Here is a 70,392-nt window from a genome sequence, read left to right as displayed (position 1 = left end):
AGCTAGTATTTTTTTAAAGTTATGATAGATATATAGGTAACTATGGCCTAAATGAATTTCTTTTTTGGATGGGTACCACAAAAATGAAGTTGGTCTTGTCTCATCACAGATAGAAGTGTTATAGTAGAAGGTAGCTTTCATGATCCTTTTGAGATATGGAAGTGATACACAACAGTTGGTGACTGATATCTGAACTCAGATAGCTTCATCATTGGGTAGGGTTCCTATTGTTGGGAAAAAGTAGAGAAAAAGAAAGAAGCACAATGGATCGCGCATGAGAATTATACAACTTTTATGTTAGGAACCTCCTAGAAACACTTTGCAAATAACTAGTATTTGTTTATTATCAGTATTCTATTTGTATCAAACAAATGAATTTATAGCATTCATTTTTTATATATATTTATTACTTAGTGGAAGGGCAATTTTTTTCAACGATAAAAACGTCCCTGTGTGACCTATAAATCACGGAACCGAGCCGTGTTATCAGCCGTTGATGCTTACGTCGTCTAGTTTTCCTGCATGTGTACTGTCCTTCGGGATGCAGCCTTTCTTTAAACCCTACGTGAACGCGGAATACTTGGTGTACCGACCTGTCTTTTTCTTATTACCATGCTTTCTCCTCAATCTATCACTTACCTATAGCATACTAAAATGTTGTTTGTTTATTGTAGATGTCGAGTGTGAGCAAATCTTTTTATCCTATATAAAAAAGAAAAAAAATGAAAACTAAAAAGGATGGAAGAAAAGTCAAAAACTACTATTATATGTATGAAAGACAGTTATGTCGCGCATTTATTAATTTAGTGTAAATGGTGGATGCGGCTATATTTTTATTTATAAGTAATATATAAGTTACTTATTTTGTCTCTCATGAACTCCACGAGTATTGGAATACAGTTGTCATTTGATAAGTGAAATAATTATGTTTAGAATGACTAACATTAGTCATAATCAGAATTATGGCATTTTATATTATTTATAAAACTCAGTTAATACTTCTTATCTTACCATCATCAAGCTGTTACAACATTCTTTTTATTTTTTTAAAGGTCTGCTGTGGGCAAACTCCTTAGGTAAATAATAATTCCCGTGCGAGTCACATTCGCCGAGAGAAATGGGAGTTTGTGGAGTTTATCACGGACAATCAAGGGCAAAAGTGAAATTAAGCATTTTCTCATGCTTAACAATGTTGTACTCTTTGCTTTACATTTCTTTTAATTCTTGTTTTATCCCTCTTAGTGTGAGACTAACTTTCCTTGCTAAAGTTGACACTTTCTTCCATTTTCTCCTTATTTAGGGACCTGCTCTTCTTTTAGGATTTTTAAATCTTTTTTTTTTAATCTTTTTAAAAAGGAATCTAATTATGTGATACTATTTTTAGGAAATAGTATGCATATACTCTTATCACTAAATTTTACATGTAATTGTATATGTCAATTACTTTTTAATTTACAAGTATCTAAAGAAGAGAATAATTAAATTAAAAATAAAATCTTTGTTTAATGATAATTATTCTTCAAAATAAAGTTGATTTCAAATTTAGAATAAAACAGAGGAACCAGATTAAAATATTTAGTTAGGTGGAAAGACTTTTGCGGATTAAAATTTGATGGAAATAATTTTAATTTACTATTTCATTCTCACATAATCAGAGACTTAACCATGATACTTACCATATCAAGTGCAAATTCTATAATTGATCCTTTTAAAAATGTATTCTTTAGAATATAATAAGTTAATGATGATAAAGTGAAATTTAAAGTCCATACTAGAAAGAATAAACTATTTGAAAGTATCTTACAAGAAAATTAATACTCCCTCTGATTCAAAAAGGTGTCCACTTAGCTTTTATGTTTTTGTTAAAAAGGAGTGTCTACTTACCAAATTAAGAAAGAATTAATCTTATTTTTTCAAATTTACCCTTATTAAGTGTTAAGTGACCAAATCTCAATACCTACTTAATTAGGAATAATTTAGTCAGATTACCTATTTTGTCTAGGAATTAGTATTTTCTCAAAGGTGTGCATATGGCTAAGTGGACACTCTTTTTGAACCGGAGCGATTAATGTAAAAAGAGAGAAAAAAAAATACTTTTTTCTATTTTACAATATATTGCATTAATTCTCAAATAGAAATTATTTGCATGAAATAGATGAAAAAAATATGACTACATATTCACGTACTTTATAGATAAGCATGAAACAGAAATTCATGTGTACGTATTTATTAAGCAAGTGAAAGAATATTGATGATGATGATGTATATAAATAGCAAGAATAAATGTAAGGGGATTGCAATATGCATGTGCATATGTGTTGTCAAAGAGTTTGAATGATTTTTTTAAAAACTTTTTTTTATTACATAAGGGGTAGGGGAGAGGGAAATGGGGAGAGGATTACAATGTGGGGATTCAAATTCTCACCAACAAGATGAAAATTTAGGTAGCCAACCAACTGAAGTATTTGATAATGTGGAACTCAGAAAGATAGAAAAGGTACGTGTTATTTGATAATTTAATTGTGACAGTATGAGAAGACAACATACTAATTAAGTTTCCCCATTATATTACATTTTTACGTTACGATTGTACGGTTTATGTTAGAATATCTTCACATGTGAAAAAGCACAAGCTAATAGGAGTAGTATAGAAGAAGCAAGGCTTAGATTACCGCATCCTACAATATTTTGCATTTTTCATTTATCGTCTACGCATTTTCCAACTCTTTTTATCCTAAAGGATTTCCAGTGGCATATTGATTTGACAATCAAGACTAAATAATGATATGAAATACTTGAAGATGGGCTACATCAACCTTTTAGAAATCTACTTAGTTGTATAGCTCTCAATCTTACGTAAAATAAAAACTAGAATAATTGTATACGTTACTTTTGTTAAGCTGCATCATGTTGTTTATGTTGCTATACATTCATGACATTCAGTTATAATGCTTAAGCATATTATTGTTACTTTAAAAGTCGTCAGCTTACTGAAAATATTAGAATCAAATTGCCTAATTGAAAATTTTCTCATGTTGGGCCCGTGCGCATGCCACACTAGAATATAAATTAGAGTCGCATATAGTTTTTCTTTTAGAAAATTCTGACCTTATCCAAACTAAAGGTAAAGTGATCAGACAAACGAAACATGCTTGTGCTTCGAGGGGAAAGAAATATACTTGTCCAGTTTTCATATTTGAGAAAAAAATATACTTCCTCGTTTTAATTTATATGAATTCATTTGACTGAGCACGACATTTAAGAAAGAGGGAAGACTTTTGAAACTTGTGGTTCAAAATAAGCCTTGAAAATTTGTGTGGCTGTAAATAATTCATAAAGTGAATTTGTTTCCAAATTAGAAAAGATGTCATTTATTTTGACACGGACTAAAAAAGAAATAGGTTCAAACAAATTGAATCAGAAAAAGTACTATTTAATAGGAGTAGATGGACAAGTTTTTAATAACTTATCTTCTCCCTCGAATTGTTTTAAGCACTTCCGTACTATAAATTATACAACAATTTCCCACTATATAAAATCCTTAGACGCCACCATTCCAAACATAACAATTGGCAACTATCCTTTTCTTTTTCAATTTTGTCCATGTCCATTCGCAAAGCGACTAAGTTAACACGTTACTACTACAAATAGTTCATCAAGGCCATACAACCTCATTTTTTTTTTATGTTTTAACCATTTGATATTTTAAGCTAACTAGCTAAAGCTCAATCTAATAAGTATTATAGTGTAATTTTTCACCGAAAGGCTTCAAATGGACCCCTTACACCCATGTGGCTCCGCCCTTGCAAACCCTCCCTCCCCCCCCCCCCCCCTTCTCTCCCTCCTTCTTTGGGATGGGGAAGGGATGGGAGTGAGGAATTAAAGAATAGACTTAACTTGTATTATCTTGGATGATAACTCTAGTACCGAAGACTTTTTAGTTTTTACTGCATGCAAGCACATGATAGGATTTTGACAAGCACAACTTAAAATCCCAACTGTTCAGTCATGTAATGATGGATACAATCCACAATTAGGATATGTTAAGAACTTTCAACAGTCAGTGCCTTTAATGACCACCATTAATAAATTCTAAACAATATTTCTCTATAGCACCAAACAAAAAGAGATTGATCAACATTAAAATAAATAAATAAATAGAATTTCTTGCAACAGACACAAACACACACAAAGAGGAAAATAGCATTCCCATATTTACATTATGAGAAGAGTAGGCTTGGGCAAAACATTGGTGTATCAACTATATGAGGGGCTTGAGACCTAAACCAAAAAAAAAAAAAAGCACAAAAAAAGTGGGGCACTTTTTGAAGAGAAAATGGTGCAAAACAAAAAATGCAACCATGAAAAAGTAACAATATCCCTGGACACTTTTGACACTTCCCTATTTCTGTTTTACTTTTTTTCTTCCAAACTGTTTTTTTCATGCATTTCCTTGCACCAAGCAAAATTAGATTGGTTTTCCTTTGTGTCTCTCCTGCTTCTGAGGGATTCTTGGAGCTGAAAATAAACCAGTAGCTAGTGTTAGAGCTAAGGAAACAAAATGACAAAAGGCTATATTGCTCGGATTCTCCAAAATGATGCTGTACCCGACACACCCGACAACATTTTTGAAGAGTCCGAGCAGCATAGCAAAAAGGAGGGGCAGAGTTTCATTTGGAAGTATGTTATTTTGGCATGCCTATATACATACCAAGTCCATTAGCCTCAGAAGTCCTCATGATTCTTAGCCTTTTCACAGTGTTGAGAAACATCCTATAAGACGTGAAAGTATTAGAACATATAAGAAATAGAGTGGAAAAGAGAAATGATAACTAGTTGAATTTTCAGAGATGTCGATCATACTTTTCTTTTAATGGTCTTCTACGCCACCTTTTTTGGTATCTGGTATCCAGAACCTATTGGACTGACTAATCCAATCCAGATTCCGAACGCTAAGGCCCACTAAGGGAAGAGCGCTTACAACCAAGAATTTCTCCATTCCCGGAGCTCAAACCCGTGACTTCATGTTAAAAAGTACAGGGATCCCATCTATCCTACCATATTGATGTACTACACTTATTCTTAAAAAGGATACTTTAATACCTATTATTTTATTCATTTTCATTACTATACTTTCACTTTTTCAAAGGGTGGGATGGTTGTTGGGAAGATGAAGGGGTGATCATTTGCTTTCATGAATTAGGTCCACCAAAAGCACCATACATAATATATATACTTGAGATCATCAATACTTCAGGCTTTGCTAATATATTCATGCTTTTGTTTTTGCTTTATTTTTTATTTTATTTTATTTTTTTATATGAAAACTTCGGGCTTGCTAATATATCCATGTTTTTTCTATGCCAGGGGGTTTTCGCTACTATGGAGTACTAAACGGAATTCACTTACCCCCATGGAACATCTCCAACAAGCATCCAGTCTCCTTCTTTATCCTCATACGTGAGCACAAATTCAGATGATCCATCCAAGAGCTTAAAAGACTTAGTTGCTTGTTCCTTTTCACCACCTATTTGACAGAATATAAATCAATGGAACATCAACAATCACTTCATAACAATAACATCACCTGACAAACAATCGACTCACGTCATTATGTAAAATAGCTCTAATATTTCTATCAATAATGCCCATGCAAAACATATTTTTTAGAGCCAATTTAAGTAACAACAAGACGTAAACTTTGAAACAGAATCCATACTTTTGGTTGATTTGAAGAACATATCCTCCAAGGTTTCGGCTAACAATTCATAGCAAGTGTGAGCATTCAAATCCACCTTTCTTCCAATAGGCAAACCATCCATATTCACCTTAACAAAACCAAGGTTCCCTTTTTCTTTGTTAGAAGCTGCATCATCCTTAGTGTTTCCGTGATTGATTTTCTTCTTCGAATGCTCTTTCTTATCGTTCCCGCCAACTCCCTTGTCTTCATCAGCATTTAGAACCTTCGATTGATTAACCAAGCTGTTCATTCTGTATGCCCTTATGGGTGGCCATCCCACAACCTGACTGCTTTCAGAAATCAAAATAAATGAATATCAATTATACTCTTTCATCCACAAATTTATGAACTTTGCAACTAATTCTAGCTAAAAATGACAAGTCAAAAGAATGAGAAAAAAAGATTGCCATAACTTATCCATTTCTAAATTCCCCATTCCCTGCTTACCAAAAAATATTATAGTAAAGGATAATGTTCTGTACCCAAGTGCAGAAAGTAAAAGCCAGATGTGCGCAATCTCAGAGGAAGAAGGGGGACATATGAACAATTGCAAAATGAAAGAATGTTTTTTTCTTCTAAAAGTACAAGATATATTGTAAAAAATTATCAAAGTTGCCCTAAAAAAAAGGATTAATGTCTAAGAGGGAATATAATGATAGATTATTCAAAATGACAGGGAAACCAAAAGCAACTTTTGGCAGATTTTAGATTAAAGATTTAAAGGTAATGAGATGAACAAAGTGATGCATGCTCTGCCAGCTTCTCAGGATAAACAGCCAGTAATTACTAATAAACAAATAACTCAACAAAGACAAAAGCTAAAACAAATTCAAGGAATATATATTCAATGACTAAAAAATCCTAGAAACAAAAATAAAAATTTATTCTTGAGTAAACTAAACATAATTTCATAGATAAACATGAAATTAATGTTAAAATTTTAATCTTAAAGGGCAGAACTTTTCTTTAAGCAGTACTCAACAAAGACTAAAATCCTAGAGCCAAATGAAATACTTCAAACTTTACATAAGAACCAAGATCATTAAAATCCTTCAAGAGATAAACAATTACTGGACTAAACTAAACAATTCTTCATGGATAAACAAGAAATTAATGTAAAAGTTCTAATATCAAAGAAAAAAACTCTGCTTTAGGAACCCATCAAAGACAAAAGCAAAAACTAATTCAAGGAACACATGAAAAAAAATCCTAGAAAAAAAAAATGAAACTATACATAAGAACCAAAATCATAACAAACAATTTCTTGAGTAAACTAAACAAAAACTTCATGAACAAACATGTTAAAAATGCAATTTTTTTTTACTAATATCAAAGGAAAGAACTCTGCTTTAAGAACCCACCAACGACATAAGCTAAAAACAAATTCAAGGAACACATGACAAGAATCCTAGAGAACAAAATGAAACTTTACATATGAACCAAAACCATTAAGACCCTTTTGAGAGAAACAATTTCTTGAGTAAACTAAACATACCTTCATGGATAAACAGGTAAAAAAAAAAATATGCATTTTTTTTACTAGTATTAAAGGAAAGAACTCATTTTTAAGAAAAAAATATGAAATTCTAACCTTGCACCAGTAGGTGGAGATCCAACCTCAGTGTTAGAACCAGCAAAATCAGCAGCTCTTTTAGTACCACTAACACCACCACCACCATTATTAATTGATCTCCCAGCTGAAAATCCATTAGGAAAATCTTTAGCTGTTAAAATTCTACCATATTCACCCCATGTTGATTTCTTAGCCTTTGTCCCACTACTTAGACTAAGGCCTAAACCCAACTCAAGTTCTGTTTCATCTTCACAACACATGTCCATATTGTAATCTTGGTCCATTTTTGAACCTTTTTTTTCACCAGTATCAAGTAAACCAAGAGTTTGTTCCATTCAAAGGGGTTTCAAGATTTTATGACTAAAATTTCAAGAAAATGGATGAGAATAAAGGGGTTATAGGGGATGAAGAGAATGTATAGTGCAGGGGGGAGGGGGCTTGGGGTAAAATGGTGGAGATAGTGATGATTTAGGGGACCCATATGTCTGCTAGTGCAACAAGCACTGTAATCAAAAGAGTTGGAAAATTCTTCTTCATCAAGCTTCTTTCTTTTTATTTGCATTCATTTCAATTTCTTGAACTCATGATTTTTTTTGTTTTTGGTTTGTTTTTGACATGCTTTTTGGTATTACTACTTGAAAGTGTTTTTTCTTTGTCCCCTTTTGCCACTTTTGTCCAAATGTTGGAAACAAATATTAGTATAGGAATCATTTTGTATTTCTCGAGTTCTGTAAATGTCTAAAATACCTTTACAAAGTAATCCCTCCGATTCAAAATTATAGTGGATTTAATCTTTAAAAGTTGGTTTAAAATAAGAGTCTCTCAAAATAATTGAGGTTTTAGTCTATCAAGAAGGTATTTAATTTTTTTTTCAAATTTACTCTCGACACATTCTTAAGTTAATGAACAAATTTAGTGTTTGTTATAGTTTCAAAGCCTTTCTTAATTAAGGATATTTTAATCAATACACTGCTTAATTTTTACGAGTAAGTGAATTTCTTAATTCATGTGCCCAAATCGAACCTCAATTATTTTGGATCGGAGGGAGTATAACACTGTTATGTACTTAAAAATAATGTTATGCAAGTACTACTATTATGAGAATCATTTTGTATTAGTCGTGTTTTTTTCAACCATTTCGTTTTTGAAATTTATTGACTCGGTCAATTTGAATTTCTATAAAAAAAAAATATTACTATAATAACTGGCTTTGACATTGTGACAGTGCACTATGGATTTTGTCGCTCCTTACCAAAAATAAGATTATTTAGAGAATTTAAATTCGAGACTTTTAGTTAAAAGCAGAAAATTTGGTCACATGATTCCACCGCTTCTTTAATAGAAAAAAGACAATGATATTAAATCATTTGATCGCGTTACTTAAAAATTAAAATTGGAGAAAAGTACAAATTATTTTTATGGTGTGTAAAATGATTTATTTTTGTCCTTTGTTTAAAATTGGGGTCAAATATACCTTGCCGGTATAAAATTGGCTACTCTTATTTACCAACTCAACTAATAATTTAATCATTACTAGATAATAAAAATATCCAAAATTAGCCCTATGGTTTGTAAGATTATCCAACTTGCCCCTTTAATTTACTATTGCTTGATTCACGAGTTGTTTTATGTTTGCTTATATCCATGGGCATTATTTGATATGAGATATATACTTAATTCTAGTTAATTCAGTTTGGAAGATTATAAATATTTTTCTCTAATGGATTATGAAAACATTACCATTTAATATAAAAAACAAATATAAGCATTTTATTTGGAAATGTATTATGAATGTGCTACCTGTTAATCATGTAGTTGCTAAAAGATTAAAACATACTTGTGAGGTGTGCAAGGTTTGTGGTATTGAAAGTGAAACTATTGATCATATGCTTTTTAGATGCCCAAAGCACAATTGGTTTGGAGAATATGTCCTATGAATTGGCCTAATATAGATAGTACTATGAATGTTGCTAGATGGTGGAATGATATTTTTGATAATGCTAATCAATATCCTGATTCTATTGATCTTGCCAAATTAAGTGTTTCAATTATGTGACAAATTTGGAAGGCTAGAAACTCAATGAGCTTCAATGGGGATATCTCTGAACCTAATGATATTGTAAACAAGGCACTTTTTGATATCCATGAATACGAAAATAATTTGCTTACTAGCTTTTCTCCTATGCTTGTATCTGATAATACTACTGATAAAAATATTATTGTGGCACAAGGTGGCATTGTTGTGTTTGCAGATGCGAGCTTGCAAAAGGAGAAAAAGAAGGCAAGCATTGGTGTTGCAGCTATGGATAGCTGTGGAAATTTGCTTCATGCCTTTGGTACCCCAATTCAATTTGTTGGGAAGGCCATCACCGCTGAAGCCCTAGCAATACGTGAAGCACTGGAGAGTGCCAAGGAAAATGGATGGTCAAAAGTGCAAGTCTTGACAGATGCAAAAACTGTGGTGGATATGATATGGAAAAGAAATGTAGTTTCGTGGGAGATAGAGACTACTTGTTAAGATATCTGGAAGCTTATGAGTTTCTTTGAAGACGTACATGTTTTGTATATTCCTAGATCTTGGAATATGCTAGCACATAATTTAGCCAAATTTTCTATTTCGTTGCTACGTAAGGTTACTTGGGTTTCTGTTTTTCCTAGTTGGATTGTAACTGATGTTGTTGCATCTTTTAACTCCTTGAGACCTTTTATGCATTAATACAGTAAAGTTATTTATTGTTAAAAAATAAAAAACTCCAACATCCAAAAAATAATGTAACCTTAAGAATAACGATAAGATTTTGAAAGGAAATATCTTTGAAAATATCAGGGAACTCTAACGTTTCATATCAATTATGTGCGCAAACGTAAAAAGAAATTAAGATAGAAACTTCATATCCAGTAAATACTACCACAACAAGGTAGTTTGAAATATTATAACAGAATTTATCATTTAAATCAGTCTTGTTCTTAAAATCAGAAATAAAATAAGTATATGCAATATATTCCATAACAAATGAAATTGGTGTTACAGACTTACAGCTATAGTTAAACATGCAGCTATCAAATGATTGTCCTTTCAATTAATCATTTTCGTTCGTATCATTCTTGGTCTCATGCATGTAAAGCAGGACAGATAAGATGAAATGAGAAGGAGCTTTTATACAAAAATTATTTATAATGTACTACTAAGATTTTTTTATTTTTTGCTTTTTCCACCTTTGTGATGTACTAATCCCTTTTTAGAGTAGGTTAGAGTCTCATATTGGTTTGAATGGACTGGTAGTTTGTTTATATCTTTTGGACTTGAAGCCAATCCATTGCTTACATGTTATCGTAGCCGCCTACATTCCCGCTTGCTCCCGGTCCACGCTCCAATTGGGCCTGGCGTGAAGGAGGTGTTAGAGTGGTTTATAGTCCCACATTGGTTAGGGAATAGACTGTAGTTTGTTTATATGGACTTGGACAATCCTCCGCTCATAAACTAGCTTTTGAGATTGAATTAGGCCCGAGATTCATTTATTTACAACTAATAATAATGAAAGGGTATGTAGTTCATGAACTAGTTATTAATATCGTAATATATACACCGATTTATATACTTGTAAAAGTTCCTATTCTACAGTGAACAATAATAATATAATAATTCTTATTCTACATTCTATCCCGCATTAAATAATTTTGGTGTAAGTTACGTTCATCGATTAGTATTGAAGAGTTCAATTTCGAAGTCAAATATTGAACTAATTATGGAGAGTTTTATTCCAAAAACCAATCACTATAATGTATCAAGATTGCATATTAAGTTTTACATAACAAATTAAACATAAATTATATTAGTCGTGCAAATTTTTTATGTTGGGGTTATTCTTTCTTCCGCGGTCTACCAAATGACCGTCGACTTTTGTTTGGTCGTCGAAAGAGTTTTTAGAAATAAATATATTCAATTAAACAATGTTCTTTTTCACACTGTATGTGCATTATATGCCATGGTTTGGGAGAACGATATCGAATGTTAGTAAATTTTTATTTGAATATTGTTAATTCAGGTGATAGAGTTACGAGGCACATTTCACCCAGAATAATAAACTATTTCTCTGAGTAGTGTTTTGGGTTCTTTTTAGTGGACGAAATGTCTATTTTTGTTTGCCTAAATGAGGAACAAATGCTATCTTACACATAAGTAATAAGAACATAAAGGCGTTTTATTTAGGATTGAGAATTAGCCCACTTAGTGAATTTTCTGTCTTCCGGGATTAAAGTAAAGGGTTCAAACCCAATCAGTAACCTAGAACGGTGTTTCATCTTCTAGCATTAACCTGTTATGATGGTAAATGTTCACTATTTGCATTTTGTATAATAGTGAGTTCTATCATTCTTTATATATATTATATTAATCCTGGTGGCAAAGGTTTATGTCTTCCTCTATCTAATTTTCGGGTAATTGTATGGATAGCTAGGTAGGGATCCGGTCAAAACCCCGATTATCTGGGGTTAGTGAAGTCTGGATATATGATACTATATATAAAAAAATATTTTCACTGATATTGTAACAATAATCTTTATAGTTTACCCTATCAATATATACCACATAAATCATTAAATTGTGCCCAAAAAGATAAGAATTTAGAGGCAGTAGAAAAGTTGTCTGACCATTTGGAGAACAAATCATGAGTTAGAAAGCTCTCTAATTCCTGGCATTGTCTTAAAAAACATGCACATCGATATTACAATATTTGACAACATTTTGTGCTGAACTACAATACTTTTTGTCCGACAATTATATATCAGGCGTGAGGTAAATTAAGCACTTTACGTGGTTGATTGTATTAATCTTCTTTAGGATAACAAAGAATCTTTTTTGAAGGCCCATTAATGTCTGCCAATATGTGGATTGACCTATTAATAGTCTTGAATAAAAGCACTTAACATTTATTAGGTTAAATACTTTATACATGACTTATAGTACAAGATTAGAATTTTAAATATATTGATTTTTCAAGTGACTTTATGTCCAATTTCACCCTTCACATCAAGTATGAATATTGAAATAAATTCTTAGTCCCTTTTGGACTAGTAGATGTCCAAACCCTATTGCGTGTCTTTGGCTCAGAGGAGTGAGTACATTCTTACTTTTGAACTAACTTAATTTAATTAATCTTTTAATAAAACAATCCTAATGCACTCGAGGAGATATTTGACCTTAATTAGATGTTTACGTAGATAATTTATGAGATCTTGTAACGTGCAATATTCCAAAGATGTTGAGAGGAAGTAATACATTGAATACAAAGATGTTGAGAGGAAGTGATACATTGAACCCAAAGATGTTGAGAGGAAGTGATACATCGAACACAAATCTCCTTGATTTTTACAGTAAATCAAATAAGATGACAGTGAGGGTCAAATGCCAATTGCCAAATTGACCACGATAGAATGCAGTGATGGAATAGATAGAGGCCCTTCACTCTTAAGTTGAAATAACATATTTAAGCTTTGGAGCAGAGAATTAAAATTCTGAGAGGGTACGCTAATGATCAAACACTGTGCGAGCAGGAATGGATCTAGTACTATAAATGTGGGTCATTTGAATTCATAGTTTTTAACCTAGACATAAATTTATTTGTGTAAAAAGTAACCCATTGAAATTGAGTATTAAAAACGCAGAACTCAAACAAAGTGATGTATTCAGTAGTTAAAACTGAACTCTGAACACATCAATAAAAATTCTGAATCCACATTTGGGTGTGAGTCCGAATTAGTAGGGCGAATGAGTATTGAATACGGATTTTATATATATATATATATATGTATGAGTGTGTGTGTATAAAAAATAAAAATAAAAAAGCCAAAGCATATCTTAGTGGTCGGCTTTCATTTTTTCCAGGTGAACGTACTTTGACAAGAGAAACCTCTTATAAAAATGGTAAATAAGTTGGTTAACTTACTTTTTCTTCATTATTAATGTTACACGGTAACAATATAAATATTCACTACGCTTCAATCTCAAATAAATTAGAATTGACTATATAACTGGTTGACGTTCATATCATTCCATTTAAACTCTTCTCCATCAATTATAATAAGAAAAACTAATTTCTATAACCTCATTGCAAAAGTTTAATAAATTAGTTGAATCATTTGATGGGAACAAATTGCAAATATTTCCTTTCTTGTTCATATCATATACGCATATCTTACCGACATTAACGCATAAAAGAAAACAAATACTTCAAGAGAGAAGCATGAAAAGCAAAAGAAGAAAGCAAGCGAAAAGTGAAAGACAAAGTGTCATATTCATGATGAAGACTAATGAAGAAAATTTAGAAAACTTTTGCCTAATAATCTTAATTAAGATTTGTCAATACTTAAACGAACAAAGGTTAAGAAAATCTTAATCAAGCTTAGTTGTCAGCTTTAGCATGAAAAACGATGGTGAGTGTCTAAAGGTTGAGTCCTTTCACATGGCAAAAAAACATAGGCTGCTAATATTAACTATTCAATTGTTTTGCTTCTCCATGACAGCCTTCTCTTTTTCTCTCTCCAAATTAAAATGAATTTTTTTTTGAGTCCTAAATATTAGTCATTTAAAAAATTAATTTTTATTTGCAAATATGTTACGTTTTAAGAAAATAAGATGTTATTAAAGTATTTTTTGTCTACAAATAGATCCGTATTGCTTCAATAAGTTGAATGTTAACCAAGTGAGATATTTACAAGAGAATTAAAGGATATTTCAGTATTCTAAGGGGTGTAAATATATCCTTTTTTGGTTCTCAACAATGCATTATTCCTTTTTCTTTTTGCTTCTCTCTTTTCTTTATTTAATTTTATTGCTTTCTTTTTCGTTTCTTTTTTGATAACTAATCACTTGTATTAATCATCAAGTAGGAATATTTTATTGCTTTCGATAAATAAAAAAAGTCGGGATATGATACTAACAATATACTACTTCAGGTCTACAATCCTAGAAGTCCAAAATTTCAGGGATCAAGAATCCCCGATTTGGAGCCACCGTTAGATAATTTTGTTATTTTATTAGGAAATTGAATAAAATAGACAATAAACATAGAATTAGTGGGTCAATCGAGGGACAGAAATAGAATAGGAACAATAAATAGGTGATAAATTGTTACAGTAGTTTTGAAGATAGTAACTTAAAAAACATTTTCACATAGAAATGTTGGATCCGAAAGGAACCAAACGATCAATAATTGTATTGCATTTCTGAAATAGACCTCATATTTATAATTAATATCAGTAGTATATTGTCTTAAAAATCAACTTTTATATTAACATTAAAAAATAGCTTGTTCTGGATTACCATTGGTTTTGTATAAACAGTGTGTAAGAAAAAAAAAATGAATAGGCTATTATTAAATAAATAGCCTATTCATATGTAGTACCAATATTGTCTTAAAAATCAGTTTGCAATTATTTTTCTATACAAGTATATGACATATAATAATTTGTACAAGGTCTATGTTTATGTAAAAGTAAATATGTTGGTAAGATTTTTTGATATTAATAATAATATCTAAGTGTGGACATTCATGATTGCCACAAAATAAATTGAACAAAAGTTGGAACATTCATAATAAGAAATAATTTCCACATATAATAAACATACAGTAAGTCGTTTTTTCTCATTTAAAAAAATATTTTCTTCAGAAGAAAAAAGATTTTTCCTATATCAATTAATTAACACACATTTAATTTCGTGTTCATTAGTTTTTGAATACTAGAGAACATTGTGTTAATTTGCAAGAACCTAATTATGTATTGGTTTTCGTTTCAAAACTTTTGTTTCTTTTCATTTAAAATCATAAATAAAGCGTTTTCATCTAAATACCAATATTCCTTTTATTAATATTATTATTATTATTAGTAATAATAATAATAATAATAATTATTATTAATTATTATTATTATTATTATTATCTAACCAAATCCTAACATAATGGTGAACCTTTGGCTCAAATCTTTAAAATTTTCGTGCTTAACGAAAGTGAAAAGAAAATGTGGAAAGAATATACTCTTTCCGTCTCAAAATAGTTTTTCCCGTTTTTCTTTGACATGTCTCTTAAGAATATACTTTTTCCATCTTAAATGTGGTAATTAATATTAATATAGAAGGTAAAATAGGGAACAAATATTTAATTTTAGGGAAAAAGGGTCAAAAATGTTCCTTTACTTTGGGAAAAAGGCTAAAAATATCTTCCGTTACAAATTTGGATAAAAGATACACTTCTCGCAGTTAAAGTTCTCAAATATACCCAAGTCTTAACAGAAATTCCCAAATTTCTCAAAATAACCCAATTTCATTTTTTAAACCTGTCTAGAATATAGTTGGATCGCTAAATTCATACTAGAAATAAGCCTTTATTACAACTTCGTGTATCAAATCAATGAATAATTCGAGATATTTAAATTGTGGTTTTCTTTTCTTGATTCATGTCAAGCCAATCAGAATGAAAAATCAAATCTTTGGCTCTATGATCGTATGCCTTTTTTTTGTAATTTATTGGGTCGGGTTTAAATGTAGCGGGTTTAAAAAATGAAATCACGTTATTTTGGAAAATTTGGAAATTTCCGTTATGACAGGGGTCTATTTGAAAACTTTAATGACGGGAGGGGTATTTTTTTTATCTAAATTCATAACGGAAGATATTTTTAGCCCTTTTTCTTAAAAAATGAAATCGGGTTATTTTGGGAATTTTCGTTAAGACAGAGATATATTTAAAAAATTTAATGACAGAAGGGGTATTTTTTACCCAAATTCTTAACGGAGGATATTTTTAGCCCTTTTTCTAAAACAGAGTGATAATTTTACCCTTTTTTCTTAATTTTAACTTAATTTCTTAAAATAATAAATATTTTGAGATGAATATTTTTAATGAGAAGCATAAATATTTTGAGATGGAAGGAACAAATAACAGCTTTTGCTAGTCTTTTTTATCGTGCTTGCTAAAAGAAGGAAAAAAAAATGATTGTGATAATAAACTGAAAATATGGGGAAAGAAACGAGAAATTGGTAATGGATAATCCAAGAAGAATCCAAAAAGGCAAAACCTTGTCGCATCATAGGGACAATCCGACAAAGTGGGGCCCAAAGTCACGTGACTTAGAGCATGTCTTAATGCCACGTAAGCCGACAATGATCGCGGCTGACCGGGAGACTTTGTGCTTGTGGGACCCATACTGCTTTTCAGTTAGCTGATAGTCTAAGACAGCTTAGGACTTAGCACCCATTAAGACCAGCAAAAACATAACATTTGTGGTATGTTTTTTTTTATGTTGATGAGAAGTTATTTTATGACGAGAATCACTCCCTCTTGTGAAGATATCTGGCATTTAGACGATGTAGCTTTTATTTTTTTTATATATATATATATAGACGTGTTAATACGTGTAGTCATATATTAGAGAACTTAGCTTTATCACTATTTCATGAAGTTTTTTGGTTTGAGAACTTTCCCATGTTGGGTTGTCAAAGAGGCTTCCTGATGCTGTGTACAACTGACTGTTGTTTGATCAATACAAATCAATTTTAGAAAAGAAAAAAAAGTTACTTTATGAATTAATTTTAAATATTTGGCTAATTAAAATATTGAAATTATATATTGCCGTTGTTAGATTTATCTTTCGTAGTTTAAGTCTATATTGAGTTTAAGAAATAAATAAATAATTAAAATTATGATTTTAAATATATCATTATGTGATCAGGACTTTTGAAATTTGGAATTTTGAATGTTACGCTCATCACAGAGGACGGGATGATGAGTCCGGGTTACAAAGGACTTACAGGTTTGTAGGTTGACAAAACTTCTAAAGAAGGCGTCCACATGAGTCAAATTTCTCATCAGGAATGAGAGAGTAAAGTGAATCACATGATATACATGCTTTTGATCAGCTCAATAATGACGTATTCTGAGAGACAAATCTGGGAGGCTTGTTCGACCAAGATGGACAATACATGCCATGATTTGATCATAAAAACTTCTCAATAAGAGTAAAATAAAATTTATAAAGAGTAAAATAAATTTTTTATAATTAAATTATAAATTTTTGGACTAATTAACACCTCATGTAGACCAGTAAAAACATTTGTGGCATGTCTTTTTGTTGAAAAATTATTTTTAATCTTTGACGAATTAGTTATACAGCAGAAGAGAAGCATATACACGGTTTGAGTCAACAGGTGCCAAATTTACTACAGTTTAGTAATATTGATGGAGTTTCCCATGTGTTAAGTGTGGCTTTGATTAGTTTAGTAGTACTATTCATGGAGTTTTCATTCGATAAAGTGTGATTTTGATTTTCATTATCTTCCTTTCTCTATGTAACAAAAAAATCCAATAAGTTTTACCTTTGCGACTTGCTCCAATTGTTCATTGCATTTGTTCACCTTTTTGGTCAGTAGTAAATAATAGTAACACTCTTTAACAGTTTTGATGGATGTAACGTTGCAATATTGATTTGTCTGAATTCAATATTTTTATACGAAATATAAATTTGCATGTAAAAGCTTATTAAAACTATAACAAACATGTCTATATTAATCCATAATTTTAGAAATACAAAGAGCTCAATATTAAAAATCTTCATCATTAAATTCATCCAACTTAAATTCTAGATTCGTTTCTTTCAATACATTTGCCTGAAAAGAAGGTCAATAAACCATATATTTTCATAGTATATCTTTTCTTTGCTTCAAATCTAGGACTATCAGTTTGGTATACATCAAATCTAGCCCTGTTACGTCTTCTTTTTTCGTTTTCCTTAACTTTCCCACAAGGAGTTGTTTTCTCCTTTTCTTTTCCACCTTTAATGGAAGGAACTATTCTTCAAATAGTAGCCAAACACCAAAAGCTGGTTAAAGGAATATATAACATTCTCTTTCAACATCAACTTTACTTTGCCATACTCCCTCAGTTGCATTTTGTTTGGCATGTATAGTTTGACACGATATAAATTTTTAAAAGTAAATAAAAAATCAATGGTATAAAGTATGTCATAATATTTGTGTGATGTAGACTTTTTAAAATTTGTAATTTTAAATATGTTATAATATGTGTGCGGCTATAAAACCTTTTCATTAAGAAAATATAAGTATATATTATTCCTTTTTTAAACAGATTACTAGAAAATAGAGTAACCCCCTGTTTGGATGGTGGTTTCCCGTGGTTCATTAATGTATGGTTTTCTATGAAACCATGTTTGTTTCCATTGTTCTTAAAATTATATGGTATGGTGTTGTAAATCCGTAGTTCATTCCATGGTTATATAACCATGAAAAGTCCCAATTTTTGTAATCACGGATTTGATGGTTTTTCCGTAGTTATGTATTTCATTTCTCCATTATACCTCACCCTACCACTCACCCCCACCCCACCCTCGCTACTCACCCCTACCCTGCCCTATCACCGACCCCCACGCCCAACTACCCCACTCCTGTGCCACCCATCCCACCACCCCAACCACCAACCACTACCCCTCACCACCGCCCAACCCCACCCCACAACAACTCACCCCCACCCTCATCCCACAACCACCTACCTCACACCACCCACCCCTCCACCACCACCCCCCACCCACTACCCCTCACCACCACCCAACCCCACTCCCACAACCACTCACCCCCACCCTACCACCCACTACCCCCACCCTCATCCCACAATCACCCACCTTACACCATCCACCCCTCCACCACCCCCACCCACTACCTACTTATTTTTTAAAGTTCCTATTTTATTCTTTACCTGAGTTTTATTAATATATATAAATTAATTTCTAATTAAGAGTTAAGGGTATTTTAGTAAACTTACAAGTTATTATACAAACACATACAAATAAACCAAACAATACAAATGTTATTAAACCATAACGAACAATACAGTCTATCCAAACATTGTGTTCATTAATACAGTACAATAAAATACAACACCATACTGTATCATACCATACTGTACATTAATGAACCACGGGAAACAACCATCCAAACAGAGGGTAAGTGAAACAAAGGAAGTACCTAAAAGTTAATAAACAACATGAACTTTAACTTGGAAGAGAGATTGGTAAGGAAGAAAATATATGTCTAATTTAGTTATTAACAGAATTATTATAGTGTAATTTTAATTCGTTAAGCTCATCAACCAAATTATTTGCAAAAACACAAGCCCAAAAGCTTAAAAAATTGGCAATTATCTAGTTGAAAAATAATGTTGACCAACTCAATTGTTTTATCGTGCACTTTTTTTTTCTTTGAACCATTAAGATAAAAGAAGAATTTCCTTTTCTTAATCTCTCTGTTTTTTTTCAATTTGCTGTTACTTTTAAAAATATTATATATAAATAAAGCAATAAAAAAGTGTACTTCAGAAAAACCAAAGGGACCCAATGGAAGGAGGAGGATATTCCTCATAATTTGAGAGCTGAAATTTGAAGATACGAACCATCATTCTGTCACCACCTTCCTCCACGCCTTCTTTCTTTTCTTTTTATTTTCACATCCTTTTGTATTAAAATAGGATTTAGTTATGCACCTTTTCTTTTAGCATTCACCAACTTTTCCTATTCTTTGAGCAACATTAAAAAATGTTTTTTTTATATTTTTTTTTTTATTTTCTCTACCCGGTATCCGGTAAATTCGGATCCCATATTAGGGTGAATTTTGGTGGCAGCGCTCCCGAGATGCTTTTTTCCGTTCCTAATGCTCGAATTCGAAATCTCTGATTAAGGATGTAGAAATCCCAGTCATTCCATAGCAGCTCATGTCGGTAACATTAAAGAATGATTTTAAAACATGAATGATGAATTAGTTGTAACTTCAAATTATTTTATTTTGTTTTATTGTTCTCATTTGGGAATTTTGTCGGTAACCACGGAACCACGAATTCAAATAAGGGGATTAAAAAAAAACAAAAAACTTTATGAGTCCTATTCTTTGAGTAACATTAAAAAATGATTAGTTTTTTTTTTAGTTTCTACCCGGTATCCGGTACTCGCATTAGAAGTTCGGATCCCATATTAGGGTCCATTTTGAGGGCAGCGCTCCCAACATGCTTTTGTCCATTCCTAGTGCTTGAATTCTAAACCTCTGATTAAGGATGGAGGAACCCTAGTCATCCCAGAGCAACTCATGTCGGTAACATTAAAGAATGATTTTAAAACATGAATGATGAATTAGTTGTAACTTCAAATTATTTTATTTTGTTTTATTGTTCTCATTTGGGAATTTTGTCGGTAACCACGGAACCACGAATTCAAATAAGGGGATTAAGAAAAAAACACAAACTTTATGAGCTCCTATATAGTTATATGTTTGGCATTGATTGTTCTTTTTATTATGTATCGTTTTTGCCAATTAACGTCTGAAAAAAGATAGTCAGCTAAAATAATAAAATTAGGGGGTACTTTAGCAAATATTATTGATAACGAAAAGAGAAATAAAATGTTTGGGAAAACCTGCTTTATTTTAAAATTTTTCAGTTTCTTGTCAAATTCTTTTTATGTTCTTTTTATAACAAAAAAATGGCAATTAGTGTAAACTAAGCATTTCCCTCCCTGAAGTAAAATTGACAGAATATTGATGTAACAATTACTTCAGGGACCAAAAAGTGGAACTTAGAAGACATAATAGTCGACAAAACATTTTATGCATTTGTCTGAAAAAGTGTTATGTATGTTGTTTACTGAGCAAAAAAAACTTAAAAAGGTATAAGATATTTTATTAATAAAAGATGTTTCATCATCCAATATTTGAGATTTATATCAACATGCTAAACATTAATCATGCTACTATAATTAAACCTCATGAAATTTTTCTATCATGCTGCTAACCAGCCATCTTGTAAATCTAATTAGTAAAAAAACAAGAAGGCATTATCTAAAGAAAATGCTGATTCAAAAACCAAATCCAATATTTAACAATAATAAAATGATAAAAGCCATTGATAAAGATATAGAGAACAAATATATTTATGTTAAGCTCGAAATTCATTGTCACAAAAGAGAAATGGTACGATAGTATCGACATGCGCTAATTTAAAATCTTGAATCCGTCGCTCGTTAAGAATTACAAACAAGAATAGTGGAAAGCATTGGTGTTCAGCAACTGAAAGAAATGGGCTTTGCTAAAGCATTCAATTTGATTCCACCTGGGCCTTCAAAAAAATTTGACCTGGGTTTGGGCTTGGGCTTTTTTCAAAATAATGATCTGCTGCCAACTGATGGGCTATAGAACCTTGTGCTATATTTCTTCTTAGGCTTACCACAAATGCATTGGCATTCATACCCCATAATATTACCAAAACAAGAAAACAATCCACTTGACCCACGTGCATGCCTCCTTGTGTGACGACCGGTCGATTGGTAGCTGCTCGAGGCGTTCCCCCGGTCGTATACTGGCGGCAATTCTGTCCGCCACCTCTCGAGTTTGGACCTGAGCCCCTCGACGCTCTCGTCCAAACTCCAACCATCCAAAACTGAGCTTTGTTGATCATCCAATGGGTATTTCTTTTCAGCCACAGCCACTGCCGCTGCGACCTCAGATGCTGAAGGCCCAATTTCTGAGTCAGTCCAATGATGAGGATTTCCCTTGATTGGGCCTCCAAATACAAATTTTCCATTGTGTACCGGCCCTTTTGGGCCTCCAAACTCATATCCACTATAATTTGGAATGGGCTTTCCTATGACCGTTATTGGCTCTTTGGGCTCAACTTGTTTATCACCACCAGCATCCAATAAGCCTTTGGGCTTTGTGAGAGATTTTTCATCAACTACTTTAGTTGTTGATGGGTCATAGGCAGGTTTCTTTTCATTAGTGGGCTTGTCTTTGTTTTCAAGCTCTAAAGCTATAAGTTTGAGCTTGGGCTTATTATCTTCTTTAGGCCCATTATTATAAAGAGATGACTCCTTGCTTACAACTGAGTCACTAAGAACTGAGCCTGCCCTACCGTTTTTACCTTTGGGCTTTGATTTCTCTTTTAATTCTGCACCACTTATCACAGAACTTGCTTTGCCTTTCTTTTTCACCATCATTTGGGGTGGAGGCTCCAAAGAAATACTAAGAATTGAGCTTTCTTTGTCATAATTTGCCTTCTTCTTTTTTGAGGGTTTTGCAACTTTTGAACTATTAGCCTTTGGAACATCATCATCGAACTTGACGCGTTCGCTACGTTCACTCTTTGTACGTAACAATATTGGTTTTATAGTGGTCGCATTGTTATTGGTATATATAGTGGTCACATTGTTATTGGTATTGTTGTTGTTGATGTTGTTGTTGTTGTTGTTGGTGGTGGTGGTGGTTTTATCAGCAATTGTTTTCTGGCTATGGTGAGTGAGCTGTTCTTCTTCCATCAAATCGCGATATCCAACTGCTGACTTGTTTAATTCGGTATATAACGGCATACTTCTCATTGTACTATCTAGTAATGCAACACCAATGTTCAATATCCCTTGAGGTCGCCCTGATGGACGGCGTACCTAAACCAAAATAGATCCACTTTTTAAATTTTTAATTACATAAATTTCGATGAAAGAAAATATTTTGAATCGTAATTAGGTTATACACCAATCACAATATGAACCAATTAATCAATATCTTTAACAACTCAATCAAACAACATTTTATAAGCAAATGTGTGAAAATCTTTCATTTGTCAGGGATGATAAATGAAACTATCTATTGCAATTATAAAACATATAAGGTCATAACAAAAAAAGTTCCTTGACACCAAATTTTGGGAAAGAGAGATATAAATACATTTTATAAATGTGATATATAGTGAAATTAAAAGGAAAGAGGGAAGAATGAAGTAACAATTTACATGCATGCATGCAATTTTACGTACGCAAGTTAAACAAAAATTCCAATGTCACACACACAAAAAGGGAGAAAACAAGAAAAACAAAATAAGGAGATAAACTAAATGAACAAATTAAACCTGAAGTGCAACAAAACGCATGCCAAGATGATGAGGATGATGATTATGGTGAGTCCGAGCCGGAGGAGGGATGAGATTTCCGACGAGGACGCGAACGGAGCCAATGAGAGAATCCTTAAACCAATGGCCACAATGAATCTCTATTTGTACGGCTGAGGTATCTTGCCGGAGAAACTCCTCATCCACCCGAAAAACAAATTTATCGTTCCAAGTAGGGTTGTTGCCACCTTCAACATCCACCGCGGTGGTTAGCTTCCGTGTAGGGTGGACCCACACCGTGGCGTAGGTTTTCATCTTCTTGGAAATTGGTTCCAAATCCTGAGCGGAGATGATGTTTATTTCCAAGAGTTGGAACGGTTTCAAGACCCCCATTTTGAATATTTATGTCCTTTAATGAGGAAATATTGTTCGTGAGAATCCTGGTGGTGGAACGAGGAGGCTTCGCTCGTCGTCCCCTTGAAAGGAACGGCGAGGGAAATCGGGAAAGGAAGAGAGGAGGAGGAGGAGGAGGAGGATGGTAAAGTCTCGCGGAGAGAACATTAACACATTGTTACAAAGGAAGAAGATATGTTTTGAAATAATGTGTGTATTTTTTTGGCCATAAGGTTCTTCAACCCTTTTTATTGTAGAAATTAAGTTTTTTGTTCCTTGGATAAATGTCAATTGTGGCCTTTTCGCATCTGAGTACTAAGCGTATTTAATTTTTAATTTATCAAAATGTTATGTCCGTTTACTTGTGAAAATCTCTCAAATCTAACGAATTTACTAGCTACACTATATGCATATCATCCATATGGTTATGATATTTGTGAGGGTAATATACTAATATAGTTTAAAATATAATCTGAATATAACACTTCTGGTTTGAAGTATAACCACACACGAACCAGAATTTGCGACTAATATATAATTAGACCCGTTTATTATTTGTGATCCTTCCAACTTGATAAGTAAAGAAATATTAAAACAACATGGACTGATGGACCTTTTGTTATAGGGAAAAGTCTTTGTCATATGTGTAAATTTTATAAATACAATCTTTGTTTTTAGAAAGTCTCGTTTATACATATTGAGCAATAAGAAACACTACGTCTTTATGCATCCAGGATCCAGGATCCAGCAATGAAATTAAAGACGTAGCTTTCCTACACAAATAATAAAATTAATGGTAATTACATTACTATAATCTAGTGATATCGCGACGAGAGTTTTCCATGCAATAATAATCAGTTCAATGCTCAGAATCTCAGTATATTCTTTTCCCTTATCCTAATGTAATATCTTTTTATTTTATTAAAAATGTAAAAAGGTAACTAATTGTCTCGGATAGCTTGTGTGGTTGACTAGTTGAAAAAGAGTTCACATTTCATAAGCATCATGTGGAAAACATATATAGTGATTTATAGTACTTTGATATAGTTTATAGTAATTCTTTTTTTAAAGAATAAGAAATGAACTTCTGAATTTATACGAGAGTTAGGTGCATTGACAAATTTAGAACTTTAACATTCTTTTGAGGACCAAGAGAATAATTTTAACCAGAAATTAAATTTGATTATCTTTCCTATTTATTCATTCATCAAACAAAACTAAAGGGCGCGGGGGGTTGAAACTTGCAACTGTGCCATTTAGGGCTCGTTTGGTATGATAGATAGAGAAAAATAGTCCTGGGATAAAAATTAGTACCGTCTTATCCTACGTTTGGTTGGGAAAAAAACTCGGGATAACTAATCCCGGGATTAGTTATCCCAGGATTAAAGTGTTTTTTTATCCCACCTTGAGGGTGGAATAACTAATCCCGGGATTAGTTATCCCGGGATAAGTTGTTTCCAACCAAACGAGCCCTTATAGTTGGAGTATAATTATATAGTACACAAGTTTCTTTTAATAAAATATACCCTACATAAGATCTTGAAATCATTGATGAGAACGAGACAAATTTCTTTATCAAATAGAGCACAAAACCAGGAAACACTTCACTCATCAACTCATTGCATTTATTATTCATGGTTCAACCTCTAACCCACCTCAAAATAATACTGTAAAAATTAAGGGGGATCATCATTTTATGGGCAGCTTACTACATATTTAGCAACTATATGAAATGTAATAGCGAAATAATCATTCTTTTGGCGCAACAAAAAATAATTGAACAAAAATAATCCTAATTAAAATACGAAAGAATTATCAAAACGACTACCATTTTGCTCCCTTGGTGACTCGAACCACAAGTCATATCCAAGAAAGGTAGTTTCAAGTATTTTGGGTCCATAATCCAAGGAGACGGGGAGATTGATAAGCATGTTGCACATTGTATTGTGGGTGGGATGGGTGAACCGGAGGCTCGAATCTGGGGTACTGTGCTATAAGAATGTGACACTAAAGCTTAAAGGTAAATTTTACAGAGTGGTGGTTAGACCGAATTTGTTGTATGGAACGGAGGCGCTCAAGCATCGGTCACCAAGATTGCCCATGTAGTAAGAGATGAGGATGCTAGGATGCTCAGATAGATGTGTGGGCATACTAGGAGGAGGAATATGATTCAGAATGAAGTTATACAGGGCAAGGTGGAAGTGGCTTCCGTGGTAGATAAGATGAGGGAAGCGAGGTTGAGATGGTTCGAGCATGAGAGAAGAGGAGGGTGTGTGGATGTGTCGATAAGGAGGTGTGAGAGGTTGGCTATAACAGTGAGGAGTTAGGAGGGAGGTAGAGATAGCCGAAAAAGGAAAGAATCGTTGGATTAGACAAGACATGAAACGACTTCAGCTTATGAGCACATGGCCCTAGGTAGAAAGGTGTGAAGGTCGAAGATTAGGCTAGAAGGTTAGTAGATAGTTGAGTGTTCTTCTAATTAGCAGTTTTAGTTAGTAATGGCGTAGTTTCAGTTAGTAATTGTGTAGTTTCTTTTCCCCCATTATGTATTAGATTGGAGGTGAAGGCCGCTTACCACCTGAACAACCCCTTTTGTCAAATATTTTTTCACATTAAAAATGACTAAACTTGAATGATTTTGAAAGATAATGGCTAAAACCTAATTAGCGTTTCAAAAATGACTATTTGCCTTTTTCTTCCCCTTAAAATATCCACTTTATCCAAATTGGGTCCATAGACTCAAATGCCATTTCCCTTTTATTTATTTTCATATTTCACTTCAATTACTTATTTTTTGTAGAAGTCAAAAGCACAGTATGGTAGCCACAAGCCCACAACTGCACGTGAACACTTTAATTACAAAACTTTGTTTATTTTTTTAATTCTTATTTTATTTTTTTATTACAATTTCCACAATATTTTCAGTCAAGCTTTGGGAATAGAAAGTCCAAAAAAAAAGAGAGAAGATTCTACTAACTTGGATAAGACTCCTACTTTTTATCACTCAATTGTCAAATTTTCCTTCTTTCATGGTGCTACACTCCACAACTTGATTATTTTTCTTGCAATTCTTCACCTGCACACTTTTTTCTTTTATGGTTATTTATATTCAGTCAAAAATCCAATAATCTTGATAGAAAATCATTCAGTAGAGCTCAATCTGATTGGAATTTAGAAGGGTTATCTTGAAATACTTCAATTTGTTCTAATCTTGAAAAAGTGTACAGCTTAAAGGTGACATCTTTATCTTCCCATAAGCAAGAAAGTTCAAAATGTTGCCTAAAGAACCATCATTTTGTATATATAATCCTGATGATGGTGTTGAAGGAATGATGGAAAATCAAGATTTAATGAGGTCTGTGACAATAGGGGAAAGTATATTAGATATAGGTAGTTGTGATTTTAGTTTTGGAAATAGGGAAATGGGATTAATTGAGGAAGATGAAAATGAAGAAGTTGAAAAAGAAAAAGAAAGTGAACCAGTAATTAATTCAATGTATCTTGCTACTGGATTTGGGGTTGATGGAAATGGTGTAAATAGTGGTGGAGTTGACTTTGCACCTTTAGATTTTGATGGAAATGGAGATGCTGAGGAATATTATAAGAGGGTTCTTAAAGAAGATCCCTCTAATCCTTTGTTTTTGAGGAATTATGCTCAACTTTTACAGGTGAGTTTTTTTTTTTTCCCTGTTCCTTTAGAAAATTTTGTTTTTTAGTCAACTTGTTTGATTCCATGTGTAAGTTCCTTTGGAGTTTGTATAGTTGTAATGATAAGTTTCTTCAAGGGTTCTATAGCTGCAAAGTTCGGATTCTAATTGGTTAACTGCTGTCACCTCTTTGGAATTTATCTCATCATTGGCTTCTAGTTGTTGAAGGGGAGCCCTGGAGAAAGTAAAGTTGTATGTGTGTGAACTAGGAGTGGCAAACGGGTGGGTCAGATCGGATATGGGTGGGTCAAAAATGGGTTAAACAAAAAGGGATAAAATATCCGACCTGCCCATATTTATCCCAGATAAAAAAATGGGTTAACTTATTGATAATATGTGTGTAAATATTATCCGTGGCTTCAGGAATAGTCAGGTGAAAACACAAGCTAAAAGCCAAAATAAGCTTAGACTCCCAGAAAGCAAAAACTCATGAAATAACAAGCAGACAGATGAGTGTTGATAATAGGCATATCCATATTATGCATTGGATATCCATTTTTTAGTGGATAATATGGATAATATCCATATTTGATCCATTTTTAAGAAGTCGATTATCCAACCCATATTTAATGGGTCGGATTGGATGGTTACTTGTTTTCTTTAACCATTTTGCTAGCCCTAGTGTGAACCTAGGTCATGGGTTTAAGCTGTGGAATTAACCACTGTTGCTTGCGTCAGGGTAGGCTGCCTACATTTCACCTGCCTGGGTGCGGCTCTTCCCCTACCTTGCGTGAACATGGGATGTGTCGTACACTGGGCTGCGCTTTCATTGACTTCTAGCATTTGCTGTTGAGTTGCCCCTTGATAAAGTATGCCAGTTTAACGAGTATGTCAGGATAGTAACAGTAATTTGAATTACTTGCTAACAAATTAGAATCCAATGTAATCAGTTGTCTTATTTCGAAACGTTAATCCTCTACCAAGTATGATTAACAGTTTCATAACCAACTCACTGAGAGGGAAAGTGAATTCCGCTTTCATGATTTTTAGCAATGTATGGCCGTGTGAAATTTGCTAATGGTTAAAAGTGTAAAAAGCATACAAAATATCGCCTGTGTCAAATGCTCTTCCATTTGATACTTCAAAAATCTGGTCATGATAGATCTTCTTATGGTTTGGCTGGAAAAGCACACAAAACATTACATGCTTTATGTGGTGACAATTTTTCTCGATATAACTTGCTGCCATTTGGTCTATAGTCAAAGGGAGATCTTTCTGGAGCTGAACACTATTACTTTCAAGCTACACTAGCAGATCCAAAAGATGGAGAAATCTTGTCACAGTATGCTAAATTAGTGTGGGAGCTGCACCAAGATAAATATAAAGCATCGGATTACTTTGAACGTGCAGTTCATGCTTCTCCTGAAAACAGGTTATACTTGACTTAAACCTTTTTTGTCGATTGAGAGAATGAGTAATTGGTCCAATTAGATATTGATTGTAATCTGTTATTGTTTCCAGCCATGTTCTTGCAGCATATACTAGCTTTCTTTGGGATATCAATGACGATGAAAGTGAGGATGAAATGAACATGCAAAGTGATAAGACAAAGGTATTTTCCATTCTTTCTGCTTTGCCACGAGTATATACGTTTGAACTCTTTTTGACTGAAGGTTTCTTCTGGATGTGCCAGATTGAGGTACCTGAGGAAGCTACTGTATCCAGGAACCTGAATTACGAAGAAGATAACAGACCTGTTAGCTCTCCCTTACATCTTGCAGCAGGACTAGGAATCGGGGATAATATATTTAGTGGTGGATCTCCTGTTGATTATTCTGCAGCTGTACCTGATATGGACGGAAATGCTGAGGATTGCTATATTAGGATGATCAAAGAAAATCCTCATAACCCCATGCTTTTAAGAAACTATGCTAAATTTCTTAGTCAGGTGAATGTTTCTTCTTTTCTGCCTCAAATATTCTTCATTAGTACGTTTTCAACCATCATATGCTTAGACCAGCGCCCACCTGAAATGCGTATGTCCTCTTAACTTGATTAAGAGTAATTGTTCAAAGCTGCATCCATCGAGACAGTCATTCTCGTCAAGAGTGTTCAGATGGTAGACAGTTGATTTTCCGGATCAAGCTCTCTCTGAGACGTGCTTTTTAAGATTTCAACTCTTTCTCTAAATTGTACAAAATAACCACCACTTTACCCTAATTTAACACAATTGTGATGGAAAACTATATCCACTCAGTTTGAATACGAATTTTTCTTGTATATTGTGCCATTTTTTTTTTTTTTTTTGATGAAATAAGATGTTGTATTAGGAAGGCATCGAGTAGATGCATGTTACATACACAAAAGAATCATGGTTAACTCCTGAGAACAAAAACTTCAAATCTAAATCAGGGAGTTAACCAGAAAGCAAAAATATGGTCTCTAAGCCATATTGATGGAGCTAATGAAGTCTAAAAGGGGTAATATGTCATTTACAGGGGATAGATTGCTCCAACTGAAAACACTAAAAAGACGGAAAGATTTTAGACTACTGCTTGGAGTTGAGATACCATCAAAACATCTGCGATTCCTTTCCTTCCAAACACTCAAAAAGATACCTGCACGAATCATCTGCCAGGTGTTCTTGATGGAACTATCAACTTCTTTTAGGTTCCAACTTTCCACTGCTTCTTTGACATTCTGGTCACTTAAGATCTATACAAATGCTACAACAGTTTCGAGTGTACTTATCAGAACTTGATAATTCAAGGAAAAACTCTAAGCTGTCATTGTTGATAAAACATTTTATCCTTTCTCATGTTTGTTGTTGGACCTGCAGTCCAAGGGAGACCTACAAGGTGCAGAAGAATATTATTCACGTGCAATACTAGCGGATCCTACTGATGGAGAAACTATTTCACATTATGCTATGTTGACTTGGCAACTTCATCATGACAAATATAAAGCATCCTCATACTTTAAGAGGGCAGTTCAAGCTTCTCCAGAAGACAGGTAATGTTGACTTGAGGTCCCTCTCTTTTTATTCAGAACACTTCAAATAAAATAAAAAATATCAACTTCATTGCCTAAAGAATATCCTACTCATTTTGTCACTAAAAAATGGTTTTTAGAGATTTATGTGATGTGAGAAATGTGCAACTATTTGATATCATTAAAAAGTTCAATGAAAAAAGATACTAATATAAGTTTGTTGGCGATCTTATGTATGATGTTCAATAGTTTGCACTTTGCATTTTACATAGTTTGTTGGGAGAAAAAGGTTTGTTGGTTGCTACTAGCCCATAAAGATCATTGTTTTCATTGTCTGACTGACTTGTTTTTTCTTTTTTCTTTCAGCGACGTGCTTGCTGCATATGCTAGATTTCTCTGGCAAATGGAGGAAGATGAAGAAGAAGAAGATGATGAAACATTAGGCAGTTACAATGGAGCACCGCTTCTTCAAGGAATTGTGGCTGCAAATGCATAAATCCCGACAATGAATGGAGTCATAACCCAGCTTCCAGTTTCTCCTTTTTGCCAATAGTAATCATAATAATAGCTTTTTCTTGAGTTTTTCGTTAAATTTGAAGACTTAATGCTTCCTCTTGTTGTGGAGATCAAGCATTCAAGATTGAGACACGTTTTAAATGGTAAATGTGGTTTATTGAGCAACAAATATGTGAACAGTAATCTTAAATCGACCCTGTATACTGTTCTTTCTGGAAATAATAGCAGGAGAATAATGGAGACTCTGTATTCATCAGGCAGTCTAATGTTGCAAGGACGGAGTTTCTGATATGAAATATTGCATTTTCCGTCACTTTTTTTGCTCCGCATTGTAGGTAATACACTGTTAGTTTCTCTACTATTGTTTACAGTTGTACCATCTTCATAAATCACAACATAGTTCCCCTACGGTTTGACATGTTAAATTTTACGTCTTACATATGAGTACAGGCGGGGTAACCAAGGGCGTAATCTAACAAACAGTCGATGAGAACCACAAACTATCTACGTTCGAAACTTACAGATGCAGAAAAAAGTCAAGTGATGTCCTTCAAATAGCTTAAATCTTGGTGGCAAAGTTAGTATCTGTACAAGTAAACAACGTCAATATCCGGTAATCAACGTGCCTGTCTTGACATCACCCTGGTATAAAAAGAATGTAGCATTTCATCCTCGCTGGATCATTTTTCTCTTTCACTTTTTACGATAAGTATGGTTGATGTTCAGATTATCAGATACTGTGTCACCAGCATTGGTAACACATAAGTCGACCACAAAGGACTCGCAATGCTTCTTACTGGCCAATACAAATGTTGACAAATGAAAACCTTTGAACACATGGCGCTCCCAAAACCATTTAAAAGTTGAAACCAGCAGCAACGCATCAAGAAGCCAAAACATTAAATAGATCTGATTCTTAAGTGCTGCAACAGTAACACACATGTATTCCTTGCAAAGAGAAGTAGAAGAATACTATAGTCCAGTTAATTCACTGTAGGAAGAGGGGATTCTTGACCCTGTTTAGGATTTATAGTTTGTGCTGGTCAGAGTAGCAGATCAATCAGTTAAAAGGAAAAGATCTCATGGAAACTTGCGCAAAACATCCACTAGCAGGGCCAAAACTGCATTAAGAACCCTATCTGATAACTGATAAGTCTGTTCATGTACGAAAATAAAAGACTTGCTATTTCTGCCAAAAAATATATGTATTTGGATGCTTCCTTCCACAAATCTAAATTTTGATGCTTCTCAAAGTATACTAATCTTTTGGAGAACTGTGAAGACAAAAAAGCTGTTTGCAACATGGCTTGTACTGAAGGTGTTGTCCTTCAAAAATACAACTTGCTTATTCCCACGAGTACTGCCCATTTCTCACGCCTTGCTGATTGCCTGAGTAAGCTCTTTCTTGCCGAGGAGCTTGTCTATAGTAACCATTTCCTCTTGATCTGCCATAATCACGGTCACCTCCATCTTGACCACCTCTCCCAAAACCACGGCCACCATAGCGCCCCCTTCCATCCATGGAGTAGCTAACTCTGCCTCTACCCCTTCCTCCTGTGTCCCCATTTTAAAGACAAACCAACAGAATCTCAACATTTTTGAGAAGCAAAGTAAAATAATTTTTCATGATTTCAAATTTAACTCTAGAAACTTATGAAATGTAAGAAATGAAGCAGAAAACCATCAGACAATGATCAGGCTTGCATAATGACTTCCTAAACAGTCCTACTTTGACTCTTACAAGCGCACACGAATCTAATATTAGGCCCTATTTACTAGAAATATTAAAAAGGGCCTATTTCAAGCGAAAGAAAACACTTAGGGCCTGTTTGGAAAGCCACCGGGTAATTGGAATTGGGTGTAATTACACAGTTTACTAGCGAGGTCCTATGTAAGTTCCACTGACACCAGCGTATGATTTGTTTTGAGACCAATACCATGGTGAAGATGTGGGAGCCAAATATTTACATCACTTGCAGCCTCACAAGAATGAAAGTCAACTAGTGCAATTATAATCCCATTGAGCATATTTAATAGTACCAGTTTCAAAAAAAAAATAAAAAAAATGAGCATATTATTATTCTCTACTCCCTGTTTTTCATCATTCATTATACCACATTCATCTTGATAATGGGTATTGCAAGTAGATCCAAGAAAGTAGTAGTGTTCATTGTTCATTTTATCCTGAATTTCACATGAAGACACAGTTATCTCCAGAGTTAAAACTTTCCTCCAAGAAAGGAAGAGTAAGTTATAAGGATGGTTTGGTTGATCCACTTCCCTTTTACGTCCCTTATCTACGATCAAGTAGGGAACAAAAGTCAATTCCATGACACCGCCAAAACAAAGGTAGAAAAGGTGCCCAGCTTACCCTCGAATCAGGCTGACAGATGAGTATTTAATTTGATAGGGTAAAAAAATTTACGGACTATAGTTAGAGAGTTAAAACTTTCCTTCAAGAAAGGAAGAGTAAGTTATGAGGATGGTTTGGTTGATCCATTTTTCTTTTACGTGCCTTATCTTTCATCAAGTAGGGAACCAAAGTCAATGACATGACACCGCCAAAACAAAGGTAGAAAAGCGGTCCAAGATTACACTTGAATCGGGCTGAAAGATGAGTATTTAATTTGATAGGATAAACATTTATTGACCATAGAAGAGTGCCAAAAACACCTCCTTAAATTGCTAAAAGTGTGCATAGTGATCACCAAGTAGAAAAATACTGTGCTTAGCAGATCTTAGAAAGACAACGAGAAAAATTAGCTTATAGATATGCTGGTTTTCGTGAATGACAAGATGCAATAGCTTATTTATTGACCTACAATTGAGAAGAGAAAAACACTTACTTCCTCGAATTAAGTTGTTTCTGTTCGGTCTCCTCCCTTCAATGTACAACTGGTGTCCACCAATCTGAACAGTAGATGCCTGCAACAAAGTTTACTTAGATGTCAGAAGCTACTCTGAATGTACATGTAGTAATTAGTCTTGGGTGAAATTATTAATTGCATTTGAATGAAGGCGAGAAAATTAGAAAGAGCATTAATCACAACTTCCACACTACTTCACATGGAATACTTCGATTTTCAGCCAATTTATTTGTTGACCCATTCATTAAGAAAATAGCACCATTCTCAATTATTCAAATTACACAAAGATGGGATGTCACTCCAATGCAGACTTGCTTAGCAGTGTCTTGTTTGACTAGCCAGAAATGAAGAATATATGGCTAGAGTGTAGAAACTTTAACATGGCTAGAGTATAGAAACTTTAACACAAGTATAATTAAAGATGGCTCAAAATTTTGAAATGTTAGTTCAAACCTCTATTGCATTCTGAACACCAGTTACATCTTCAAATTCGACAAATGCATAGCATACATCAATGTCCTGCGTCACATCAAATTCCAGATGAACTTTCTATTGACCTAATAATCCAGATTCAAGAGCAGAACAAAAGAAAGATGATAGAACAAACCTTTCGCGTTCTAATGGCAACAGCATCAGGCTTTAGTTTACCAAACTTTTTGAATTCCTCCTCGATTTGGTAAGCAGCCATCGTTGTAGGCACATTTTTAACATACACAGACTTGACTTCAACTGCGAAAAGTTCAAGGAAAATCAAGAAAGCGTGTCACTTGAATGAAAGAATACACATTCCTGAGAAGACAGGATGATACATTGTACCAAAGGACGAGAAACTAACCTTCATCATCCACAGCTGAAGCCTCTTCTGTGGCCTCTGTTATAGACCTCTCAATAGTATTAGTCGATGGAACTGATGGCAGAGCAGGAGGCTCTGGTACATGCTGCCACTCTGAAGGAGAAGGTGAAGGTTTGTTGAAAGAAGACTGGACTGGTCCTCCTTGTGCGGAATGCCCTTTAGCAACTTGTAACTTCCAATTTAGTATCAAGGAAATAAAATTAGTTCATAGCAAAAGCATACTCAAGACAATATGAGAATGCAACCATCAGGAGCAGTAAAGGTAACAGCATACAATAGAGGCATAAGTGTGCTTTTGGGGCTCCGCAACAGGTTCCTCAATAGGACTGGATAAATGGTCTTGCGCTGCATTAATTGTACTCTGAAGTGAGCCGTTTGACTGCACTGCAAAATTATCTTCAAGGATCTTCTCGGCTTCGGGGACATGCTGAAGCCGTTCCTCCGGAAAACTGTAGTTATTGACTGGCCCATTATCTTCAATTTTAGGAGCAGCAGCATACTCCCTTGCCTGGATTTCTCCACCAAGCATGTAGTTGGGCACTGCAGAAACCGTCAACAATCCTTTAAATATGCACATTTTCTTTTGCCTCATAGTATTGCAAGCACTAGCATGCAGAATTGCAGAAAAACTGACTTCAAAGTCTTCTTTCAGAAGCATTGTCATTTAAGTACATAACTTCTTCTCACCAGGGAAAAAAAAAAGGTATGATAATTGGAAAATTAGTGAACTTCGGCATTTGAAGCTACTAGAAGTATTTTCCCCGTCGACGACTTAGCTTAGGGGTGAAGCATTCACCATGCTCCCCCTTGCAGCATGGTTCTGTTCCTACTTTCACACCCTAACAAACTCTCTCCTCCTCCAAGAAAAGGTAAGAAAGGAAAAGGCCTTAAGATTACACCAATGAATTCCTCTTTAAAAAAAAAAAAAAAAAAAAAAAAGAGAGTAATAGAAACAAAAAGAAGTAAGACGATCCTCCCATCAGACCTATCTTAGGATGAAAACCTTGAAGATAATACCTTGCTCTTGAAGTGCATTCAGCCTGGAATCAAGGTTAGTCTGTGCTAGATAGGGCATTGGTTGCTGCAGAATTTGCTCCTCATCAACATAGTGAAAGATATCATTGAGGACAAAGTATCCTTTTTCCTGGGGTCCAAGGAAAAATGTTTGTACGAACTTCCTACTCCTGTCGATACCTTTCACGTGGACAGAACCTGAAACCATCACAAGGACACCACCGTTCCATGACTCCAAGGAATGAAGTGTTTTAATCTCGATCCCGGTATAATGAAGCGACATTATGAGGGTGTGGATTTGCTGCAAAATACAGAAAAAACAATGAGAAAAGGTAGCAGAATAATTCATATTGGGGGCAAAGGAACATTACAGATCATGAACCATGTTTATTAGCTAGTTGAACATGACTTGAAGTTTCATTAAATTGGAACAGAATTACAGAAGTAGTTCAAAGATAAGGCTTTATTTCTGACGGATAGCTATGTTAGCTAGGCCACCTGCCTGATCACACTTAGAGGATCAAGACTAGAATCTCCATGGATGGACTCTGACTCTAAACGAAGGCGAACCCGCCGGGTTAATTAACTCAACGTAAAGAAAGCTGCTTCCAACTACCGATGGGAGAAGGCTTGGACGTATAGCAAGATTCAATTAAGTAAGAGGTATTGCGACCAAGAAAGGCATGGGGCTTTTGGGCCTTCCTTGGGCTGAGCTAGGCTACCTAGTAATTTACAACCACCACTCTATCTTCCTCTTGTCTCTTTGAATTTTTTTTACTTTTATTAGTATAGTAATTATAGCATGCAAGTGTCAACTCACAAGTAGTTATGATGTTTTTGGATAAAGTAACTCAGTAGTGATACAAAGAAGGAACTCAAAGACACTAGGAAAATAGGAAGGTTCTTCGATAGAAGTATACGCCTTAGGCATCACTTGACGGATAAGGGGAGTGGTGTTTGAAAAGAGCAATATACACGATGACACTTCTTTCAGATTTCAACTTCTAGAGGACAGAGAAAACACATTACTGCACAGCTGACTGGGGAAATGGAGAACTTGATGGACACTGCTTCTATATTTGTTTTGAGAAAGACGACTTTTAACTTAAAAATCTAGAACATGGAAGTGAAGACTGCACTCAATTGATATTTTTGTCATATTAGTGTTTTTTTGGAACAGGGATACTTCATGGAAAACTCAGAACTAAGCTCAATGACTGCAGAAACCATGGACATGCACCTAGTAAGATCAACCAATCATTGGTTAGCCCAATCATAACCCATATAGTACTAACAATGAGTGAAGCATAATTAGTCATACATTAGTAATGAGCTCCAATTAGCAAATGACAACTGAAACAGCTACACTAAATCAAAAGGGTGCTGATCCAATGTTAAAGTCAGCCATGTATAACACTTCAAGAGCAACAAATGAAGAGTATCAATTATCTAGTCTGTGCATTTGATGTCCAATTCTATGCATAGACAATTGGAGAGTGCTTTAGTTTTAATGTTTTAGCTTCTATTATTCTATTCGCAGACCAAAAGACTATAAAAGCACAAGAATAAGAAACTGCAACTTTGTTTCACCAGTGTAAATTGAATAAACTAACTCTAGGACAATGCAACCAAACTCCAACACAAACTACCAAAAGCACTAATTGAGAAATAATTTCAAAGAAGCTTTTGCTCATAATCAAGTACAGAAAAGTAAGGCACTCTAGATAAAATACCAGCATTCCTGAAGCAGTCTCCCTGGTGCTAGAATCAATTCGAAGCACGGTACTAGCATCACTGTAGAACTGGTGAACAAAATCAGGTTGGTTCTGTAACATCTGATAATACTGGCCCACAAAGTATGTCCCCACCTGAAACATTACCTAAACATATGAAATTCAAATCCCAGACATTAAAATCAATCAATCAAGTGATTTGTTTTCTAAAGAAAAAGTAGGGCTCTATAAGGAATAAAGGTCCTCTAAATCTCACACTTATCCTTACCTAATCCTATGTGAGTGAATCGATAACAACTAATCCTTAATCGGGTAATCCTAATTATTCCTTAAAACTATTTTGTTTGGTATTATTTTTTCTTAACTAGTTGGTATTGTGTATATATATCGTTTGTTTCTACTGTGTTATATTCTTAATTAAGTTTTCATTGATTACTAGATATCATAGCTCTTTTTTCAGAAAACGTGTCCTCGTTTACGTCATTCAATCACTATAAATTAAATTTATAGGGAAAATAAACACAACAAAATTATTTACCTCTAGTAGTTTCTCTATCTCTTAAAAGTGGATATAAACATCAATATCCATATAGAGTTCAGCTTTATTCTAAACTATTTTTACAGTGTCAAGTCACTTAAAAGTCAATTCAACGTGTATCGCTAACAAGCAAACAGGGCAAACGACTCCTTACAACAGATAAAACTACACTAATAGAGTAAATTAGATTCCACTGTCAGGGTATACAAGTTAAATCCATCCATATATAACCAAAGATATCAAATCCCAACAGCTAAAGCCACTCCCAAACACGTGTTCCTCGGTCTACTCGACCGCTTTACAAATGAATAAACCGACATGGAAAAAACGGTACAAACAAGGAATGCCATCACATTTCTACTCAACTGCTCTACAAAGAAAACTACAGTGATAATGCAAATTAAATTACACTGTCAGCGGATACAAAGTTAAATCCAACCCATATATAACCACAAATATATAATATTCAAACAGCAAAAGCTAAAGCCACTCACAAACACGCCTTCCCTCACTCTACTCAACTGCTATACAAATAAATAAACAATACACGGAAGAAACGGCAATTAAAAAAAAAAAACAAGAAATGCCTTCACATTTCTACTCAACTGTTCTACAAATTAATTAGGCAAACAACGAAAAAGCCATTAAAATTATTTCTTCCATTAGTCAAAAGAATTTACAAAAAAATTTATACTGTAAATTAAATTACACTGTCAGTGGATACAAGTTAAATACATCCATATATAACCACAGATATCAAATATCCAAATAGCTAAAGCTAAAACTACTCACAAAAACAAGCATTCCCTCGCTCTACTCAACCGCTTTACAAATGAACAAATATATATAGAAAACTGTCAAAACAACGAAGAAACGATAAAATAAAGTTTGTTTGTTCATCAGTAAAAAGACTAAACTGAAGTATTTATAGCAGAAAAGTTTTTACCTGAGCAGCAGTTACTGGCAAGTGAAACGGCGTCGCCATTTCGTAAAACACGGCGGCGGCGGCGGAAACGAACTCGTCAACCTAAAAACCCTAGATCTACAAAAGATCTGAAGTATCCACAATCAAAAAACCCTAGATTTCACACACATTCACATTCACATTGCCGCTAAGCAAAAAAAGCAGCAACACAATAATTTTTTTCCATTACAGCAAATAACACTGAATTTCTAGAGAAAGAAAAAAAAAATGGAGTGACAGCTTAGAGGTTTTAGAGAACAGAGACCACAGCTTAGAGAGAGCTGATCAACTTATACGGCTTTTTTTTTTTTTTTTTTTTTATTCTTAGGGGACGCGTTATAAATAAGAAGAATTTGTTTTATAGATACATGCGTCCTGTTTTTGACACGGTGGTGCTGGTTTTTTATTGGTTACGGTAAATGTCCGCACCTTTACAGCCCTTGATTTAGATTAGAAGACTCCCCATCATACGCCTTTTTTTTTTTGTTATTATTATTTTTTTAATTTGATATTTTGGTTTGCCTGGGATTATTTAGTAGCCGTTTGGCCATAAAAATTATTCATTTTTTTCCAAAAATTTTTTTCACTTTTTTTACTTTTAAGTGTTTGACCATAAATATTCAGAATACAATTTGAAGATATATTCCGGAATGCCAAAATTTTCAAAAACTTGTTTTTCAAAAAAGTTTCACCTTTTTACAACTACGTGGATGTTTGGCCATCAAAATTATTCACTTTTTTCCGGAAATTTTTTTCACTTTTTTTACTTTTAGTGTTTGGCCATAAAAATTATTCACTTTTTTCCGGAATACTAAAAACAAGAAAAACTTGTTTTTCAAAATTTTTTCACTTTTTTACACTACATTTCACCAAAAACTATAATTTCAAAAATTATGGCCAAACACAACTCCAACTCCAAAAATTCCAAAAAAAGTGAAAAAGTTTTTGGTATTTATGGCCAAACGGGCCCTACATTTCACAAAAAAACTACAATTTCAAAAACTATGGCCAAACACAACTCCAACTCCAACTCCAAAATTCCAAAAAAGTGATTTTTTTTTTTTTTTTTTGATATCTATGAACAAACGGTACCTTATTATCTAATATAGTACTACTCCAACTCAACTTAGTTGTTGGTAGGGATGGCAATGGAGTGAGGGGGTTAAAACGGGGCAAGGCAGATGGGACAATTATAGATGAAATTTAAACGATTCCTTCAAATGTATGAAAACTGAAAATAAACACAAGTATAGCACGACGTTTCAGTTGTTTTGCCTTAATTTTATGTCAACTATATATAAAATTTCAATCGAATTTAAGCTTTATTCGGTATTTGATAATATATGTATGTAAGCTTAATGTAATTTGACAAGTTTTCTTATCAATCACCCCTAATTCTCTTAGCGTAGTTACTTAATTATTAACTCAAGTAATCTAATTGTGTGAATAAATTTTAAATCATTATTATATAAGATATATACTCTTAAAAAAAATATATCTCTCCTTTAGATTAAACGAGTCACTCGAATGATAAAGCAAATAAATAAAATGTTGAATATTACTTTTAATCTAGAACAATTACTAAATTGAGTTCTACAATGTGGATTTAGTTTTATTGTCAATAATCTCATTACTAGCTTATATGTCTATCTATTGGTGAAGGTCAAATTGCAATTTGTTTCACATTAATTGTTGTTTTAACCAAGACTCAATCAAATTGCGTGTCCATGATCCTTACGTCCACATTACTTTTTTAAAGTACTGCAGATTATCATATCCATAGTATGAATCATGAAGGGGCGATAATTAAATGAAAGAATTTAGTCCGTTAAAAGAGGACGATGACTCCGTAGGAAATACTCCATCCATTTACTTTTACTTATTCATTACTGCATTACAAAAATAAATTTTTAATTTTATTCGTTCACAAGAAGAAAAATACTTTTTCTTATACAAAAAGGTTGAATAGCTTAACACATACTCGTACAACACCTGAACAACTATTGTCGGAGCCATGTTCCTATCTAATATTCCTTGCGACTTTTGGGGAAATTTTTATGGTCGTTAGTATTTATGGTCGTTAATATTTTGACATTCCGCCCTCTTTACTTCACGGAGTTCATTTAGACACCTCAAGCTCAATCAAAATAAGCATTTTAAACGCCTCTGACCAATTTGTTTGAGTCATAATAGCTCTCTTGATATGAAAGGAACAATGATAGCTCACTAGCTCTCTCTAAATAACAAAGGGGAGGGAAAAAAAAAAAAACTCAATGAATGGGGATGTGATTCAAATGGTACATCTCATTTTGACCTAGTTAAAGCCTTTAGCCATCTTAATCTATGAATAAAACTTGTTCTTCTATAGATGGCAAATTTGAACTTTTACAACTAATATACAAGAATCTTGTCCATCTTATTGTTTCTTCCCTTGTGCTAAGCTAACGCGCAATGCCCTTCCGTCCAATTCCTGAAATTGACAGACACAAGAGGGGCATAAATTGTAGTTCATACATTTTTCCAAGGACTTGAAGTTTTATGTTGTACCGATATGAAATATTTACACAATTAGATCCGATTACATTGGTAACCTGATAAAAAATGGTAACCAACCTGCGATAATAGGTTAACTACACGGATAATGTAAAAAAATCTTTATACTGTAAGTGTATATGACTTATATCCTTTCTCAAGAAGTGGTATGAACAAATGAAATGCTTCAAAAACTGAGTTCAGGAAATGCATACCACTCCATTGAGATTATTGAGAGCATTCTCCATTTCTTCTCTAGTCTCAAAGCTCACAAAACCATAGCCACGAGATCTTCCTGTCTCTCCATCATATAGTACCCGAGCTCCAACAACAGTTCCAAATTGTTGAAATGCTTGTATCAAACTGTCAGATGTGACTGACCAGGCCAAATTACCAACAAAGAGCTTGTGTGCAGTTTCCGGGTAAAGGGGTTCTTTTGGTTTAGGCTTGTCTGAGAAATTCACCCTTAAGGTTCTGCCACCATACTCCTGAAATCAGTAAATATTGCTTCAGTTTTATAGCCTCATAAAATATTTTGTACTATTTAAAGAGAAGGCAAACATCGATTCACGAAATTAAGGAAAATGAATTAATCTCTTACTCTTCCGTCTAGATTTTCGATGACTTTCTCGCAATCTTCAAGAGTACTCATTGTCACAAATGCAAATCCTCTGCTTTTACCTGTGTCCCTGTCATAAAGAACCTGGACAAATTGGATAAATTAGCACGCAAAATACATTTAAGACATAGGAGGAACATTCTGGTTTTGGTTAGAAGAAAGTTTTTCTTAGCACTAAATAGTCATTCAAAATCGCAGCATACATGCTTCTATAATAGTTCAATTAGGAAGATTGTTTACCCTTAAAATGGATAACAATTAAATTTGTATGCGGTGCGAAGGATATGCGGTTTGATTTAATACGAATGACTATTGAGCGATAAATAATAAAACAAATGCGAGTAAAAACAATCAAACCACAGTGAAGCAACGATTGGTCCTGGGAAGCAAATGATCTGTTGGATCGGGTCCTAGTAACCGGGCTCGTGCTACGGTGGTTAAGTAATTAACAATGATAGAACACTTAGAAAGATGGATGAACACTTAGAATCAAATTGTATTGCTCAGTATGTTTGTGCGTATCCAGGTGTGGCCAAAGAAAAAGGGGGTCATCCTCCTTATTTAGTAAAGGAGTCCTAATCCTAGTACAAGTCTAAATAAGGTACAAAATCCTTAGTATCTGATGAGCGAGATTGGCGCCTCCATATCCGGCTAATGGCAGATATTTCGGACCCTCACTTATCATGGTTAACCGTCTTCTCATCCTATCTCGGTATCTAGTTCCAACCGGACTCAACGACCCAGGACCAGGTGCGCTCGATCCTGCTAAGATCCAACGTTTGACTTTGACCCCCATGGGGACTCGTTCGACCCGGCAATGATCATCATGAGCTTAATTCCATGTCGGGAAACCGAGGATACCCATGCCCTCGGTTTTGCCTGTATACAAAGATAATTCCACGTTCGAACCCTTTGCGCGGGCGATATCTTCTTTGTTCAAATAAATATCTTCTTTGTTTTGATTTCGTTGTCTAATATCTATCACTTAAGTAATTCATGTTAAAACTAGAAAGTAACAATTTATAACCCTAATTTTAAAATCCATGTTTCAATTTAAATAGTTACCATTGGAAGTTACTCATCACCAACTTACTAATCGTTAAGCAAACAGGTTGCACTTGTCGGAACTGCTAGATGAACTTGTATATGTAAGTAATGGAAAGGGTACATTTAGTTTTTCTGGTAATGTTTAGTCTATTTAGAAGGATCTTAATGATGCGCCATCTCTTATCACAGTCGACATGATAGATACATAAGTGAAGGATCCATGTGACATGGCTTGGTGGTATAGCTTATGCTCATTGCCACAAAACATGTTGAGATTTACCAACATGTTAGCACCTACTAATTCCATGAATGTCTAATTCGCTCTTCCTCGTTATTTTCCACGAGAAGGTTGTCAAGATTACCATCGACAGGTCTATGTAAGATACAGAGAAGGTACAGAATGTGGTTAAAAAATGGATACAGAAAGCCTAGCCTGTAGATCAAACACTTAATTTACTTCATGAAGTAACTATAACACAATAAGATGTCAAAAGCTCAATCCCATGCCATGCAAGTCGCTAGCAATTTTTTTTCTTGTGTAAAACTTAAACAATGAAGTAAAAAAGGATAACTAATTTAGCACTTCATGATCCCTGGGATATGCATCATATCCATGACAAAGTGTACCATCTCCGAATTGTTAGATTGTGCCTTTGGGGTAACCGAGCAAATTGCACAACAGAGCTCAAAACTTCAGTATGAATCGAATTAACACGCCTTTTTAGACAGATCAAGATGAAACTACATAAACAAAAATTATGCCTCAGTTCTAAACAAGTTAAGTCGACTTTAGGAATCCTAACTGATCATATGTAGGCCATCAAGGCGAAAATACTTGAACCAAAATATTTTGATCATCTCAACAACTAACCAGTAAAAGGAGCAGCTGAAGTCCACTCCTCTTTTTCCCAATTGACTAAAGCCTCGCCCTCTTAATTCGATATGTCAGGAAGACTACAACACCTAGTAGATCATGTTTTGCTTAAAAGGCCGGATTAGACAAATGAAATCAAATTCTTTTCTTTCTTTTTCCTTGGCAAAGGAGGAGCTTGCATTTCCTAGGACTTATAAAGTTTACCTGTTAGCCCAGCCAGCCCATTTATCATATTTTCCATTTAAGGCCAAGTTTGCACGGTTTTTCTCAAAATACCTCGCACTAATAAGAATATTCCTACGCCTTATTTGGTATGTACCTTCTTTTTCTGTTCACACGCCCAGCATAGAAAGATCGACTGTTCTAGCTTAATTCGAATTTAACTTTTTAATCCATTTATTCGCTATGAGCTAGATGAGAAGAGACTCTTGCGTCTGATTCTGTTATAGAGATGGAATTCAGAAACACGCATCAACTACGTATAACCCCAAAAGAACCAGACTCCTTAAACAACATAGAAGAAGAATGAAGGGAATGTCTTATCAAGGTAATCATATTTAATCATATATCTTTCGATAAATAGATTAAGAAACTAATCTCTCAACCAAACACAAGAAAAAGCAAAATTTCTATTTTGATTATTTCTTAGATGCTGAATTATCTCGGATCCACTTTCGATTTTAAAGCAAACAATAAGCTTCTAAAGTGCATACCTCAACAAGCTCAGGACTACCATAGTCTTGAACAATCCCAGCAAGTTGTGCACTATCACAAAGATAAGGCAAGTTCCCAAAATAAAGCTTAGTATTAACACCTTCACTTTCACTACTGTCTTCTCCCTTTTCCTCCACAACTACTTCCTCTTCAACCGCCGCCTCGGCCTCCACCTCCGCCTCTTCCTCCTCCACCGTCACCGCGGCTTCTGCCTCCTCTTGCGCCACCGCAGCCGCCAGCCTCTTCCTCCTCCATGTCACTTCATTTCCACGAGCTATTGATAATGATAATGATGATGAAGTTAAAGTTAGACTTGGTGTTCTAGTGCATGATATTTTAAGGAGATGATCACAGTTGGACCAAGTTAATTTAGAACGTATACAAGGAAGACTTGAGAATGAAGAAGCTACTGCTGTGGCAGCTGTGGCTGCCATGTTGAATGGAATTTGTTGAAATGTGGTGGTGGTGGTGGTTTTGATTGGATATTTTTTTAGATGGTAAAGTTAGAGAAGTAATATCAGTGAGAGTTTAGAAATATGGGGTCATTACAAAGTATTTTGAGTGCTGATGTGGTGAAATGAAATCCAAAGAGATAGGAGAAATATACATGAGGTGGATATTTGATAAGGTTCTTGGATTTTTGCTTTTTTCTTGTCATCTTGTTGGAATTGGAGCTCTATTTTTATTGCTGTCTTTTTGTAGTGTTGGTGTTTTCTTAGCCACACTTTTATTTTTATCTTGAAAATTTTCTGAAGTGAAATGAGAAAAATTAATTTAAATAAGGAAATACAAGTAGAGTATATACAATTATTGTGTAAGAAACTTTTACACCATTAGATCTTTACATGTTGTAGCAGTAGTCTGTTTTATTTCCAATATTTACAATTTATGTTTTTGGAGAACTTTCATATATATTCTTTGGATGATCTAATCGTTATGTTGACTCACTAATTTCGTCCCGTGTGTTTCGTTTGGATGATCTGATAGTGATGTAACTCAATAATTTCGTTCCGTAGTCTTCGTTTCCATTCTTTCTATCTAGGAGCCACGATTTTAGTAAGCTTTTGGTAATCGTAATTTGTATGACAAGTGACTTGTAATGTGATATAAGTATAAAAAAGTGACTTTTAATTTATGTTAAAAAGAATAGATAATTTTATTATTTGATAATTGAGTGACCATTTGAATAATGAAGTCTGTTAAGTTAAATATTATGTTGCATTTATTAAAAGAATTAGTCATATATTCATTATTTCATTTGGTTTAGATGTTATTTTAATCACCAATTCATATTCATTGTAACATTTTAACTAGAAAACCCGGGCGGTTCGACAAACAGTAACGGTTCAGTGGTTTTTTTTTTTTTTTTTCCTCATCTTATTGAACTCTTTTTTTTTTTTTTGCTGATGATTTTTCAATGCATTCACTTCCTCCAAGAAACCCAGATTCACTTTGTTAAGCTTCATTTGTGAAGGCAACGTACAATAACGCCACTACATTTGAAACCCCCGAACTCAAAATTATCAATTTACATGAGAAATGGCCTTGTTGAAGAAGTTCAGAAGGTGTTTGATGAAATGCCTGAAAGAAACGCGGTCACATGAAAGGCAATGATTAGAGGGTATTTTCAAAATGGGAATGTTAAAGGGAGCTGTGTTTTTTTTTTTTTAGTTTGTACAATGAAATGCTGTGTCGTGATTTGTTTTCATATAACACTATGATTTCAGGTTTGATGCAGTCTGAGAATGTAGAAGGTGCTAAAGAGATTTTTTTAATCTACGGATTTTTGGATGAAGCACTTGAAATATTTCCTTGTATGCCTTTAAAAGATGTAGTTTCTTGGAATCTTATAATTGCTGGTTTAGTGAATACACAAACATGGAATATTGGCTGGAGAACTATTCAGGCAGATGAGTGAACCGGATGTCATGTCAGAGTGGAGCCAGAATTTCAACTTTATGGGTTCTGAGTTTAGAACGACAACCTCAAGTGATAATAACTGGGTTCTAAATGTAATATTTGTACATATTTAATGAATTTTTTAACACAAACACACAATTTGAGCAAAAGATATTGGTTCGCCCGAAACCATATCCAAACTTCTAGCTCTGCGCCTGGTCATATGTTGGACTATTATGATGAAGGGGTTGATTAGTGCAGGAAATATTGTTGAGACAAGAGCATGTTTTGACAGCATGGAAATAAGGGATGTCCAAGCTTGGAATACTATCATGGTTGGATATTTAGAAAAAGGATGGGTTAAAATTTCATTTAGTTAATGCCTATGAGGGATTATGACTCTTGGAATGAGATGATAAATGGGTTGGTGGATAATGCGCAAATACTTGAAGCTATTAGGCTTTTTAGTGAGATGCGGCAGAAAATAGGAAAATCGTGCAATTCTGCCTTGTTGGGATTTAGAATGAGTGGATTAGTGAAAGAAGCTCACGCATTTCTAGAGAAAACTCCGTTTGGTGATTTTGTATCACAGACTAATGTAGTTAGAGGGTATTCTAAATAGGGAGATATGGGAAGTGCCTTAAAGCTTTTCTGATGCCATATCGTGATACAACTGCGTGGAATGCTACAATATTTGGACTAGAAGAAAATGACAATGGCAAAGATGCAATCAAATTGAATTGTTTATTAGAATGAAAGAGGAAGGAGTATTACTGGATGGAGCTACTCTGACAAGTATAGTTACTGTAAGCTCAAACTTACCATCTCTAAATTTGGGGAAACAAGCTCATACTTGAGTTACTAAAAGAGGAATTAGTTGTTTTACATCAGTTTCTGGTGCGATAGTCAACATGTATTTTAGGAGTGGGATGGATTTTGCATTGCTTGAATTATCTAACATTACGAATCGAATGGTCATTTCTTAGAATTCTGTAATATGTGGATTAGCTACATGGTCAAAGAGCTTTAGAGGTATTTCCGGATTTCAGAAAATGAGTTTAACAGATGTACAGCAGAACCAAATTTCTTCACGGACTGGTGGAGCAGAGTAGACATTACTTTGACATTATGAAAAACAAATACTTCCTTCAGCCAAACAATTGACCATTATACATATATTATTGATTTTCTTGGTAGGTTTGGACTTATAGAGGAGGCAGTCAATACTTTGCAACATATGAAAGCAGATGGACTAGATGTTGCGGGAAGTGTTTGAGGATCATTAATTGGGCCATGTTGAACAACTTTGAAGTGGTTGAAATTGCTGTGAAGAAGATCCTAGAGCTGGAACCTTATAATTACGGTATGTACATGATTAGGGCTGAAATATATCTAGCTTGCGTGCTGAAAGTAGATGCTATAAGAATTTGGACTCAAATGAAGGAGAGGATAGTAAAGAAGCAACCAGGTTGTAGTTGGATTGAATCAAGCAACAACGATTGAATCAAGCAAGAGTGGAAATGTGTTTCATGCTGGAGATAGAAAACATCCTAAGTTTTGTGATGTTGCTTATGTTCTGCAGTTGATGTACATGGAGATGGAGATTCAAAGTGTTGAACTAAATCCGAACGCATCTTAGCGTACAAAGTTGAATGGTTCTTCTGATCATATTAGGTGGTACGGCACTTTGAGGATCTTGGTGCTAGGATTTGTGATATATTCCTCATCAATTGTGCATCCTTTGCCTTCCAAAGTGAATTTTGAGAGGGTCTTTCGTAACTTGATGGTAAATTTCTTCAGAAATTTGACAAATATTTTCTTCAAGACTGTTTTCTTTACACATCATAGCGCAACTTTCAGTCTTTTGCACGAATTTCTAACATTGACAGGTTACTGTTCAGGCTGATATCGAGATCTAATCCATGGAATAAGGTATTTACATTGTTGTAATTCTGGCCGGTACCTATTTGTAAATGTTGGAACTTTGATCGCCAAGAAAGAAACACTACATAATGAAACTTGACAAACGAGTCTTAATTTCTTATCCTCTATTAGCTGTGGAAAGGAAACTCAAAGTAACATTACTTACTTATTACTCTACTATGTGAAAAAGAAACTCAATATTATATCACTGCGTATAAAAATGTAAAATTTGATCCTTTTGGCAAGAAGAAAAAACTTAGTTCCAATGTAATTTTAGCATAACAAGATCTTTACATCGAGTAGAAGAGCTTCTAATTTGGTAACATGAATAATGAACTCATACCATAACATATCAAATGAAAAAAAAAAAAAAAATCAATGTGAGTGAGCTTGGAATTCTCAACTTGTTCAGAAGTGTTCTATTCAACTCAGTTTTTTTCTTAATCATATCAACTACGTGTTGTACTGTCAAATAAAGATTGATCAAACTAATGCTTCCTTCTTTCTTTCTTCTAATTCTTGCTAGGAGCCTAATTCATCAGTAGTTGGCATCTCATAGCGGCAAATAGGGCAACAATGACTCTTCTCTAACCAGGTTGTAATACATTCTCCATGAAACATATGCAAGCAAGGCATGCGCAAAATCTTCCTCTCCTTGCCAAACTCTTCAAAACAGATCACACAGTCATCATCTGTACATTGATGATCTTCATCATTCTCCATTCTCTCTGGCAACCCCATGATAGATGACTTACTAGCAGGTACCATCCCATCATTGAAGCGCGACGTTGATTCTTCTAACAAATCCCTCTCATCAAGGAAATGGTCAATAGCTAAAGATACATTAACATACACCTTTAAGTTTTGGCGACCCTTGTTTGACTCATCCTCAACAAGTTCATGTACCGTGCTTATCATATCACGGATGACCAGGTGGCGATAATTCCGATCAAACTCCTGGCCCCAATTCTCGAGATGGAATTGCATGAAATGGTAGAACGTGTCGTATACCATGTATATGGAAGGGTGAATTTTGAGATCACGAAGTGATTTGATATGAGTTTGATGGTGTACCACTGATGGTGTAGACCAATATTGTTCATCAGTACGAAGTTGAAAGTGAACGGCTAAAAGGGGTAAAGAAGAAGAAGAAAAATTAGTATCATTGTTAATATTGTTTGGTGATACTATTGTTAGGCCTGCAACAGAGTAGGGATGCTGGTATTCGAAAGAAGCCTCCATATTCAGTGGTCTCAACATAATAGCTAGTCATATAGTATGTATTTATAAAGTAGAAGCAAATCCTCGACCAACTGACCTTAGGATTTTGATATGAAAAAGGTTGCTGAATCGTGATAAAATTATGCCCCAAGAAACCAAGTAAATTGGAATAGGGTAAATTACGTGTATATATATATATATATATATATATATATATATATATATATATATATTAGGAGAAATATTTACTAAACGTTTAGTTTTATTTACAAAACATAACATTACAAACCCTATAACAAACATACTTTTTTTTAAAAAAATATATATATTTTAAAAAAAAAAAAATTTCGCTAAAAAATTTATGAAAGTTGTATGAAATGTGTATATGTCACTCAAGGCTTAAAATGTTCGCTCAAAATTTAGTGTATGAAAACTATATGAAATGTGTATATCTCGTTCAAGGCTTAAAAAATCACCTCAAAATTGTATGTATGAAAACGGTATGAAATTTGTATCTCGCTCAAGGCTTAGAATTTCACTCACATTTTCGTGTATAAAGTTCATGTTAGATTTCTCTAAAATTAATATAACTACAACAACATTGTATACAACTTTGATACAACATTCAAGACTTAAAATAATCGCTTAAATTTTTGTGTATGAAATGTTTATATCTTGCTCAAGGCTTAAAATTCGCTCAAAATTGTGTATGAAAAACGTATGAAATGTGTATATCTCGATCAAGACTTAAACATTACGCTCAAATTTTATGTATGAGAATGGTATAAAATGTGTATATCTCGCTCAAGACTTAAAAATTTCATTCACATTTTGTGTATGAAAAACTATATTAAAAATTTCGCTTACTCAAACACATTTCATACATTTTTTATACACAAAAATTTGAGGTAATTTTTTAAGCCTTTGAGCAAAAGAAAAAAAAATAAAAAGAAATAATTTTTTTTTTTTTTTTTAAGTTTAAATATTTTTTTTAATTTTAAAATTATTTTTTGAAAATAAAATTAAAAAACGAAAAATATATGAAAAATCCGTCATGCTTTGTAAAATATCGTTATGTTTTGTAAATAAGAAAAATTATCATCACGTTTCATAAATATTTCTCCTTAACATATATATATATATATAGTTTTCCCATTGGAATACCTTTTCCTTTTAGAAGAAGGATTATTAATTGTAAGTAATTTAAAAATAAGGAAAGCGATTAAGATAGCATATATGACGACGTATCTACCCAATCAACTGACCGTGTGGCTGTTGTAGAAATGGGGGAATCCGTCAGACACCAACAGAATGTTATTTTTGATTCTTCCAAATTTAGTGCTCCAATTAATAGTGGGTTAAATGATGAGTGAACATTTAAGGGAAATATAAGGGGTTGTTCAGACAAATACTTCCATGATTGTTAAAGCTAGGGAGAATAGCAATTTTAGTCCTTGAGTTATAACTATATTTCAGTTTTGATCCTTGCGTAATTTGACTGAGAATATCTAACCTTCAATTAATATAAACATATGATTTTAGAACTAACAGAAGTTAAATAACTTAAAGGACTAATGTTTTAAAATGTTCGAAAAATGAAAAAACAAAACAAAAGAGAAGGTTAATTAGGTCAAATGCTTTTTCCACTCGGGCTCCTAATTCATTTTACACTATGGATTCTAGCTTTATGAATGAAGAAATTTTTGACACGGACTCTCACTTTTGTGAATCTTACACGACGTGAATCGAAATTGATCAGGCCAGTGGGTATTGATTGTCGAGTCAGTTATACCAAAAAAGAAAAAAATTTCATTTCATCAAATTAATAATCAAGCGTATTTGCAAGTCTGCAACAATAATCTAACATCGACAAGCTTCGCCTCCATTTATTTTTCTCATCGGTCGGAATCAATCAGCATAAGCAAGAATATTTGGCAAAGATTGTTAGCAGCATATTTATTTTGGGGCCTCACAATTCCATTCAGTATGCTCGCACCAAGTATATTGAAATTATATTCATTGTTCGTGAAAAGGTTGCATCAGGTACTCTCCAAGTTCAATATATTCCAAGTCAAGATCAACTTGTCTTTTTTAGTCAAGATCAACTTGTTGATTTGTTAATCAAAATAGTTCCTTCTTCGCGATTGTTATATTTATGCGTAATAAACTTTGTGTTCTTTTAGATCATGCATTGCTTAAGAGGGGTATAATAAATATTATACTAAGGATAGTTATTAGGATTTTGCTAACCTACTACACGAAGGTAGTAGGTTTGCAACCTACGCATTTTTTGATTCACTTAAATGCCCTCAACAAGATTACTAAAACACAAAAAGTAAAGGGACTTTTCGGTCTTTTAATGGAAAAGTAAATCAATCGATTGAATTCGAAATATTCTGAATATATCGTGATCGGTATTGATTTTTTTTTAATTTTGCAATTGAGAAAAGCTTAACTAAGCCATGAGAACTTAGTAGATTTGCATCTGTCCATCTCAAGTTGAACAGATTATGTAACAAAAAGCCAAATCCAACTTTGAGTTTTGTTAAACTTCTTGATGTCATCATCTCTGAAATCAGCTTGGCTGCCAATCTAGGGAGTTTTGGGTTATTGTGATACAGGGAGAGAGAAATGAAATTGGTATTTTTTCCTTTTTATGAAATGACAAAATACTCCTTAATTTAATGTGCTGGAAAAAAAAAAAGAGTAAGAGTATTTAAGTGAATCATGTTATGAAATATTATGTGTATTGTGGTGGATGTCCATAACTCCTAAGAAGTTACTCCCACTACTTTCTCCATGATGTGGCTATTAAATCTCCCGCCTCCTATCTTCATTATGTAAATATTAATTCCCCCACCTCCATGATCTTCCTCCATAACCTTCATAGTTATTATGTTGTTTATTGCCACCTTTTGACTATCCTCTATGTAGTAGTATATATAGAGATATAATAGGTGATGTACTTATACTTGATCGTACTTGGATGAATAAGAAAGATCTCATCTCTTGTCTCTCTTTATTGTTCTTGCTTCATCTTTTGATATATTGTACTAACTCTTTTAGAATGACTTTACAACACGTTATCAGCACGAATCGCTACTTCTACTTGAATAGTTTTTCCTAGTCGAGCCGCACTTCTTCAGTTGTTCAGATGGCAAAATTTATGAAGAACTAGGAAGATGACATAAAGAAACTAGCTAGGTTTGTTTCCTCAACTCAAAGTTATGTTTCCAGTGACTATTGTTTAATTCTCCGTGTCAGGTAATATTTTGCCATCATTCAGATCTTTAACTTCTTTATTCCTCAGAGGAATATAATTTTCTTCACAGCTCTACTATGGTTACATCACATGGTTAAATTTAATAATTTATGGTTGTCTATTGGTATTGCATGATAAAGATAATATGCAGTAGGTGTAGTTATATAAATTAACCAGTAATGTGCTAGATGTATTTAGCACCTATTGGCTAACTAATTGACTCAAGTAATTTAGTAATACAGACTGCAGATTTGCGTGAGTACTACTGTGACAACTTCTGAAATGAAATTGCTTTAAATCTTGAAAGTTATTGAAAGGCTATTGGCAAATAATACTATTTATCATGACATGATATTATGTGATGAGTATCATTTCAAGTCTTAGAAGATGAATTTTTTTTGCGGTTATCTCCAGATTTGAACCCCTACAACTTAAACATTGCTTCAACATTTTGAATATTTATGTTGGCATCTGTTTCATGTATAGTTCTGATGGTTGTTAAAATATAATTAGTTGTTCCATGATTGATTATATCCAACCCCTCCCTCCTAATTAAATAATTGAAAGGTAAGATGTTATTTTTTCCTCTAAAAACTCGTAAATGGCTAAGGAATTTTTCAAGGATAAATTTTCTATTGCTCTTTGGCCTATTATGCCATTGATTGTTGAGGGTAAGACGGTGGATTCAAATCCCATTGCACCAAGAGGGTGAGACATCGGGTTTAAGTTCCCGTGTACTATGATGATAATATAAGATGTTGGGTTCAAGTGCCATTGATATATGGCCTAACACACCTTTATATGGATAAGATGTTGGGTTTGAGTCTCGATGCACTATATTGATCATATAATGATGACTAAGGCAAAATGAAGTGTATTTGGTGAAAAATGGTGAAGCCCATCCCATTTGATATGCTTCCGTGAAGGGAATGTGGTAGCAGTGCATAATAAGTCTAAATGAAAACAAGTGTATACGAATGAGTTGGGCGTGGCAAAAGATAAAATAATATTAATCATCATTGTGGTATCATAAAAGGGAGAACGTTATGGTTCTCAAAGTGATCCTTCTAAAGGTGAAGGTAATTTTTGTCATTAATATGATTTGAAGGATCATTTGGTAAGCGGCTGTCGTGAGACCTAATTTAATAAAATTCTATAAATCCTCCATCAAAAGAAAGGAATACAATTCAAGGTGATGTTGAGGTGGGTCATATTTCTACTATTTAGAAGAGGGAGTTTGGTTTTAATACCCCCCAAAAAAAAAAAAAAAAAAATTTGGGCCCCATATTAATCAACCCCTAAAAAAAAAAAAAAAAAAAAATTGTAAAAAAAAAATTTTTTTTTTTGGGCCCCATATTAATCAAGCCCTAAAAACAAAAAATTGTGGGCCCCATATTAAACAACATCGAGTATTAAAAAAAAGTTGAACTCACCACATCCAAAATCCGAAAAAAAAAGTGAATCCCATATTTAAAAAACAAACGCTGTTAAAAAAAATGTGGGCCCCATATTAAACACGATGCATATTCGTAGCAAACACTAATATAATAAAGATTTAGATACGAAGACAAACTACAATGTTATATTAATGGTATTTTGAACATATAGGTATATATATATTGTGGGCCCCATATTAAACAACATCGTATTAAAAAAAGTGGAACTCATAAAAACAGGGGAAAAAAAAGTGGACTATTATAACAAAATCAAACAATATTGAAAAAAAGTGAATCCCATATTTAAAAAAACAAAAACAACTTAAAAAAATGTGGGCCCCATATTAAACACGATGCGTATTAAGCAGCAAACACTAATATAATAAAGATTTAGACGCACAAACTACAATGTTATATTAATCGTATTTTAGAATTTTTATATATATATATATATATATATATATATATATATGCAAAAAATAATCTTATGATTATAAAAAATAAAAATAAAAATAAAAAAAGAAGAAACTATATAAAGCATGGGTTTAGACTCATGTCATCGTCCAATCTCCGTTAAAAAAAAGGGTGGGCCCCATACTAAATAACACCGAGCAATTAAAAAAAAAAGGAAGAAAAAAAATTGGAACTCTCCATCTCTAAACTCATAAAAAATATAAAGGGACTCTCTTTAAATAAGTAATTTTATAAAAAAATAGTGCCAAACTAATAACGTCCAAAAGGCAAAATTGGGCCCCATGCCTAAATAACACCAAGCAATATAAAAAAAAAAAAAAAAAAAAGGAAGAACTATTCAAGGTAATGTTGACTCATGCTTTTACAATGTTATATTAATTTGCTTTCGAATATAATATATATATATATATATATATATATATATATATATATATATATATATATAATCACAATTCAAAAAACTATATACACATAGATTATAATCTAGCCTTATAATAGTAATTATGATAAATGTCAAGGCTTGACAAAGGCCTTATAATAAAATTTATGAAGCGCGTAGACGTATGATTATAATTCATTCCTTGAAGAGAATGTGACTTGTGATAGGCATTGTGAATGCTCAACTATTCTTGAAAGTGACTGTGTCAAGATGTGATAAAAACTATGACAAGGACATGCTCATGTATGGTTGAAAAATACCACAACTCACCCCTATGAGAGGTTTGAAAGAAAAAAAGTTGTTTTGACATAAATGGTCAATGGTCAGGTCACATACTTTTAGTACGTCATAAATATTGTGGTATATCTTATCATGAATTATTAAAGGGTAAAAGTAAGAAATAAGTCTTGTTTATAAAGATTTTGACCATGACCATAATTATAATTACTCCTTAAAAGGAGTTGTTCACCATATGGATGGTATTACGAAATATGCCGTAGTATATAATTAATTGGGAGCTCTGAAAAAGCTACTTTGTTACTACTCGGAGGAATGAAATTGTTCATACTATTGATATTGTAGTAAGTCTCAAAAGAAATTTTTTAAGTTTCAAAGGCATTGACAATATATGAATTATATTGAGACTATAAATTATGAGAAGGTTTAATATCTTCATATTACTACAACTATAACGGGTAAATAAAATGTATGTGTGATGTTGCCCCTTTTTCCTCCGAATTTATACTACATAAACACAAGCATGATGGATTACATGCTATAGAAGTTGGCATGACTTGTTGGCCATCCGGTGAAAATATGATGTGAAAATAATTGAGAATTCATGTGGTTATATATTGAAGAAATAAATTATTCTTCAAGAATTCTCTTGTGTTGCCTGATCTCGCGATGACAAGTTGATTAATGTACTAGCTAAGGTTGGGATTGCATTCCCTGATTTTTGAAACATATAAAGGTGAATATGGGCCCGTTCACTTGCCATGTAGACAGGTTATTATTATATGATTTTAATAGATGCATCTATGTTATGGTCACATGTGCATTTGGTATCAACTTGCAATTTGGTTTTTTCAAGATTGTTTGCTCAAATTGACTATGAAATTATGTTGATAATGCTGGTTTATATCCAAGTGGGTTTAGTAGAAATTGTATGCCTCCAATTATAGCTAAACAATTGGTTATGAGAACAAACCTCCCAAAAAGAATTTTGTTATGAGATGTGTTATGTAATATGTAGCAGCACTTGTATGCATCAAGCCAACAAGTTATGAAAAATTCCCCTATCACAATTGGTTCAGGGTCAGGAACCAAATAATTCCCATCTAAAATTTGAATGTGCGGTATATGATTCAATTACTCCACCACAACGCACAGAGATAGGTCCCCAAATAAGGTTGGGAGGTAAATGTTAGATTTCCTAACATTAGGGTGAGGGATGATAAGTGGCTGAAAAATAAGGTATGTGTAATGAATTATCACTGGTATGATCCTCGTTGAAAAGATAATTTAAGTAAGCTGCCAGACGCATTTGCTGACCCAAAAGTGAATATTATATTTCAACTGCAGATGCTCCAATTAGAGTTAATGTCCTTGAAGGACAAAGTCTATGGCGATAGACCAATCGATTCCAAAGATAAAACTCCTTGAAGAAGGAGAGAAGCAAATGATCAAGATGGTCATAATAATGAGGCAAGTGCTTTAAAATAGCGCCACGACATCATACTTCATAAAACCTTGGGAAAGGTTTAGGTACTTGAAATTGATAAAAAAAAAAAATGAAGAGATCTCGATAAACTATGTCTCATTGGAACCGATATCAAATGACCGTCGACGGTATCTTTGAATTAATGGTGATGAGGATCTTGAATTCAAATCTATCAAAGAATGTGGACAGATATAATGATTGGCCAAATAAAATACTCAGTTAAAGTATATTTTGTTTCACTTGAAATAGTGATGTTTTGGACCTATAGTCCAAGGACCTCAAGGTATAATGTCAGTGGGGTACAAATGGGTTCTTGTGCAAAAAGTAAAATGAGAAATAAAAACCGTAAATATAAAGTACAGGTTATGCCTTGTGGCATAAAGATTTTTCGCAAAAGTCTTGACATTATTGTATGGAGATGTATGTATTCTCATGTGGTGGATGCAATGGGGTTTCTTATCAGTCTGGCAATATATCGAATTTTGAATGCGTATAATTAATTGTTGTCAATATGGCTATATAGACAAAGAAAGAAAATCCATAGGGATTTAAATTGGTTTGAAGCATTTAAGGTTTACGAAAATAAAGCTTCAACAAATCTTTATATAGGTTAAAGCAATTCCATTGAGTACCCCAATGATTGTGATGTTGCTAAATATAAATAAACATCATTTTGACCTTATGATAATGATGAGTATATTGTATTGCATACTGCAAAAGTAATTATTGATATAGATTTGTTTATCCTAGCAAATATTACCAAGGTTTTGTTGGTTATGTAAAATGCAGGGCATTGTTTTTATTATTATATGAAGTTTGTTCTTCAAAGACGAGTTACCAATTTGCATGTAAGGATACTGCACATTATAACGTTTTATATTGTTGTCAATTATTGATACTTATTCAAGTCCTGCCAAGGTGATAGCTACTTACAAAGGAAGTCAGGGATACGTGTCTAGCTGAGACCAATAATTCAGCACATTTTGCAATAGTCTGATGTTTATTTGGAAATGAAGATTTCAACAATATTATTGTACGAAGCTTGCATAGCTTAATTGAAAGAAGGATATATCAAAGGAGACATAATACAACACATTTCGTCAAAGTTCTTTTCCAGACACGATCTTCGACAAAAAGGTGAAATAAATGTTCAACAGATACGCTCGATTGATAATTTGACGAATATATTCACTAAAGCATTACCAACCTTGACATTTAAGAAGCTGGTATACAAGATTTGGCGATGCCGTCTCCCAGAATGAAGAGATATTTTAATCAGGGGGAGTATAATACGCGTTGTACTCTTTTTCCCTTAGCCGAGGTTTTGTTTCGCTGGGTTTTTCCTTGCAAGGTATTTAACGAGACATAAAGCAATGCATATTAGAAGATATGTGTACTCTTTTTCCTTCAGTAGTATTTTTTTCCCACTGAATTTTTCCTAGTAAGGTTTTAATGAGGTACATTATCTAGTATCTATGGACATCCAAGGGGGAGTGTTATGAAATATTATGTATATTATGGTGGATGTTCATAACTCCTAAGAAGTTACTCCTGCGACTTTCTCCATGATGTAGCTATTAAATTCCCACTTCCTATCTCTCTCTCTTATGTAAATATTAATTCCCACACCTCCATGATCTTCCCCATGACCTTCATAGTTATTATGTTGTTTATTGCTACCTTTTGACTATCCTCTATGTAGTAGTATATATAGAGATATAATAGGTGATGTACTTATACTTGAACTTACTTGGATGAATAAGAAAGCTCTCATCTCTTGTCTCTCTTTATCTCTTTATTGTTCTTGCTTCATCTTTTAATATATTGTACTAACTCTTTTAGAATGATTTTACAACAAATCAAAATATTTGATATATTTTAGAGAAAATTACACTCTATGTTAATTAGGCAACAATGCTACCAAAATTGACCCCTTTTTTTAATTCTTACAAAAAATGACCCAAATTTCTCTCTCTCTCTCTCTCTCTCTTTGTATATGTTTGTATATGTTGGTATAAGTTTCTGTACATATTTGTATATGTCTGTATATGTTTGTATATTTTGGGTTATTTTTTATAATGTAAGTTTTGGGCTATTTTTTTGCAATGTAAGTGACCAACTTGTATAATTCTGAAATTTTTTCTATATTTTATCACAAAATATACTTTGATACATATATATGGGAAAAGGGTCAAAAATACGCTCTACTTTCATAAATTGGCTACTTTTATCCTTCATTACAAGTTAGAGCCAAATATACCCCCACCGTTAGCAAAGTATTAAAAAATACTCCTCATTTCTAACATATTCCCACATGAGCAGGCTATTCATTGGAATTGAGTGACATGAACGCTACATGACATTTAACTTATTCTATGTGGTGCTTATGTGGCAATTTTTCAAAAACAAATCTGGAAAAAATGGTTTTTATTAAAAATCTATTTTTTAATTTTATAAATCTTGTTTTTTAAATATATATTCTCGAAAATTGGATTTTTTAATTAAAAATGATTTTTTTTTTAATTTGGAAAACTGTAAAGTATTTTTTTTTAAAAATGTCCTAAAAATATATTTTTTAAATGGATTAATTCTACAAATTTTTTTTGAAAAAACTAATTTAAAAAAAAACATTTTCTAGATTTTTTAATTAAAAAAATCCAATTTTCTAGTTTTTTTTAAGAAACGGGTTTTTAAAATAGATTTTTAATAAAAGTCATTTTTTTCAGATTTTTTTTTTAGAAAAATCAATTTTCCAGATTGTTTTTAAAAAAGATTGTCACGTAGACACAACATATAATAAGTTAAAATGCCATATGTGGGTCCATATCCAATTTCAACGACTAGGCCATGCATGTAGAATATGTTAGAAATGAAAGGTATTTTTAAATACTTTGCTAACAGTAGGGGTATATTTGACCCCAACTTATGATGAAGGATAAAATATTCAATTTATGAAAGGAGAGTGGTAATTTTTTACTCCTTTTCCCCATATATATATATATATATATATATATATATATATATATATATAAAACAAAACATTAGTTTTAGGTTCGCAACAAGCATTTGAAAGTAAAGTTTGCAATATTCTTTATTCAAAAAAGTTCTTTCCATGACATGGTAATTGAAAGAACACACACTGAACAAGAAAACTATAACAAAAACTCAAGCCCTTGGAACTCCATAAACACACTCGTTACGTTGAGTTCTCTATCTCATCCAACTTTTAGAGACAAGCATACACTTTAAATTATTTAATTATAGTATTTATTAAACGATTTCTCATGTTCGCTTAAGTGTCTGCTCATTTTCATCACTCAAGCATGACGATGATTTATAGGAGGTACTCTTCAACAGCCTTGAAAAGTTCCATGCCTTGTTTTTTGCCTTCATTGTGTTCTTCTTCCTTCAAAACATAATCACCCTTTGTGTGATATTCAGTTGTGCTCTTGCAAACACAGCCTCCATTTCCAGAAGCTTCGAATTTAATATCATAGGTAACTGATTCCAATTTGTCTCCAAGAACATCACCTTCGATCAGTGAATATTTTGTTACCAAATTCTTGTCGTCAATCACATGAAGCTTGTGCTTCAAATACTTTATTGGACCACCTGCCATTTTGATCAAAATTAAGACAAAATAAGGTTATCAGAGAATTATTTTTATGAATAGGTTTGTACAAAATAAATAAATAAATTTTTGTCTGGTTATTTTTAGTTCCTTTCCTGAATGATTTAAGTTACCCACGCGGATAGAGACTTTTTGCTGTATCAATGTATAGAGTTTTACATGGACTAGCAGTTTAGTTATCATTTTTACCAATTAATAATAGAAAATGACCTGATTATGTAAATATTTTATGTAGTGCAATTGGTGCGTATAACTTAAACTCTTTCCAAAAGCTTAAATAAACAAGTGCAACAATATTTTAATTAATATTCTCGCCTTCGACCAAATTTATGTGATAATTCATTAGCACGAAATTTAAGAAAATTAGAAAAATCTTTGAAACTTGTGATCTAAAATAAGTCTTAGATATTATAATACGACCATTAACTTGTAATAACGTAAATTTAATTACCTTCAACAAAGTTCATCTTCTTGATGCTTCCAGCACCACCATCACCCTCAAGAGTCTCAATATTCTTAACATGTGGCATCAATTTTGGGATAATGTTGTCAGCATCAACAACCAAAGCTTTGAACAACCTAGTAGGTGCAACTGTGGTTGAGACATCATGTGTATAGGTCTTGACACCCATAATGTTAATTTGCCTAGAAGGAAAAGAGAATATTAAGAACTGAATTAATTGCTAGTTTGAGATGTTTTGAGTTGTGGGATATAGTGTAAGTTTTAGACGGTATTTATAGGGATACTATGGTCCAAGTGCCCGTGCACAGACTTACGCCTAACACTTTGTATTATAGATTACATCTACGCGTATATATATGTTTTCGAATGGTGATTACATATATATATATATATATATATATATGTTCAAAGCACGATTAATATAACATTGTAGTTTGTGCTCCGTATCTAAAACTTTATTATATTAATGGTTGCTACGAATACAAAATCGGCAAATTTATTAATATTTTTTAAAAAAGAAGACTCGTTTAAAAGAAACTATTTTCCTCTCTTTGAGATAAAATAATAGCAATATTTAAGCATCAATTGATACTTTTAATTTTTGATTCGATTAATTTAAAAGTGTAAAATACTTATTATTTTTTATCAAATTTTGATTTGGATAATTCTAATTTAAATTATTAAATTAATTTTACATGTTTAAAACAAAACAAAGTAGAAATTGATTTTCTATTTAAACGAAGAAATACTATTTTTTAATTTTTGGTAAATATTCTTAGCTCATTTACTTGTCATGTTACTAATTTACCTTATTCATTATTTGATTTCCATTTGATATATATTTTTCTACTGACATTAGTCTCTTTTCACATTTATTGGAGTAAGAATAAAAATAAAAAAGTAATTAATTTTTATCTTATTTTAAAATATAAATATTTTAAGTATATTTATTTTAGTAAACATAACAAATAAATGACATGGCGTAACAAAGAATACAATAAACTTAATAGCTAGATTAGATTTCGTGCTAATATATAAAAAGAGAAGAAAATTGTATATTTGACTACCTAACCTTTCACAAAACAATTTTATTACCTCCCACTAATTGATCGATACGCACGTGGCAATGAATCCATCATTATTGACTCAATGAGATACTTTGGAAATTACATGAATATTGTTTGATTTTTTAATATGGGGTGCATTTTTTTTTTGACATTATTAATTTTTTTTTTTTGGACATTATTAATTTGCACTAATTTTTATGGGTGCATTTTTTTTTTTGGACATTATTAATTTGCACTAATTTTTATGCATATATATATATATATATATATATATATATATATATGCTCAAAACACGATTAATATAACATTGTAGTTTGTACTCCGTATCTAAAACTTTATTATATTAGTGTTTACGACGAATACAAAGTACCGCACTTTTTTTTGACATTATTTTTTTTAATATGGGGTTCATTTTTTTTTTATATCGCTTGATTTTGTTAATATGGGGTCCACTTTTTTTTTATCGTGAGTTTGGAGATGGTGGGTTCCACTTTTATTTATTTATTTATTTATTTTTTTATATATTTTCGACGTTGTTAGTGTCCACCCTATGGGGCGCACTTTTTTTTTTACATTATTAACGACTATTTTTATGCATATAATATATATACATATATTACGTTCAAAACACGATTAATATAACATCGTAGCTTGCGTTCGTATCTAAAACTTTATTATATTAGTGTTGCTACGAATAAAAGTCTCGCACTTCTTTTTTTAATATTATATTTTTTTTTAATATCGGTTCAATTTTTTTTTTTTTTTTTAATATTGCTTAATTTTATTAATATGGGGTCCACTTTATTTTTTCCCATGAGTTTGGAGATGGTGAGTTCCAATTTTTTTTTCTTCCTTTTTTTTTAATTGCTCGGTGTTATTTAGTATGGGGCCCACCCCCTTTTTTTTTTTGGCGGACGACGGACGACGAAGACGAGTTCAAACCCGTTATATAGTTTCTTTTTTTTTTTTTTTTTTTTTTATATTGCTTGGTGTTATTTAGTATGGCCCACCCTTTTGGACATTATTAGTTTTACTATTTTTATGTATATATATATATATATATACTACGTTCAAAACACGATTAATATAACATCAGAAATAAGTGTCTTCGTATCTAAACCTTTATTATATTAGTGTTTATTACGAATACGAAAGTCCGTACTTTTTTTTTTTTGACATTGTTTGTTTTTTTTTAATATGGGACTCACTTTTTATTTTTTATTTTTATATTGCTTGATTTTGTCAATATGGGGTCCGTTTTTTTTCCCGTGAGTTTGGAGATGGTGGGTTCCACTATTTTATATATATATATAAGTATTTTAAGTATGTTGTTGTATTAATAATTTCATTTGCTCTCACTAATGGGGTTGATACGTATGCGACAATAAATCCATCATTATTGATTTAATTGTTTGATTTTCTAAGCATTTTTGTATTTTAAGTATGTTGCCGTGGTTTTTTAATATGATTCACTTTTTTTTTTATATTTTCGATTTTGTTAATATGTCCACTTTTTTTAAAGTGATTTTGGATGTGGTGGGTTCCACTTTTTTTTTTTTAATACTCGATGTTGTTTAATAAGGGCCCACAATTTTTTTTAAAGTTTAATATAGGGCCCACAATTTTTTTTTTTTAGGGCTTGAGTAGTATGGGGCCCAATTTTTTTTTTTATTTTTTTAGGGCTTGATTAATATGGGGCCCAAAAAAAAAAATTTTTTTTTTTAATGGGGGGTCCACAACGGACGACGAAAAAGTGCCCCAAACTCCCTCTTCTAAATGGTAGTAAAGTAAAGTAAAGTAATAATAAAATGGAGTGATAGTTTAGACTTTAGAGTCATCACCAACCTTAGCTTTTACCGTAATTTCAACATTCAGGGCAGTCCATTTTTGACTTCTATATCCATTTTTTTCTAGATGTTCTTCCTGATCATCGAGTTGTGAGGTAATGAACAAAATCCCTCCATCTTTATTAGATTTCCGGATTCAGAGCCTTAAAATAAGAAAATAACTTAGTATGAAGCGTTTTCTCCTTTAATATGTCTTACACAACACACAAATTCAAATTAATCTGAACCCAAACTAAATACCGGACACCGAATGAAAAATCAAAATAAGAATATATTGTCCCTGCGTCATTCTATTTGAATTAATTTGTTGGTTGTGGCGTTCGATAACTTCATGACAAATGGTCTAACAATGAGGTTTGATGACACATTAAGCTCTACTCTAGATCAAAATTGTGCCTTATATATCCAAATGCTTTGTGTTTTTTTCTCAAAAAAAGAAAAAAACTGAACCTTTCTTAAACATTAAGGTGCCTTTTTATTACAGGGATAAGGATTATCTCAATATAACATTTGTTAAATTTATTCAGTATTTAATTATGAGTATTAGTTAAAATCAGAATAAAATTTTACCAAAATCTTGAAATTATTTATCTCATATAAAAAATATAGAATCATAATTCCGAAACTATAATTGAGATAACCTTGTTTTAATCCGAATGACCCATAAAAATACTAGACTATGGAATTATCCTGGCCTTTGAAATTTAGTTTCACTTCCCTTAAATCTTAGTCGACATCTTGACTAAGGTGAAATTACCAAATGTCATCTTCTCTCGTATCTTTTACGAGTGTTGAAATCTTGACTAATCAGTAAAGCCAATTGCTAATGTGAAAGTAGGAAGTTCTGAATGCACTCAGCTTTCCGTATCTAATATAATATGTATGGTCACGTCTGGATGCATAGAATATTGTTGAATACAATAGCCACATTAATTATGACGCACCAACCTTTGCGGCCGATCTATTACCTTCAGTCTTAATTTTTCAATATTTTAGTACCATTTTCGACTGATGTGACAAAAAAAAAAAATTATGGCGAGTGAAAGCAGTAAAAATATTTTTTATATTTTAATAAAAATTAATTTTTAAAAATTTATTTATATTTTATCCTCTCACCGCTCCCCACCCTCCCTTTCTTCCACATTTCAATTGTTAAATGCAATTTATTTTTCTTCTTCTTCTTTCTCCTCCTTTTCTTTCTTTTTCTTTCTCCTCAACCATATCATTAGTCACACAATGGCCACACAGAAAGAATAACACCGCAGCAGCAACAACACCAATATAAAAATGGGTCTGACCCATTAAAACATAATGCCATTTCGGTGGAGGAGATATTTTGGTGTTTGATTTGCCTTCAAATGAATGTGTGTGTGGAATGGAGGAAGAAAATGGGTTGAATGTGTGTGTGTGATGGAGGAAGAAAATGGTTTTAATGGAGGAAGAAAATGGGTTGAAGAAAATGGGTTGAATGTTTCTTGAAAATAAGCTCTTTATGATTGATGATTAAATTGAATGTGTGTGTTAACGGAGGAAGAAAATGGGTTGAATGTGTGTGTGTTAATGGAGGAAGAAAATGAGTTGAATGTGTGTGTGTGTGTTAATGGAGGAAGAAAACGGGTTGAATGTGTGTGTGCTAATGGAGGAAGAAAATAGGTTGATGGATTTCTTGAAATGAAGAAGAAGAAGAAGGGTTTAGTGATGAAGAAGATAAAATTAATGGTTTAATGATTAATTAGAGGTTAATTAGTGTAAATATAATTAATAAAAGAAAAATCAAATGAAAAAAAAAAGGAAAAGTGTCAGTGACGTGGCAGCAACGTGGCACCAATGTGGCGAAGAGTGTGCAACACTCTCCACTGTGCAACTGAGCTTCAATTTTTTTTTTTTTGGCCACGTCAGTCAAAATATGGTACTAAAATACTGAAAAATTAAGACTGGGGGTAATAGGTCGTGCGCAAAGGTTGGGTGCGTCATAATTAATCTGGTTATACGTCGGGGGTTTTTATGTATTTTACTAATAAATATTTCTCGCTTTGTCCTCAATTTTTGAGAAAGAATTTGGAGTAAACACACCTCAAGTATAGCTTCAGGTATATATTCTTCAACTTAATTAAACATCTCGATTGGGGAGCATGAAAAAAAGATTAAAACAAGGCTCGGGTATTAACGTCCTTAGTCCTTGATCAGTATCAATAAGAATAACAGTTGTACATGTATCTCTTCCTTGCTTGCATCGATCTTTACCTCTCTTTCTTAATGAAGTAAATATTGATATGCATAAAAGAAATAATTTTTATAAATTTAAAACTACACAAAAATGCTACAAGTTAAAATATATAGCTAATGATTCAAAATATTTAGCTAGAATGCCTGTATATATTGTTGATCCAGAAGGCTTTGTAATTGTTTGTACCTTTTGGATTTTTTTCGAGATGATATCACTACCTTTTTTGGTTTGCCATGTTGTATCGAGGTAAGGCTAAGCCCCCTCTGTCCTTTTTAAATACAACACCACCCCTTGACTATATCTGGGTAATTGAATAAAAAAAAAAATTCAAAATATTTGAAAAGAAATTCGAGAAAATTGTAATTAAAGAAGAAACAATTTGACTCTTAAATAGTAGTGCTTAGTATCACTTCACATAAAATGGGACGAACGTTACGAAAGACTACTTTCTTATGTTTCTATTTTAATACTCTTTAATTTGGAGTCAATTTCGAATATATACCACCACCAGTCTACTCTACCTAGTATTGAGAAGCAAATTCTAGACCAACTGATCAATTTAGGAACATGATCGATTTGATACGAAAAGGGTCAATTAATTCTCCCCTAATTAGAGAGACCCTAATGGAATGTATGGAAAATTATTTTCTCCATCTGACTTTATTTTAAAACCCAGAGATTTCCTCTAACTTTGAACAATAAATATTGTTATCGTCTTACTTTATACAATGTTTATTTTGTCCTTGCTATTATCAATCCCTTTAGAATTGCATAAATGTTGAAAATAATCTAACGGCGTAAACATTCTTCTACTGTTATGTGTGAAGTCAGCCTTTTTGTAATTGAATATTCAAGTAATGAAGTGTCAGCCTTTTTGGAATTGAATACTCAAGTAATGAAGTGCTCACAGTCCTAAAGTTTTACTCTTTCCGTCCCATAATAAATTTTATCTTAGCCAAAATCACGCATATTAAGAAATAATAATGCACCCCTATATAATAAAAACAATTTACTTTTTCCTTGATTGGAGCATGCGACAAAATAGTAATCATTTTGATTGGGAATCCAACAATACCAAGTTCTTATGTACTTGTCAATCATCATTTAGATGTTACTTTAACTTCGTTATTTTTTTGTCTAAGGGTAAAGTTGGAAAAAACTAGTCACTTTGTGTCTTGATTTCCTAAGGTGACACTTATTATAGAATAAATATTTTTAAGTTGACACTTGTTACAAGACGGAGGAAGTATAAAATTGGCCTCAAACATAATATATATTGTACAAGACCTAAATGGTTTGCTACAAGAATTTGATAAGTTTGCGATATTCTTTATTGAAATTAAGTTCCTTCCATGACATAGTAATTGAAAAGAACACACGCTCAACAAAACACTATAAAATGAAAACTCAAGCCCTTCGAACTATTGAAGAGTTTGATACAACTCCATAATCACTTTGCGTGATTCATTTAAAACTTGAAACTTTAAAGAGAACACAGTTTAATTTATTTAATTTTATTATATCTCAACACCTCATCTCTCATGCACGTGTGGGCGATTCTTTTTCAAATGTAAGTTAAAGCGTGGAGACATGTAAGGATTGGCGAGGAGGTATGTTTCAATAGTCTTGAAAAGTTCCAGGCCTTTATTTTTGCCTTCATTGTGTTCATCTTCCTTCAACACATAATCACCTTTTGTGTGGTACTCAGTTATGCTCTTGCAAATACACCCTCCATTCCCAGCAGCTTCAAATTTGATATCATAAGAAACGGACTCCAGTTTGTCTCCAAGAACATCACCTTCGATCATTGAGTACTTGGTCACCAAGTTCTTGTCATCAACAACATGGATCTTGTGCTTCAAGTACTTAATCGGATAACCTGCCATTCTCAAAATATTGCAATTATTTTTTGGATGATCTAAAAGTCAACATTTCAATCAACGCAAAAGAAATTTTTACACTATGAATTCGCTAAAGAGATAACTCAAGTAACTGTCCATAAACTCAAGTTTCACCAAATGGTCCCTCAACTTTTTATTTTATTGCATCGAAGTTACTAAACTAGTTTTTGTAGTAGAAAGATCACCCTGTTTTGACGAAGTATCACCAAAAGTCACTAAACGATTTCATATAATAAAAAGTCATTCAACTTTGCTATTTAAGTATCATATAAAATGTTATTTTTGTACCCTCTAATAACTTTCTGTGATATCTAGGCAAATTTGAATGACTTTTTTCGTTACAAAAGGTATTTTGATGACTTTAGTGCAATAAAGTGAAAATGGAGTGACAATTTATGAAATTTACTCTAGTTACATCGAAAATAATGGCACAGTAACAAGAAAAAGTACACAGCTAGTACGTATAAACTTCATTACGCTATCGGTGCATAAAAAATAAATTCTTAAAAACTAACCTTCAACAAAGTTCATCTTCTTGATGGTTCCAGCACCACCATCACCCTCAACAATCTCAATGTTCTTAACAACTTGTGGCATCAACATGGGTACAAGGTTGTCAGAATCAAGAACCAAAGCTTTGAATAGCCTAGTAGGGGCAACTGGTGTTGTTGTCTCATGTGTATAAGTAGTGACACCCATATTAATGTTTGTCTTTAAAATGAATGTGTAGGAAGTTAAGTTGCTATATATCTTGAGAATGTTTTGAGCTGCGTGATAATGAAATATTCTTAGATGGTATTTATAGGAAAAACAACTGAACAAGTGACAATTCAGAGTTAAATCAGCACTACCTCTATCTAAATTTCAATTCAAAGCACACCATTTTAGATATTTGTGGCCACTTTTCTAGATGTTCTTGATCTGTACATTCTTCTTTAAATAAAATTAATATCTTAGACATTCCGTTGGAGAACTTTATGTTCAATGGTCTAACAATGAGGCTTGCTGTAGACATGAGTATATTACGTTCTCTGTTTCAAACATACCAAGTTTTCATTCTACTTTTTTACTGCACTAGTTCAATTATATAAATGTTAAAGCTGTCCATCTAACTGTTGAAACTAAAAATAGCAGACGGTTCGATATATAATTTACGTATAATATTTGTATAACTGTGTACAATTGGTGTATAATTTCTGTATATTAATTAGGAAAAGTAAACTGTCTATCCGGGCCACTATTTGGGTAGAAATCCCATGTCAAAATAGGGCTATTGATTGGACAGCTTAGGTTGTAATTTTATTGGTAAAATCCCATCCAAGTACCATTCGGCGATCCAATTTAAAAAAATATGTAAACGGTATATAAGTAGTGCATACTTTATACTAAATATACATATATTCTATAAATAATATACATACACTATACTTATAATACACATACCTATACACAATATATGCAATCAAAGTGTATAGATAGTGTATACTTCAATCATGTTACCCTAAACTAATTGGCCGAAGGGTACATTTACGTAAGTTACTCAATTTGTACGGGTTACAACGAATCAAAACAATAAATGGATTGATTCATAATGGATAAAACGAATCAAAACAATAAATGGATTGACTCATAATCCATTATTTGCTCGGGTTAAGATGAGCATGTTTATTTGGACGAAAATAATAGATACTTCAATAAATCCTTTTTATGGGTCAACTTTACATATACCGTCCAAATTGGACAAACTTTTTTGATGGAAGTAACTTGCACTATGCTACAAATTACTAGCCACCACACCTCCTCCCCCAAAAAAGATTAAAGCGGGAGAACGGATTATATTTTAATGAGCCAAATTTGACACTCACATTATTATTTGGCTGAATGTTCAAAAAATGTCTAAATGGAAAAGTCGAAGTCCACCTCAGGTGTCTAATTGGAACAAGTTTACGTATTTTTATTTTAATTTCTTTTCTTTTTTAAAAAAATCTTATGATCATTATTTAATTTCTTTTTTATTTTACTTCTATTTTTTATGGATTATGGCCATTTTTAAATACCCAACAAATAAAGGATTATCTCTTATCCGTATCAAGATTCACTTCGACAATGGTATACAAAATGAACCTAATTGGAGAAAAAAGATATAATAGGCTATAATATAACGTACATAATATACACACACATATACGATACCTATTGAACACTCTGACTCCAATAAATGAGTGCTTACTGAACACAAAAATGACATGGCATATTGTGTGAGTTACATCTCTCTTAAGCACGTCATGAAAATTAAAAAATAGATATTTCTTCTTCCTCTCTTCTTTGTCGCCTGAAGTC

The 70,392-nt window shown here is 33.0% G+C and overlaps 8 protein-coding genes, 1 long non-coding RNA gene and 1 pseudogene across 9 annotated transcripts; 2 read left to right on the top strand and 8 right to left on the bottom strand.

Annotated features, from left to right (window-relative positions):
* Nucleotides 1-4,102: 4,102 nt before the first annotated feature.
* On the bottom strand, nt 4,103-7,730 carry LOC132039636 (auxin-responsive protein IAA13-like). Its single transcript, XM_059430168.1, has 5 exons — nt 7,332-7,730; nt 5,720-6,027; nt 5,410-5,527; nt 4,712-4,773; nt 4,103-4,518 (listed from the first exon to the last, which is right to left on the bottom strand). Exons 1-5 carry the CDS (start codon nt 7,646-7,648, stop codon nt 4,469-4,471), a joined length of 855 nt encoding a protein of 284 aa, XP_059286151.1. The 5' UTR covers nt 7,649-7,730; the 3' UTR covers nt 4,103-4,468.
* A 13,542-nt stretch (nt 7,731-21,272) lies between these two features.
* LOC132068265 (uncharacterized) lies at nt 21,273-23,844 on the bottom strand. The gene is made up of 2 exons (XM_059461801.1): nt 23,258-23,844; nt 21,273-22,796 (listed from the first exon to the last, which is right to left on the bottom strand). Exons 1-2 carry the CDS (start codon nt 23,627-23,629, stop codon nt 21,516-21,518), a joined length of 1,653 nt encoding a protein of 550 aa, XP_059317784.1. The 5' UTR covers nt 23,630-23,844; the 3' UTR covers nt 21,273-21,515.
* A 2,730-nt stretch (nt 23,845-26,574) lies between these two features.
* On the top strand, nt 26,575-31,043 carry LOC132039506 (uncharacterized). The gene is made up of 6 exons (XM_059430002.1): nt 26,575-27,297; nt 28,536-28,708; nt 28,798-28,888; nt 28,970-29,224; nt 30,116-30,288; nt 30,634-31,043. The coding sequence occupies exons 1-6, from the start codon at nt 26,902-26,904 to the stop codon at nt 30,761-30,763; spliced, it is 1,218 nt and encodes a 405-aa protein (XP_059285985.1). The 5' UTR covers nt 26,575-26,901; the 3' UTR covers nt 30,764-31,043.
* An 849-nt stretch (nt 31,044-31,892) lies between these two features.
* LOC132039445 (nuclear transport factor 2-like) lies at nt 31,893-39,019 on the bottom strand. The gene is made up of 9 exons (XM_059429940.1): nt 38,735-39,019; nt 37,251-37,385; nt 35,521-35,818; nt 34,778-35,043; nt 34,486-34,675; nt 34,258-34,379; nt 34,104-34,169; nt 33,630-33,708; nt 31,893-32,337 (listed from the first exon to the last, which is right to left on the bottom strand). Exons 1-9 carry the CDS (start codon nt 38,771-38,773, stop codon nt 32,129-32,131), a joined length of 1,404 nt encoding a protein of 467 aa, XP_059285923.1. The 5' UTR covers nt 38,774-39,019; the 3' UTR covers nt 31,893-32,128.
* LOC132039581 (uncharacterized) lies at nt 37,893-38,728 on the bottom strand. The gene is made up of 2 exons (XR_009410430.1): nt 38,420-38,728; nt 37,893-38,170 (listed from the first exon to the last, which is right to left on the bottom strand). It is a non-coding gene; the product is annotated as an uncharacterized LOC132039581 (long non-coding RNA).
* Nucleotides 39,020-40,890: 1,871 nt separating the features above from the next.
* On the bottom strand, nt 40,891-45,116 carry LOC132039372 (RNA-binding protein CP33, chloroplastic-like). The gene is made up of 4 exons (XM_059429884.1): nt 44,538-45,116; nt 41,886-41,987; nt 41,500-41,772; nt 40,891-41,222 (listed from the first exon to the last, which is right to left on the bottom strand). Exons 1-4 carry the CDS (start codon nt 44,970-44,972, stop codon nt 41,169-41,171), a joined length of 864 nt encoding a protein of 287 aa, XP_059285867.1. The 5' UTR covers nt 44,973-45,116; the 3' UTR covers nt 40,891-41,168.
* Nucleotides 45,117-45,727: 611 nt separating this feature from the next.
* Nucleotides 45,728-49,017, top strand: LOC132061495 (pentatricopeptide repeat-containing protein At4g02750-like; annotated as a pseudogene).
* On the bottom strand, nt 48,883-49,602 carry LOC132061486 (E3 ubiquitin ligase BIG BROTHER-related-like). The gene has a single exon (XM_059454294.1). It carries the CDS (start codon nt 49,600-49,602, stop codon nt 48,883-48,885), a length of 720 nt encoding a protein of 239 aa, XP_059310277.1.
* A 10,647-nt stretch (nt 49,603-60,249) lies between these two features.
* Nucleotides 60,250-61,271, bottom strand: LOC132039290 (pathogenesis-related protein STH-2-like). The gene is made up of 2 exons (XM_059429825.1): nt 60,998-61,271; nt 60,250-60,527 (listed from the first exon to the last, which is right to left on the bottom strand). Exons 1-2 carry the CDS (start codon nt 61,176-61,178, stop codon nt 60,250-60,252), a joined length of 459 nt encoding a protein of 152 aa, XP_059285808.1. The 5' UTR covers nt 61,179-61,271.
* Nucleotides 61,272-67,683: 6,412 nt separating this feature from the next.
* On the bottom strand, nt 67,684-68,845 carry LOC132061475 (pathogenesis-related protein STH-2-like). The gene is made up of 2 exons (XM_059454292.1): nt 68,568-68,845; nt 67,684-68,030 (listed from the first exon to the last, which is right to left on the bottom strand). The coding sequence occupies exons 1-2, from the start codon at nt 68,749-68,751 to the stop codon at nt 67,684-67,686; spliced, it is 531 nt and encodes a 176-aa protein (XP_059310275.1). The 5' UTR covers nt 68,752-68,845.
* Nucleotides 68,846-70,392: the final 1,547 nt, after the last annotated feature.

This window comes from Lycium ferocissimum, chromosome 1 (genome assembly GCF_029784015.1).
Source record: "Lycium ferocissimum isolate CSIRO_LF1 chromosome 1, AGI_CSIRO_Lferr_CH_V1, whole genome shotgun sequence".
Taxonomy (NCBI): Eukaryota; Viridiplantae; Streptophyta; class Magnoliopsida; order Solanales; family Solanaceae; genus Lycium; species Lycium ferocissimum.
Note: the sequence above shows the minus strand (reverse complement) of the source record. Positions and strands in the feature narration are given on the sequence as shown.

Bases quoted from the DNA above. Each gene is read 5' to 3' on its own strand.
- LOC132039445 (XM_059429940.1), bottom strand. From the start codon at position 38,773: ATGGCGACGCCGTTTCACTTGCCAGTAACTGCTGCTCAG. The intron at 37,386-38,734 runs GTAAAAACTTTT...GTAATGTTTCAG, and splicing joins TGCCAGTAACTGCTGCTCAG to GTGGGGACATACTTTGTGGG. The intron at 35,819-37,250 runs GTATTTTATCTA...TGTATTTTGCAG, and splicing joins AGACTGCTTCAGGAATGCTG to CAAATCCACACCCTCATAAT.
- LOC132039636 (XM_059430168.1), bottom strand. From the start codon at position 7,648: ATGGAACAAACTCTTGGTTTACTTGATACTGGTGAAAAAAAAGGTTCA. The intron at 5,528-5,719 runs GTATGGATTCTG...TCTGTCAAATAG, and splicing joins GTTCTTCAAATCAACCAAAA to GTGGTGAAAAGGAACAAGCA. The intron at 4,519-4,711 runs GTATGTATATAG...GTTTATTTTCAG, and splicing joins TTCTGAGGCTAATGGACTTG to CTCCAAGAATCCCTCAGAAG.
- LOC132068265 (XM_059461801.1), bottom strand. From the start codon at position 23,629: ATGGGGGTCTTGAAACCGTTCCAACTCTTGGAAATAAACATCATCTCC. The intron at 22,797-23,257 runs GTTTAATTTGTT...ATTTTGGTTTAG, and splicing joins TGCGTTTTGTTGCACTTCAG to GTACGCCGTCCATCAGGGCG.
- LOC132039506 (XM_059430002.1), top strand. From the start codon at position 26,902: ATGTTGCCTAAAGAACCATCATTTTGTATATATAATCCTGATGATGGT. The intron at 29,225-30,115 runs GTGAATGTTTCT...TTGGACCTGCAG, and splicing joins ATGCTAAATTTCTTAGTCAG to TCCAAGGGAGACCTACAAGG. The intron at 30,289-30,633 runs GTAATGTTGACT...TTTTTCTTTCAG, and splicing joins CAAGCTTCTCCAGAAGACAG to CGACGTGCTTGCTGCATATG.
- LOC132061486 (XM_059454294.1), bottom strand. From the start codon at position 49,602: ATGGAGGCTTCTTTCGAATACCAGCATCCCTACTCTGTTGCAGGCCTA.
- LOC132061475 (XM_059454292.1), bottom strand. From the start codon at position 68,751: ATGGGTGTCACTACTTATACACATGAGACAACAACACCAGTTGCCCCT. The intron at 68,031-68,567 runs GTTAGTTTTTAA...TGAGAATGGCAG, and splicing joins GAAGATGAACTTTGTTGAAG to GTTATCCGATTAAGTACTTG.
- LOC132039372 (XM_059429884.1), bottom strand. From the start codon at position 44,972: ATGGCAGCCACAGCTGCCACAGCAGTAGCTTCTTCATTCTCAAGTCTT. The intron at 41,988-44,537 runs GTATGCACTTTA...CAATTTGTCCAG, and splicing joins GTAGTCCTGAGCTTGTTGAG to GTTCTTTATGACAGGGACAC. The intron at 41,223-41,499 runs GTATGCATTTCC...TGTCAATTTCAG, and splicing joins TCAATAATCTCAATGGAGTG to GAATTGGACGGAAGGGCATT.
- LOC132039290 (XM_059429825.1), bottom strand. From the start codon at position 61,178: ATGGGTGTCAAGACCTATACACATGATGTCTCAACCACAGTTGCACCT. The intron at 60,528-60,997 runs GTAATTAAATTT...TCAAAATGGCAG, and splicing joins GAAGATGAACTTTGTTGAAG to GTGGTCCAATAAAGTATTTG.